This window comes from Triticum aestivum, chromosome 3A, assembly GCF_018294505.1.
Source record: "Triticum aestivum cultivar Chinese Spring chromosome 3A, IWGSC CS RefSeq v2.1, whole genome shotgun sequence".
Lineage (NCBI taxonomy): Eukaryota > Viridiplantae > Streptophyta > Magnoliopsida > Poales > Poaceae > Triticum > Triticum aestivum.
Genome location: NC_057800.1, coordinates 366,140,094 through 366,212,182, shown reverse-complemented (window position 1 = coordinate 366,212,182; position 72,089 = coordinate 366,140,094). Strand labels below are relative to the sequence as shown.

Sequence of the window (72,089 nt, the reverse complement as noted above, 5' to 3'; positions counted from 1 at the left end):
CGTGGTTGTACTACACTCGAGTACCTTCGTCTTCAGGCGATCAATGGGTTGAGTAGCTTCCACATCACCTCCATGACTCTCCGGACTATTTATGTCTGTTGTTGGTGTGGCAGGAAGACATCAAAAGATGTGTATCATGATATTGTCATTGAGGACACACCTGCACTTGAGAGATTACTTGTAGTTGATCAAGAAGGTCCAACAAGAATCAATGTCATTTCTACACCAAAATTGACAGTGGTGGGCTACTCATCTGACAAATACTCCGAACTTGTTATTGGATCCACACCCGTTTAGGTACAACAGCCGCCTTCTACCTCTCCTTTTACAAATTAACATTATTTATAATTTTGAAGATGTTTGTTCATATGTCATCCAGAAAATGATTCCGACAAGCTTGACCCCAAAACTGCGCACAGTGAAGGTCTTGGCACTAGAATCTATCGGCCCCAACCTGGAGCAAGTTGTCAGTTTCTGAGATGCTTTCCGTGCTTGGAGAAGCTATATATCGAGGTGATGTTCCTTTCCTGTTAAATGTTAACAATAAGGGAGTTCAATTTGTGACAGCTTTTTCCAAGTTTACAATGACAATGTATTACTATTTCTAAAGGATTCTTTTGGAGGATTTTAGTACATACATGCCCCCCATATTGGTTTCTTGATCCATATGGTTACAATCCATAAGCATTTCTCCTTTGGATTCATTTGTTACTAGTTTTATTAGGGAACTTTTCATCCACTCCAACCTCTTGTGAAGAAGGCTACATTTTTCTAGAATGTAATCAGATGCCCATGTTAATCATGTCAGATTGAAGATGGCATGTTAGTGCATTTTACAAATCCTGCAAACCAAATGGACCTGTAATAGTGTTCAAAACTACATGTAGTTACTAACACGTTTTCTTCATTCGCAGATAAGATTAGCCCCAGTGGTGGATAATGTGGTACAATATAGCAATCACGTCGAATGCCTAGATCTGCATCTCTCAGAAATTACTTTGAACTCCTACCGTGGGACCATACCGGAGATTATATTCGCCATGTTCTTTGTTTTGAGAGCAAAGGTGCTGAAGGCAATGAGGTTTGCCCTACATTTATTTCGCAAAAATGAATGGTTTGTTGATCAGTGCCGGCACCTGCGGCAGAATGGAATAGGCTCCAAAAATGCTGAATTTCAATTTGGAACTTCAGATGAGAGAGTAATCGGAAGTCATCGTGTCACCCCCATACATGACTTCTCAGTGGCTAAGCCCTTTGCAAAAATAATGAGGTTTTCAAACCAGACTTAGAAGCGGTCATATTAGTTTGAACCTCTCTAATATCCATGTTTAGTGGATCAGCGCGAGTGTTTGCAGCTGATGAGTTGAATTTCATTTCTAATATCAGTTTGAACCTTGTAATCTTCGAATTTGAGCCATATAACTCTGGAATTTGAACCTTGTAATATTTTGAGCTTTTGTGGTACAATCTTTGAAATGGCATCGTATGAGACTTGTATATTGGTAGCACTATTTTGACCTTAATATGCAATGGTCTTAGATTTTATTAACCATTCTCGAATCTGTTTACCTTGTCGGTCTCACAGCACACGATCTGTATAGCTAACTTAACTGCGATCTTCGACATTATTGCACACAATTGGCTTCTTCAACTGTGTGCCCTATAGAGCGCAGAATTAATTATCGCATTCGAGTGTCCATCATCACTCTTTTGTGTAACTTTGACCTCATCACCCATGGGTAAAATTATGACCGAAGTCATGCCACACACTTCGTTTTTACAATGCTTTTTGCCAATAAACGCCCACGATTTGTCCCTCTCTAGCCGAGGCGTGGCCAAACTAGTCGGGCGGGAAGCTAGCATGGTAAACTACGCGGTAGCGCGGGAACAGGATCATCGACGATACATTTAGCGCCTCTTCGAGCCCACGCGTGGTCAAATGAAACGCATGCAGTGCGGTGTTGTCAAGCATGCACTGGAATCCTCTGCTATGAATGTCGTGACAAGACGTGACGATTATAGGCCGGATGGCCCCCATTTATTACAGCGGCCATTTAACCCTTGTGTCTCTTCAACCTTTCGATTGCGCCCCACCATTGCAAGAAGCACACCCACCATGATAAATTCTTAGAGGGTATCCCGCATGGCTCAAATGGCGCTCCGAGCGGCTGCTAATGACGAGCAGCAGTTCACCATGCATGCCGTGGTGGACACGCACAGAAGTTCACGGAGCTCTCCGTGGAGTACACCAATGACCCGGTCTGGGTGGAGCACTCCATCCACATCATGGAGCTCTTGCTTGCCGAGGAGAAGTACAAGGTGGTCGGGTTTGACCTCGAGTACACCCACGCTCGTGTCGGGTCTCGTCCCAAGGTCGTTGCCACCCAGATGTGTGTGCACCACCATGTCCTCGTCTACCACTGCTGTGTCGGTGCAATGAACCCTGGGTCCATTGCTCGGACTATGCACATGCACAAGAACAAGATTGAAGCACTAGCTTAAGTCAGAGATTGAGGGACCAAGAGATTTGAAGAGCCAACATACAGCTCAGAGGGACCAAGATCAAGCAAGAGGAGCAACATATCGGCAAGAGAAGGGCCTCCCTTACCGGGTAGGCGAGCTCGGCAAGGGGCGAGGTGTAACACCCCGGATGTAACTTTCCCAATTTGTACTCCAACTCTTGTCGTTGCGGTGTTAAGTTATTTTATTTTCTTGGGTTCGGGTCTTTGTCTCTGTGTGTTGTGATCGTTGTCATGCATCTCATATCATGTCATCATGTGCATTGCATTTGCATACGTGTTCATCTCATGCATTCGAGCATTTTCCCCGTTGTCTGTTTTGCATTCCGGCGCTTCGTTCTCCTCCGGTGGTCATTTCTAGCTTTCTTTCATGTGTGGGGATTAAACATTTCCGGATTGGACCGAGACTTGCCAAGTGGCCTTGGTTTACTACCGGTAGACCGCCTGTCAAGTTTCGTACCATTTGGACTTCGTTTGATACTCCAAAGGTTAACCGAGGAACCAAAAAGGCCTCGTGTGTGTTGCAGCCCAACACCCCTCCAATTTGGCCCAAAACCCACCTAAGCCTTCTCCATCATCTAGATCGTTCAATCACGATCGCGTGGCCGAAAACCGCACCTCATTTGGACTCTCCTAGCTCTCTCTATGCCTATAAATAGACCCCCCCCCCCAAATTCGGATCTCCTTCTCCCCCCGAAACCCTAAATATCGCCTCCGCGCTGGCCAGACACGTCCGTCCGGGCCGGACAAAAATCGCCGCAGCCAGCCACCGACCGCCACGTGGCCCGGGCGAGCCCCACTTCGCCGACGCCGCCCGAGGCCCGCCCGAGCCCGCGGGAGGCCCTCCCGGGCCCATCGACCGCGCCGCCCCGCGCCTCCTTCTTCTCCGACGCCGTCCGCCGCAACCGTGCCCCGCGCCGGCCGGATCTCGCCCCGGCCGCCGCGCAGCTCGCCGGCGCCAGCGCCGCCGCGCGCCCCTCGTCGCCATAGCCGGCCGGAGCCGCCGCCCTCGCCGGATCGGGACGAGAGGGGGCCGGCCTCGCCTCTCCCTCACCTCCCCCTCGACTCCCCTCACCGGAGCAGCCGCCACCTCGCCGGATTCCGCCTCGGTTCGCGTGCTGTGAACAGTAAACCCTAGATCCGCGATGTGTTTTTTTCTTCTAAGTCCCGAAATCTCAGATCCAAGTGCTCCTGTTCATGCCCTCGTAACTTTGCATCCGTAGCTCCGATTCATGCATATAGCATATCAAAATGTTCATCTCAGAGAGTACATCATTTCATTCCATTGCATCATTTTCATTTAAGTTCATCTTGATGCCCGAAATGCTGTTAGAAGAGGGCTACTTGAGATAATTGTCAGATCTGCTGCTCCATTTAGCTTTTTGTCATTTTTGCCATGATTAATGTGTGCATGATATGCCCCTGAGTTATACATATGTTTTGTTAAGGGTTTTGTCATCTTTCCAGAGGTGCAACCCATGTATTTTTGTGATGTGTGTGGTGACTAGCACGAGCTTGCAAAGTGGTGCACTTAGTAATTCTGTTTTCAGGGACTTAGCATTTCCACTAAGTCCTTGAGCTGTTTATCTCATGATGCCATATGTTCATGTTGTTTCCTAGTGATCCGTGCCTCTTTTGAGGATGGTCACTAAGGATTTTTTGTTAATCTTGTAGTGCTCTATCCATCCATTTCTTTGTTTGCATTTATGGAGCACCCTATCTTGAGTCAATCGAGCTCTATTTTTGCTACTTTGTGAATCTGGGCAGATTGTCAACTTGTTTGCAATTTTGCCGATGATGTTGTAGTTGATCCGTGCATGCTATGCTATTGTTCTTGCCATGTCTAGCTTTCATTTTGTGCCTTCTTGACGGATGTATGCTTATATTTTCATGACTTGCTCCGTAGTGAGTGCATCGAGCTCGTAAACATGCCTACTTGAGTTATGTTTTAGCATGTTCCAGTTTTCACTAAGTCTGAAAACTGATTATGCATTTGTTATGTTCACATGCTTGCAGTTGTATTTTCTGATCCCTTTTGGCTCAAGGTCACTAAGGGACTTTTGTTAAGCTCTTTGAGTAGCTCCATGCCATGCTTTACTTTGCCATGTTCAGGTCTTGTAGCATGTAGTTTTGTTGCTCCGAAGAGTGCTACCTGATCTGAAATTCCAGACAAGTGTTAATTTCACTAAGTCTGAGATCTGTTTGCCATATGCATTTTTGCCATGCTTGTTTGAACCTGTTAATGGATGAATTGGCCGTAGCTCAGTGCTAGACTTTTGTTAAGCATCTTGAATGCATCCCTTCCATGTATTTGGTTGTCATGTTTGAGTGCTGTAGCATGTTCATCTCATTGCATTTAGATGGCTACTTGCTGTAAATCGCAGACCGGTGTCATTCTTGAATCGCTTGCCATTTCCAAACCATAACTCGGATTCCGGTGTTATTTATATCGTTTTCAAGCGATTTCATCTCATCTTTCCAGTGGCACACTTGGATTTCCAAGTTGAGGCCAGGTTCATGCATTCCCTGTCACATCTTGCATATGCATCCCGCATCGCATCCCGCATAGCATATCATCTTTGCATCATATTGTTTGAGTCTTGCACGTGGTTGATTGTATCCTTGTTGCTTGTTTGTCTTGTTTGGGTAGAGCCGGGAGACGAGTTCGCTAACGAGGAGCCCGTTGAGTTTGCTTTCGAGGATCCAGTCAACTCTGACAACTGTGCAGGCAAGATGATCATACCCTCGAAATCACTACTATCTTTGCTATGCTAGTTTGCTCGCTCTTTTGCTATGCCAATGCTACGATGCCTACCACTTGCTTTCAAGCCTCCCAAATTGCCATGTCAAACCTCTAACCCACCATGTCCTAGCAAATGATTGATTGGCTATGTTACCGCTTTGCTCAGCCCCTCTTATAGCGTTGCTACTTGCAGGTGAAGTTTGGAGGCCGTTCCTTGTTGGAACATTTATTTACTTGTTGGGATATCATTATATTATCTTGTTATCTTAATGCATCTATATATTTGGTAAAGGGTGGAAGGCTCGGCCTCTCGCCTAGTGTTTTGTTCCACTCTTGCCGCCCTAGTTTCTGTCATATCGGTGTTATGTTCCCGGATTTTGCGTTCCTTACGCGGTTGGGTTATAATGGGAACCCCTTGATAGTTCGCCTTGATTAAAGCTTTTCCAGCAATGCCCAACCTTGATTTTACCATTTTCCACCTAGCCTTTTCTTTCCCTTGGGTTCTGCAGACTCAAGGGTCATCATTATTTAACCCCCCGGGCCAGTGCTCCTCTGAGTGTTGGTCCAAACTGTCAGCCGCCGGTGGCTACCAGGGGCAACTCTGGGCTGGCCTACCGGAAGTTTGGACAATCTGAGTGTGCCCTGAGAAAGTGATATGTGCAGCTCCTATCGGGATTTGTCGGCACATTCGGGCGGTGTTGCTGGTCTTGTTTTAACCTGTCGAACTGTCTTGAGTAACCGAGATACCGAGTCTGATCGGAACGTCTTGGGAGGAGGTCTATTCCTTCGTTGACCGTGAGAGCTTGTCATGGGCTAAGTTGGGACTCCCCTGCAGGGATTTGAACTTTTGAAAGCCGTGCCCGTGGTTATGGGCAGATGGGAATTTGTTAATGTCCAGTTGTAGATAACTTGAACCTTAATTTAATTAAAATGAATCAACTGAGTGTGTTACCGTGATGGCCTCTTCTCGGCGGAGTCCGGGAAGTGGACATGGCGTTGGAGTAATGTTTGCGCGGGTTGTTCTCTAGTTTCTCGCTCGCGCTTTGCCTCCTCTTCTCGCTCTCTTTTGCGAACAGGATAGCCACCATACTTGCTAGTCGCTTGCTGCAGCTCCACATATATTTTACCTTGCCTTACCTATAAGCTTAAATAGTCTTGATCGCGAGGGTGCGAGATTGCTGAGTCCCTGTGGCTCACAGATTACTATTACACCAGATGCAGGGCCTGATGATTCTGCTCCAGGTGACGCGCTTGAGCTCAAGTGGGAGTTCGACGAGGACTCTCAACGTTACTATGTTTCCTTTCCTGATGATCAGCAGTGGTGCCCAGTTGGGGTTGATCGGGACCATGTCGCTTGTTGGGTTCTCTTTTATTTTGGCGCCGTAGTCGGGCCATGAGTGTTTGGATGATGTAATGTTATTTATGTACTTGATTGACGTGGCGAGTGTAAGCCAACTATGTTATCTCCCCTTTTATTATCTATATTACATGGGATGTTGTGAAGATTGCCTAACTTGCGACATATGCCTTCAATGCGATTATGCCTCTAAGTCGTGCCCCGACACGTGGGAGATATAGTCGCATCGAGGGTGTTACATGAGGCCACCACCAGAAGTAGGTAACCCAGGAACCCAGGCAAGGTTTGCAAGGGCTCACGGGGGCAGAACCACCCCACCAACCACTCAAGCATGACCCACATCGTCAATCAGTGCAGTGTCAAGCCACAAGGTGATTAAGTGGCAGCCTTTCGCCACATGGTGGCCGTTTACTACAGAAGGAACCCATAGATGACACCCGTCCTATGACGTGTCAAGAGAACAGGAGCAGAGCTGGCATGATAGCCCGACAAGCCTTGTAGAGCAACCAGTGATGTGACACTAGGCAGTGCATTTCATGCACCCTGTCAGCCCGCAGAGTTAGGTATGATAGCATTGTTTGCTATCATATCAGTGGATAATGACTACTTTGCAATTGTGGTGACCCCTTGATCTATAAAAGGAGGCCCATGGCACCCGTAGGAAGGGTTGGAAAGTGGACGAACCCACACACCCATACGCACGTAGTCGCTACCGCCCCAAGGCAACCCCTGCCGGGCAAGTGTACTATGCTTCACCACCTCCATTCCACCATCAATCCACCAAAGCAGGAGTAGGGTTTTACGCCTCGCGGCGGCGCGAACCTGGGGAAATTGCTTGTGTGCTCTCTACCGTGTTGCCCTGCATTGGTCTGCTCTTTGCGCAATGCGACGTCCCCCTGCCGAACCAGCAAGGGGCCTCCTGGTCCCATAGGTGGCCATGGATATCCCGCGACATCTTTGGCGCGCTAGGTAGGGGGCTCGCTTGCGCGAACCTGAAGGCATGCACAGTGCATCATCTTCATCACCATCTTCGTATTTGACGACACCATCGACCATGGCGCCTTAGAGGAAGAAGTTCGACCCTTCGGCCCATCCGTCCACCTCGAAGGCTCTGTCGCCCACAGCCTCTAGTGCCTCGGGGGATGCGGGGGCGAGCGAGGATATGAATGCTGCTGGGGGCGTGATTGGAGCAGGTGGCACCATCGCCACTCCCCCTGCGACCGACACGGGAGCTGGAGATATCGGAGGAGAACAACATCAGTAACGCCTTGGCGGTCACGCTACACAAGGTGCGGGTGAGGGGGTCACTCCATCTGCACCCTCTCCTCCCACTGACGCGCACAGCTACAGCAATGGTGCTCGGCCTGGGTTGAGACATCGCCCTCCGGCCGCCCCCGCCGCGGGAGCGATCATGGCCCATGTGCCTCCTCCCAGATGAGCCAACTAGACGACTGCGCTCAATGGAGCCACTAACCCTCGAGCACCACCACCGTGCGACCCTGCTACCCAGGTGGTCGTCCCGCAGCTGTGTGGACGCGGAACCACCGCCGTCACCGCCGCTCACATAATCAGGAGCTAGGTGACGGTGCGGTCGACATCATCAACATCTATGCCGAGCACAGCCTCAGAGGCTATGGCGCGAGCTCAGTTGCTACTGAGGTTCCCGCCAGCTACCGAGCAGATGGATGCATGACGTGCCACCATCCAGAGCCTGCTCGGTTTCACCGAAGGTGGGGGCTCAGGACGAGCTGGCCCATGACCTCCCCAAGCCACAGCAACCGCCCGTACTACTGGCCGAACGGAGGGGGTCGTCCCCATAGTGCAGTCCCCACCACGGCAGCCGACGCAGGCGCAGCTGAATCAAGACCCCGACAACGTCTCGATGGCCTCTTCTAACCCTCGAGAACGTCCAGGCCAACATCGAGCCCCGGAGGATTAGCCGCGGGGAGACGCACGCATCGTCATAGATCGACACCATGACGACCTCCGCCAGATCGACGGGTGCGGCGTCCTCAACGTCGACGAGCCTGCGCTTGGTGTTGGCGGGTGCCTACCTTTCGAGGTCGGCTACCCTGCCCTTACACAAGAGCTGCGGCAAGTCCGTTGGCCGTCCATTTGCACGTTCAAGCCAGAGATACCTGAGAAGTATGATGGGAGGCTAAACCCGGCAGAGTTCCTGAGCATCTACACCATTGTTGTTCAGGCTACCGGGGGAAGAGATGAGAAGGTGTTCGCCAACTACTTCCCTTTGGCCCACAAGTCCAACGTGAGGTCTTGGCTGATGCACCTGCTGAAGAACTCCATTTTGTCATGGGCACACTTGTGCCACGAGTTCATCGGTGCCTTCACTGGTGGCCACCAAGAGCCCAGCAGGGCCAACGACCTACAACTTCTCCAGTAAAAGGAAGGAGAAACTCTCTGTAAGTATTTACAGAGATTCTGTAAAGTTCATAGGAATATTCCAAATATCCATCCGTCAGTCGTCATAGCAGCCTTCCAGTCCAATGTGAGCAACCGTCACACTCGTTCTAAGATGGATTGCGGTTGCCGAAGACTGTGAAGGAGCTATACACACCGGTGGATAAGTGTGCTCGGATGGAGGAAGGAAGGAAGTTTCCCAGAGAGGAGGATTGCATCAATGTTGATTCAGAGGATGAAGATGAATCAACTAGTTAGAGAAAGGGCAAGAAGCGCAGTAAGAAGCCAAGAGATAAGGCAGTGATGACTATAGACGGTTCGGGCACACCTAGTACCGGCAAGAAGGCCAAGACCGAGGCCCCCGACAAGGAAGTGGCCGCTTGCACAACCTGCCGGGAAGCCGTTGCCGCCGAGAAAGCTGGGAAAGGCGATGGCCCGTATGGCAAGACCCACCGGACCAAGGGCCATGACCTTCAGGAGTGTTACCAGGTTGAGCGGCTTGTCAAGAAACAAAGAGCGAAATATGATAAGCATGACATGGAAAAAGGTTAGAATGCCACTGGTGAAAAGGGTTGTGGCGGTGAAGAAAATCGCCCCGGCAAACCCTTTCAAAACCTAGGAAAACCCGCCAGGGGTCAAGAGAAGGAAGTTTGTGATGATGTGAGTGACGAAGGGAATGAAGAAGAAACCGGTGAGCAGGAATTTCGGAAGGCCACTGACACCCTATGCATTGATGGGGGTGCATCTTTGCATGCCTCCCACCGCCAGCTCAAGCGATGGGTACGAGAGATCAATGTCGTGGAGCTAGCGGCAGAGGCCCGAAAACCGCTCAAATGGTCCCGCGCGCCAATTGTCTTTGATGAGGAGGATCACCCTGGCCGCACCACCGCGGTAGGATTCTTGTCGTTGTTGGTCTCCTCGACAATTCGCAACCTCAAGGTCACAGAGATGTTAGTGGATGGAGGGGCCGGGTTGAATCTGGTTTCCCCAGCAGTCATCAACAAACTTCAGATAGGAGAAGAAGAGCTAGAGCACTACAAAAAAATACACTTCCGTGATGATACATGTTTGTCACAGTAGGTCGCGTTTTTTGTCATGCATGTACATCCATGACGATTTTATGACAGAATCAAGATAGTCATACCTGTGTTGTCGTAGAAGTGTTCCATGACATTACCAAAATTATCATCACGGAAGTCTCCACTTCCATGACGATAAATCGTGCATCACAAAAGTGCTTTCGTCAAGGGTGACCGACACGTGGCATCCACCGTAACGGAACGCAATTAAGCTATCGGGTCCGGTTTTGGATCCGATAACCCGCTAACAGCCCCGGCCAATGGGGATTTTCCACCTGTAAAATCATCATTGGCTGGAGGAAACACGTGTCGGCTCACCATTGGGACTGATGTCATCCACTCATTGGACTAAAGGTGCCTATGATACGTCGACACGTGGCATGGCCGAACAGAGGCCCATTCCTGTGAAAAGGCCGGCCCATTTGACTTGGTCAAAAGGTGGCGGGCCGGCCCATGAAAAGTCTATTAACGGCCTATTCGCATAGCCCATTTACAGCCCGCTAACTTAGGGCCCGTTACGACCTATCCGAATTAGGCCCAGTAGCGTCATCTGGGCCGTCCAATATGATTCCAGCCCATTTTAAGTTCCGGCCCATGTATGGCCCATGACGTCTTTCGGGCAATATGAGGCCCTTTGTAACTCTTGGCCCATTAACGGCCCGTGGTGAAACTGGCCCGTAATGAATAGTGTATCACTTTATACCCATTAATGGCCCATTAATCCATTGGGACATTTGCAACCCATGTTATCTTTCGGCCTTCTGAGGGCCCATTTATTCTTGGGCTCATTTCCAGCATTCGGTTACTTACGGCCCGTTACTGTCATTTTCTGCTTGTGGGCCAAATTCAGCCAGTGGTTACAGTCGGCCTGTTTGTGGCCCGTTAACATGTTGGGCTGTTTTCATAGCGTCATCAAATACGGCCTATTAACGACGGCCCATTATGGTCGGCCCATGAACGGACGACTCCAACTCTAGCCCGTTTACGGCCATAATGCAGTCTCTTTTTGGCCCATGTTTGGCCAAAATCGATCATACGGCCCGTATAAGGCCCACTGATGATACGGCTCATAGAAGGCCCATTGTTTTTACGGCCCGTAGAAGGCCCATTGTTTCTACGATCCGTAGGACGCCCAATGTCACTACAGTAAATATGTAGACCATGGCATGTTAAAGGCGGGAAACTACTATAGGTTTAGACCTGCTAATGGCCCAAGATGATTATAGGCCCACGTTTTGGCCTATATGAGTAACGGGCTGGCCTGAAGACCGACAACACTGAGATCCACTGAACCTTCCGGCCTCAATTACAGCATACCGACCAAAGAATAAACCTAGACTGTACAATAAAGAAATTACGGCATATTACATCCAGTGGGAATCAAAGTTTGCTACCGGTGATAATAAAGCGCAACATGACCGCGGATTACATACATTGGGCATGAAAGGTCGCCACCAATGCATATAAATGCACCGACAAAAGAATATACAAAACTGAGAGCACTTCAGAAGGCAATAGACCTGGCAAGGCCGGGCCCCGCAAGCAGCCGAACAAGCTGATGAGACCTCAGTTGTGTCAACGATAGATGATTCATCCCTAGCTGTATGGCACCCTAGTGCGCAAGGCAGTCCCCTGACATTTTCATTACATATTTGACTTCAAGTCGGAGCTGAGCTGAAGCAAGCCTTTCCGCTTTAAGTTGATACTGAAGAAGTCGAACTGATTGAGGCAGCGACTGCACAGAGGTTGTCTCACACCTGCTGGTGAGTAGCTTCAACTCACTGTCTTCGTCAAGATAGGACCTTGGGGTCATCTCGTTGTCCTCAAGATGGTTTGGCTCACTATGTTTCCTAAAGTTCTTCCTGGCATAAGAGACACGACTCTGAAAGAGAAAGAAGGAGACACGTAACAGGTTTCACAACTATATAAGCAATTAAATGGATCTGTTCTGCATAAGGAACATGTTTTTACAACTACAATTTAAAACTGGTAGTTGTTGCAAACATCCAATCAGATGTAAACAGGAGTGGAGGAAATGATGCCTATCCAAATCTATACTAGAACAAAGTTTGAAGGCTTGAGAAGGATGAAATTACATTACATGGTAACACGGGCTGGACAAAGCCCTTCTCCATGTTGATGGAAGGATAATTCAATAAATTCCCCAAAGAAAATTCTTTATAAGCGTTGCCATTATTCTACATTTTGCAAAGTGTAAATATAGATCAAATAATATTGGAAGAAACAGAGGATAATGAAGCTCAAGTGCAGACTGATGATACATAATCAAATAGCAATTAATTAAGTACAGTGTTACAAGGCAAAAGGTACTGACAAGAGGAATGCAGACATCAACATGTGCAGTGGCATTGGCTTTATTCAACATTTTGGTAAGAGTAAATGTAGATATGATAATTTGGAGAAAGTGGAGGGCAAGGCAGATAAGATGCAGAGTAATGCTACACAATCAACTATCTCGCGATGCATGTACAGTAATACCACCACCGTCCGTTATTACTTGTCGCTCAAATGGATGTATCTAGCACTATTAAGTTCTAAATACATTCAATTGATCAACAATTAATTCGATATAGAGGGAGTACATGACAACAGGTACTTACATGAGCAATCCAAAACTTCATAACCATTGTGTTAATTCTACATTTATCTAAGAGTAAATATAGATCTTATAATTTCAAGCAAAGGGAGGATAAAGAAGCGAACATTTACAGTGATACTACATAATCAAACAACAATGAGTGTAAGTATGCTCACAAAGGGCAAGAGGTACTGGCAAGAGCAATGCAGAGCCCAGTATTCTCGTGAGATCCTATGATCCTTTGAGCAAGGAGATTCATCTGAAATTAGTTTTCATACAAGAGAGAAGGTAAGGCACATGCAGAAATTTAGGAGTTCAAATATTGAATTGATATCATAGACAGTACTTGACGCTGGGCTCTCAGCAGTTCTAATATGGTTTTGGCCACTGGAGTAGGGGTAAAGTCTGGTATAGTTGGGCCTGTGTTTTCTGTGGCTGCTGATCTAACTGATTTAACAGGTATCACTACCTTTTCCAAATACCTAGTTTGTACTCCTTGAGGATCTGCATTCACCCTCTTCCTTTTGGACATCTATTACGAAAGAACAACATTTGACTCGAAAAACATAGTATGACGACACATGGAATAGGTACAGAAAATGGATAGGTATGGCATATACTCAAATATGATGCTTAAACTAAGCAGATGGTGTAACAAAGTAGAAGTAATGCAAGAGGTCAGATGCAAAATATGTGCGACCAATACAACCTTGTCAAGTTAGAGCATGCACCTTGATGGGTGAATAAGATAGGCCATCCTCCACCATGCCAAGTTTGTTAGCTAGTGGATTGTTCCGCAATATTCCTCTCGTGCGCCCATTATCATATTCATTTTGATAATGTTCAATACCTGACATGCATGAAAACATAAAAACAAGTGACATTATCTTTGTAATGTAGAAGTGATTCTAATCCAATACTTCCTCCCTGTAAACCCCTTTGTGCTATCTCTGCAATTCTTCTAAGAGGTGCCATGCATGCTGTAATTTGGTGTGTGCATTAATATAATGTGGCCTACTACTCAAAATTGGAGAGCTCCAGAAGTGATGATACTTCGTAGATGACAGCTTCAACATACAGTAAAGACGAACAAGTCGACCTGGCCTGACAGGTTCAAAATATACTAAGAGAGAATAACTCGACCTGACCAGTCGACCGCAAGAGAAGAGGATCATCTTAAAGAAGAGCAGAAGAGCAAGCAGATTGAAGATATTACAAGTCTTTCTATACAATGTCGGTTGACCACCCATGATGAACCAGAGCGCACAGAGAAATACTATTCCTTCCGGTCTCTCCATATGTGGCTCACATGCATTTCAAAACGAAAGTATGAACATTTAGCTGACCAATTAAACATCTCTCAGTTTTACTAATATCAACATAATATCATATTTGAATTTGTACAACTAAGCTTGTTTAGCTCGATGGGTGGAGCAGTGCTATTACGACACGAACCACGTAGGCTGATCGTGGTCATCACAAAATGGGGAAACAGTAAGCATAATGAGTATAGTGTTGACCGTTGCAGTGGGATGGCAGATCTGAAGCTGCAAACCGCGCAAAGGGTAGTTAGCAACCGATGTTTGCTTTGAAATAACAACTAAGATTTGGTATGGACAAGAAAGTACAGTCAACAAGTGACAAAGAAATGCAATTCTGTTGTCTCTCTACATGTCGCGACATGCATTTGGAAACTCAAGTGGTACCTCTAGTTAACCAATTAAATGTGTTTGTTAACTAATATCAGTATCATATCACAATCATATTTGAACAACTAAGCTTTGGAATTTTGGGTGTTGTGTTGTTTAACTTGAAGGGTGGAGTAATGCTAGTATGATAGAAAGGACCTATGAAGATCATAGTAGAGTAGATAAAAGGGGAAACCCCTAGGCATCAAGAGTAAAATCAGGAAAGTGGAGCTAGCTGGACCAATGGGTGGCGCACATGCTTTTCGAAACGAATGTAGCAACATTAGGTGACCAATTAAACGTTCTCTATTTTAGTAATATGAGCATCATATCAGATTCGTATTTCAACACGTAAGCTTTGGAATTATGAGTGGCATGTTGTTTTGCTTGATGGGTTAAGGTCTTGAGGAGCAGTGCTAGCACGACACGGAGCAGTGAAGCACCTACGATGATGGTAGTGAATATAAAGGGGGAAACCATAAGCTTTACGAGTATAGTGACCGTGACATGGCGGATCTAAAGGTGCAAACCGGACAAAGCTACTTCGCAACCAATGTTTGCATTCAACTAGCCACTACGATTTGGTACGGGCAAGAAATGTACAGTAAACAATTTAAGATGTATTTTTCGGGTGAGATCAATAACTTAAGCACATATGGAAGAGTACCACCTCTCTTGCGACACCATGTAGGCCCCTGCTAATACATTAAGGGTGTTGCGGGTGCGATGGCTGTCTGTGGCAGGGAAGAAGACTTTAGATGGTAGACGGCCGGGTGGGGGATAAATCATGTTGCCGTGGACTAGGCGGTTGTAGGAGCGGCAATGGCAAGGTGGACGACGGCGCCGATGAAGCGAGACGACGCGATGAAAGGATCATGGTCCGGCACCGTGGATGAGAGACATTCATCTCTTGCAGTGGACGACGGGGTAGGGGTAGCGGCTCCGGCGAGGTGGAGGATGGGGTGGCGGGCGGAGGAGGATGGCCGCAGTGGGGAGGTTGTTGTGGCACCGACGGTGTATGAATGGGGAAATGGAGGGGGAGGGGGTCTCAAACTTTGGGACGCGCTTGTCTGAAATGTGGGAAAGTTACGAACTTATCCCCCGTTTAAAATTTCGGACATCACGTCGGTCGGGGATAGGACGGTAATCTCGCATCTCCCAAATATTTGCCGGTAACGATTTCGGGTGAGCAGAGGGTGTTTTGCCGCCCACGGTTGGCCCCCGTGGTGTATGACGGGGCTGACAGGTAGGGCAGTTGTGTCACGTCCGAGGGAAGTTACACATCTGCCCCTATTTAAAATATTAGCCTACATCGATTTCGGACGAGGAGAGTTTGTTTTGCCGCCCATCATGGATGAATGGGGAAATGGAGGGAGAGACACATGTCTTTCGGACGAGCTTGAATCAAATGTGTTTTGCCGCGCACATTTGGCGCCCACCGTGTCTGAATGGGCTCAGATGCCGTCGTGTCATGCCTGATTAAAGTTACTAGTCTACCCCTATCGACAATGGTGTAAATCCGGTCGATAATGATGTCAAGTGTCAGGGGTAGACAGTAATTTCCATCTCGCAAACACTTGCTTCGGGCAGCCCACAAATGATAGTGGGTGTTTAGCCGCTTCGTTCAAAACTTGGGAGAATTAGCATTCATGTTTGCCCTGGGCCCTGGCAACTAAATCCAAATGGATTACAAATATCCACAGATAAATCTACAGTTTGCTATTTATTTCTTCCAAACCACAACAAAGATTTATTCTACCTTTATATATGATTATGATTTAGAAATACTATGATCTTCGAATTCAGTAGGTTGGATACACTTTGAGTCAAACAGTTATTTCATCCAATACAATATGCTCACACCAAAAACAATTCACCTTACGTCAATCATACAAGTACTGAAGATTACCTCGCCTAAAAAATTCGGATCATTACAACACATGGACAACATAGGCGGTCTTACAACATAATCCATTCAGAGATATGACACAACATGCAAGTACAATAATCTAATGACAATTTCAACTGCTATCTAAAGAACTGGGATTACCCTAGGCTTCAGATAGCAGAAGCAGCAGGACCTCCTCTGTCTTCAAATGCAACATTCTTACTTCCTCCAAATCTTGGGTTGCTTGCATAATGTGTGCAGCTAATTGCATAATTTCCAGCTTCAAGATCGAGATTACCTCATTCATGGAAGCAACGCCATCTCTTTTTGCCTCTAGTAGAGCCTCAAGAACTATAATATCTGTGCTTAGACTGCTCTCCGGCGGTGTTGCCTCTGAACTGCTACCATCTGTTAACATGGATGGCGCACTGCTTCCACAAATAGATTATGGGGTTGTACATTGTGTCCTAGTGTGAACGGCATCTTGAAAGGTTTTTGCTGGACATAAGTAAGAGATAGTTATCGCATTATCCAGTAAGCTTACATGGTAAACAACATACGAATTATTGCCGAGCATGGTAAGCTATATTTAAATGGTTCGAAGCAACATCAGCCGAAAAGAAATTAAAATGGTAAGGTGAAACTAGGGATGTAAATGGTAAATAAACGACATCCGCCAGTCCCATCCAGTTAGTTTTTGCTAGCTCCCTGGTTCATTTTCCTCAAAAAACAAAACTCTTTTGAACTATAATACCACTAGTGGACTTTAATCAGGATTAAACGGGATCCAGTTGCATCCCTAGTTGAAAGGGAGTGTACCACCGCTATATTTAAGTTGCCAAGGCATCTAAGCAATTGAAATAATCTGAGAAAGCACTTAACAGTGTGGCCTCATATAAACTACGAAGACAGTCTTGTGATGAACTTCAGAGGAAAAGTTAAGGACTCAAATGAACTAGGCATGCATTTCTTTGCAATAGTACAACAGGCACTGCTGACATATTGGCCAACTCAGGTATAGCGTAACAAGTAACAAACAAGCATTCAAATTAAGCAATACAGCAAATCGGACAACTGAACTATTTGTTATTCTGTAGGATTACAGGTTGAGGGCACAAGCCAAGAAAGCAGCCCACACGCATTACATTTCACATGTACTAAAACACACTGGCTTACCATATGTTGCTGTGAAGCCTTGCTGCTATTGCAATGTTCTTTGAAGATATCGTCAGCATCCCGTGGTTGCAAATCTACTTGTTGTAGTTTATTCTGCAACCTCTATTTAGGTAAAATTAATTTTAATCACATGCACTGGTTCGAATTGATCATCAATGGTTCATCTAAACTAATGAAATAAGGGTGTCTGCATACACGACAATATATCTGCTTCCCTCTATTTTTATGCTTGTTCGAGGTGCCAACCCCAAAAGAACAAATATTTTGCTTGATGGGGTTGGCAGCTCCATAATTAATAGAAGCATCAAATTAGTCATGTAACTTGGGAAGATCAAGAACACACAAAAAAGTAATGAACAGAGGCTCGGAGCAGTGATGTAATAGCTAGCATCAGAAAATGTAGGGTAAAACGAACAAAAACTAGCGGAACCACATGCTAGTTTGCTGATGTGTAATTAAGCATAGAGAACATGAAGCAGTCTGATGAAACCAACAGGTGGCATCAGAACAACACCATTATCATAAATATAGCATGCAAGCAGTAAAATAGTACGCAGTGATATCTAGGAAGTACGGTAATACTTAGGACAAAACTAAAGCATATTAACTATATGTGCACTGGTATGTAATTTAGCACGTGTAACATGTTCACTGCCAGAAGTATGGCCCTACAGGTGCAAGCAGAATAACGCGTCTCATGAAAAACTGAATGATGCCCTGAAGAAATTCAAAGGTGCGGTGCTTATGCTAAGAAAGTGAACGTAGGCACCGGCCGTTGGATAATAGTACCTGATTCTCGGCGGCGTATGGGTATCGTTAGCATACTTGATAGCTAAGGATTGTCGATGGTGCTCGTGTTGCAGTTGAGTTTGGGTCGGCTATCGCCGTTGCTGAAGCGGCTCCGGTGCTACGGTTGCGGCGCCTGTTGACATACAAGAAAGCTCATTTGTGGTAAGTGAATAGTTACATGATAAAGAGAAAACCGAAGGAGTACAAATCAAAATAACCTGATGAGGCTGCAGCGTCGGTAAAGCAGGGCCGATGGAGTTGAATATGGCGTCCATGGAGCGGGTCCGGTGAAGTGGATGAAGGCTTCGGCGGGCACGTTGTACAGTGCTTTTGGTGAGGCGGATCTATTGTGGCAGACAAGGGCTTGTATGAAGGGCCGGCGAAGGGACGGACGAGGGAGTCAGTGAAGGGCCTACACTGTGGTGGACGAGGGTGCCGGTTATGCAGATCCGGTGCGGTGGACCATGATGGCGGTCAAGGATATCTGGAGCGATGGACAAGCCAGTCGCTGAAGCAGCTCCGGTGAAGTGGTGAGTTGGCAGTTGGGGGTTCCAAGGTGCGGAAGGTAAATCCGTCAGGGTGTGAGGTCCACCGCTGCGACAGAGGACTAGATTCGGCGGTTTGCCGTGGTTGGGGGGGTCGGGGAGTGGAAGGGGAGGGTCTCTGGGGAAGAATGTTGGGGGCAAAGAGGGGAAAACAATGGAGTTACCAAAGCAGCCCTTTTCCGTTCATGTGGCAGGGGTAAAACAGGAATATCGCAGGGCTAAACTTTCGGGCGCAAGATATTTCGATGTGAGCGGGAAGTTTGAAAGCTTTTGGCGCCTGAAATTATATTCTTCTCTTGTATGGCCGACTATGATATCATGGCCGAGAACTTGTTTGTTTTGCACGCAAAAAAAGTGCAAGTTTTGAACTTGTATGGATCACTAGCAAAAGGTCCGTGCGTTGCAACGGGGGAGAAATTGGCGGGTTCATCAAAACAGTCACCGGCGTGGTATGATAGCATCAGATTGTGCCATGACAGGGAGGCTCACGCCGAGGTGTAGACAAAATGTGTATCAACTGCTTCTTAATCACAAAATGATCCTTACTAACTCCGATGGTAAGGAAACTTCTCCAAAATATTGAAACCTGCACTTAATTAGCTTTATATACACATAGCATTTGCAGCAACACTAATTGACCTCACAAGGACATGCGGTCGACTTTGGGTCAATGTCGGTCATCCTTGCAGCATTCATGTGGTAGGCTTTGCAACATCATCCTTCTGACTTGAAATACTACCGACCGTCCTTGTAGCGAATGCATAGTCGGCTTTGCAACACAGCAGTCCGGCTTTTCCAGTAAAAGAAGATAGTGGCAACTGACGTTGGATTGGCATGCTTCCACTAGATGCATAGGACATTCGGTCTTGGAGTGTTGCATCCCGCTTGCAGCAACATTTGCAGGGTCTTGAATTCGGGTTACAACAACGGCGCTTGATCAATCAGGCAGTTTTTTGAAAAAATATGTAATTTGGTCGCACAAAAAACATTCATGTATCTTCGTTCTTGGAGTGTCGTGTATTCCGTTTTGCACCATTGAACGTTCGATCAATCAGGTTATTTAAAAAAAATGTAATTTGTTTGCACATAAACATTCATGTATTTTCAATTTTTTATAATGCGCCAAATGCTATTTTCGTTTTTCTAACACTGCTATACGATTTTCTCCTTATTACCGTCGTCCAGAGCGAGCTTGATGCTTCCGTGTGTGCCTCATCAAATCCTTGTATTTAAATTTCCACTTAATTACCCGGAAAAAGTTTCCACTTAATCACCCAAGGACATGGACCAGGCTTGCCTTCACCCGTCCTTTTGATCCCATGCATCCATGCTCCGCACCACATGTTAAGCATCCAACGGTTTCAATTCGTTGCTCTTTATTTGCAGACAAAAAGAAATTAAAAATCCCACAGCCACGGAAAGTACGAGCCCGCATTCTTCTCTCATCAAATCTCTCTCTCTTTATTTCCCACAATCCGGCTTAATTATGGGTGCATGTTTTCTCCTTCTATCGAGTCGTCATCTTCTTTCCGTCTGTTTATTGATTCTCAACATGGCTTGCTGATATTTTAGACAACTTACAAGCGTATTTAAATTGGTGAAACTTGATATAAAGAACCAAGGTGGGACTATCTATAGCAAAAACAGGCAAGGTAGCTCGTTTGGCTGGGGACACCTCTGTTTCACGGGAGGTTGTGAGTTCGAACCTCACTTGATCGCTTGTTTTTCTAGCTGGTTACTATGTTTTGGTGCCCCCGAAACGGCCCAGTTTGGCCCATGTAGGGGATGCACAGAAAAAGAAGAGCTATAAGGAAGCCTACGAACAGAATTCAGCACATACATATTTTTTAGTACCACCTCGGATATAAAAAGAATTGAATCTCAAAAAATCAAAAAATAATAATATGAATGAACGGATGAAAATTTTGAAGAAACGCACCTTGCTTTATTAATAGGTATAGATTGAGCTACTAAAAGCAAATACCATCATATGGTCCAATTCAAATGAAATTTCAAATGTGTTTATCCTAAATATGATGACAAAAGCAAAAATGTGTATGTGTATGAATAAAGTGGATGATTATAAAGTTTGAACATGCCTGTATGTGTATATCTCTAGGTTTTATATATGAATTTGAAATCACGAAATCCCGGCTTAGAAAATGTACCTCCGTTTAATTGAACTACAAAAGCTAATGATGGAGTCGAATTCCAAAATTCCAATTTTAGCTTTGTAATTCTGATACATCAAGGTATATCACGCATGTTCAAAAGTATCGTTATCTCATAGTTCAAACAGTGAAACAAATTGATCAACCATGAATGCACACACTATTGACCATGTATATCTCAATTACGCTAAAATCCCTCAAATATAGACACCTCACACTTTATCTGAAGCCAACCCCCCCTCTCGTCGCCCCCCACATAGAGATGTCATTCTCTCCCCCAAACACCAACACACTAGCACATTAACACCCCTCTCTCTTAAAAAGTCCGGACCCCAATATAGGTCTCTATCACTTTGTCTCTTGGGTATGCACACATCTCTTCCCCCACTCTCTAGCTAGGTCTCCCGGCATCTCTCTTTTCCAAGCACACGCACTATGTAGAGTGTATCTTTCTCATACACACAAAACGTCACCCCCAAACGTCTATCTCCCTAGTTATGTGGTTCTCGCACACTCACCTCACACACCACCCCCACTGCAAACAAGCACACTTTGTCTTCTTGGGCACCACTCTCCTCTTTCTATCTATCCCACATGCGGACCCGCCCCGGCTCCTCCATGTATACATATATGTCGTGACTCTTTCCATAGCTCCTTAATGTATCATCGTTCCCGATCTCGCACATTGTTCTCTACACCATCTATTTTAGATCTCTCATAAAGTCCCTATCACATATATGATGACTCGCTTCCCTTGTGTCTCCATACATAGGCCAATTTCAAACAACATCAACATTGTCTCCCTATCTATACGTCATTTATGGACACAAACGCCCCCTCTCTAGCCCCTCTCTTCCTCTCTCTCTCTCCCTCCCTCCCTCCCTCTCTCTCTCTTCGTCGCTAGCTCTCTCTTCTCTCTCTCTATCTCTTGCTCGCTCGCTCTCACACCCCTCTCCCACACACACTCGATGTTTCTTCCAAATAGTCTGCTCCCTCCGTCCGCACCCATGCTATCCCACGACTACACATGTCACACCATTCCCCCTTCCCTTATACTAGGTCGACATCATTAGTGGTCTCTGTACTCCACATACACACACTCCCTCTCACACACAAACATGCGCACAAACACACACCGACATGCACAAACACCCATTAATCTGGATCCTCATCTCTCCCCATGTCTGCATGTGTATCTCACACACTCACTCTCTAATTATGTATATGTGTCTCCACGTTACACAACACAAAGCCCCATGTACATGTCTCTCTCTATCCTCCACACACATAGACACGAAGAATCTTTTATCATTGCCTCAGTCTCTAGACATATCACACACGCACTTTCTCTCTCTCTCTCTCGCAAACACGCTCAACAAGGGTTTCCCCGTGAATAACTTACGGTCTATTCATCAACAGTCATGGCAGTACGGCGAACACGAGACCTAAAAAGGGATGAATCTACACGTGCTTAGACCACCTAGTATGACTCTAGGACTAGAGCAAGCCAAAAAGCACGCCACCATCACCCCCTCCTTATCGGCGACGGGAAAACCTTTGTTTTACATAGTCGAGAAGTCATTGTGCTAAGGCCTCACATGATGTGGCGTTGAATAGAATGTAGATGCTAGTTTACGGAAACAAGTATCGATAATACGTTTGTATCTCCATACTTATATTTCTTCTCTTATAAAAAACCGAGTTGGTGATGATGGTACGCGTGCCATCTTGCAATATAGACCGTCCGATCTATATCCGACGGATGGAAATTAAACTAAAAGATACCCGCACCCTTCTCCACATTTGCAGACAAGGCCTTCCCTCGTTCATCCTTATCTCCAACAACCTCATTGTTGAGCAATTAAGAAAGGAAGCCTCTGGAACAAATTGGCCTGGTGGCCGCTGCCGGCGTCGTCAATCCCCATGCCTCCGCTCAGTCCGACCACCAATCACCACCACGCCCCACTCCTCTTCACCTTATCAACTATTTCTCGAGATATCATTAATTTTTACACGTAGGATTACTCCCGCATGGGTCAATCACAACAACTGTTTTATAAAAAAAGCATTTTGATGTTCCGTGCAATGCACGAATCTTGCTAGTACTCTTATAGAAGACTAAGTTGGTGATGATGGTGTGTCTACCATCCGTCGTTTGTGACCATTAGATTTACATCTAACGACTGTGAGGTAAGTTGTTGCCTTTTCTCACCAACATCCCACTTGTCTACCAATTTGCAGAAAAACCCATAATTAGTATCTTAAAACCAACCACATCCCTCCCTGACCTCACCAAAACAGGCCAAGGAATATATTCTAATTGAAACATAATATATCTCTAGTGATATATGTATATCAAAATTAGAATGTTTTGCATCAAGTTTGTCAATAAGTATTATTCTAATTATGATTCGTTGCAACACACATGAACATTGCTAGTATTTCCAACCATACAATTTTTTCCTAGTATTCCATAGTTTCGAGTTTTCCATCAAGATATTAGTCACTCATTGTTGATATTTACTTTCAATCATGTACACATATGCACCATGTAACTAGCCTTGCTTATTGGGTTCCAAAGCTTAACTTTCACTCCTACTTACAATATGTAGAGTATTTAACAAAAAAATACCACTTTCAGCCAGCCCAAGGAAGAATCTATTATACAAAAAATAGCAAAAACGTACCCAAAATTTCTTAATCCACGCCAAAAACTACTACCTAGTACTCCCTCCGTCCCACAATGTAAGACTTTTTGCAAGCTAGTTTAGCTTGCAAACACATCTTATATTATGGGACAAAGGGAGTACCGATTAGGTTAGTTTAAACCTATTTATGACAGGGTTGGCCCACACGTCCGTGTTAACGATGCAGCTTAAACCAACAGATTTTGTTTGACCATTGACACGAGGGACCCACATCTGACCTTCTATCCTTTTATTCCCCCTCAAATCATAATTTTTCCTGAACATTACTTCAAACAGTATTGATGCATGTTCGTCGGTGGCGCCGGTGATGAGCGAGTTGGCCGCTGCTCCGTCGGACAGGCTGGATGCCGCGCTAGCCTCCGCACGGGTTGGCAGGCTGGCCCAAGCGTGACTCACAAGCGATAAAGGCCACCGCGCTGGCCTTCGCTCGAGCCAGATGGCTGGCCTTAGCGTGGCGAGCGCGAGCAAGCTGTCGTGCCATCGTGCCAATCTAGCTAGCAAACCTTGCAGACAAGCAGCTGTACGGAGCTATCTTGGCTAGCTAGCGGCCGCGAGCACCAGACGGAGCTGGCATCCGGGCTGCCGCAAGATGGGCTCCGCCTCGCCGGCGGTTTTGACCTCGCCTTCTGTCGGCGGCAGCAGCTATGTCCCATGGTTGAGGATGACTAGGTGGACGGGCCGGAGGTAGGAGGTCACTCGGGGTTTTTTGTGTAGACTGACATGTAGGTCCCACAAGTCATAACGCCCGGTCGAATAGAAGGCGCTGACTTAATGGGCGACATGGGCCCTGTTTGGATACTCTAAGTCAGAGATTAGAGTTAGATTCTAACCCTGAACTAACTTTAACCAAAGCGGTGTTTGGATGGCAGGGTTAGATTGAAAATAAATGTATCCAAACAGGGCCATGGGTTGAAACGTACCTATAACGACACTTTGTAGAGTAGTCGTTTCTTGATAGGGTTGGTTGGTAAGAGCATGTACAATGATTGATAAGGTAGTTTTATCTTAAGTCTGCCACGTATGCAAGTGGTAGTTGTTTTTTGGCATTATTAGGGGTTTTGTAAAGAACAATGTACTACTAGCGACAAAAGGCGATTCTAAGTTGCATTGTACTACAACGAGTATTATTAGTGGTCGCGGGAATGTATACCTCATTTTGTGGGTTCGATCCCGGCCGAACACTCGGTGGCCATTTCTTTAAAAAGTAACTTCGCTGCGAGCCAATATTTTACACGGATAGTTTGAGTTTTGAAGTCAAACAGACGTGCGGCACCACAATCTGGGTGCACTGGATAGCCTAGCCACGTGAACGGGTGTTCCTTCCCAGCATCTCGTGGCTCACATGTTCGCCCTTGCCGCACCTTACTTGCAGCTTCCTCATCAGCTAGTAGCATATTTAAACCAGCGCCTCCCAATTAAGCCTGAGGAGCCGGAAAAGCCTGGCGGGGCATTGGGAACTGTGCAATATGGCTCTGTACGTAAAGTGCTCTACTACTACTCTATAGCTTGTGGCGTTGCATGCATGGACTTCACTCCATTATTGGCTCTACTATAAAAGAAATTCCTCTTGACGTGTTTTTTTTAAACGAAGGCAAAAGCTTTGCTTCATCTCATTCATAAAGAAGGAACTGCTAACAAAGTTCGACGAGATCCATTACACCTCCACAAATGGAAGCAAAAAGCCTAGTCTCGCTTTATCCAATAACTCAAATGTTCTGCCCCCGCAGTAACCGTCGCTGATAAACAGGCTGCTAGTGTGTGCGTGAGAGGAGGGGCTGAATAGAGTACCGAGAATACCCACTAGGCCACTACATAGGTGTACTTTCCCTGCATTGATAGTACAACGATGGTTATAAAGAACAATAGTACCCTCCACTTCCAACTGTAGCTCCTTGTCCCTGAGATTTAAGAGTTCAAAACTGGTACACTATGCTAGAAATACAGTACATCGCACTACTAGTTGAGAAAGTAGTACTAGTACTGCTACAGTACGAGTACATACTCCTCCGTCACATAATGTAAGACGTTTTTTGACACTAGTTGGCGTGTACAAAAAATAGCAAAAACATGCCCAAAATTTCTTAATCCATGCCAAAAACTGCTAGCTAGTGCCAAAAATTTCTTACTAGTGCTATTATTTACAATACTAGTTGACCCGTTGCGCGAAATGGCGCAGAGACCTGCTGAAGACATGTTCTCGATGAAAATAGTTTCATGTTGTAAGAACCTTCAACTAAAGCCATGCTCGCGACGAAAATAGTTTCCTTTACTAAGGACAGGCCATATATATACAATGTGTTTAGTTGTGGTCTACTAAATCCATATGCGCCTTGAAAAAAAACATGGTTTAATTTGCAGAGCCTCACATGTTTCAAGTATGAATAAGAACTACAAACTTTTTTTGTGCGATTCAAACACATTTCCAGGGTATTTAGGCACTTGCTAACCAAACTGAATCATGAATGTGCCATTTTCTGCCAGATGAGCAAAACTGTTATAACTCAAACAGTAGCAGGAAATCAGTATATACATCACGTAGCCAGTCAAGTAGGTGAGTGGAACTGAAACATTAGAATTGAAAAATACCATGCATATTTTCCTTGTGTCTCATCTCATGGGCTTCTACTCTTGCTTTCAGTTCAAGTTGTCCATATAAGTAAGCAGCTAGTCAGTCACAACAACAGAATAAAGAGATACTATCCAACTAATATATAAACGCTAAACCATGAAGAGATAGTAGAATTGCTCCTTGCATACACAAAAGTAAATAAATAAGTCTAAAAAATATAGCCACAGATTATGCAGCCAGTAGGCCCTTAGATTCACTCAAATTTAACATCATGCCCATGTTAAATGTTGTACTCATTGTTGTATACAGTGGTGGAAGTATATGGCAGCACATCCCAGAAAATTCACATCAAACAGGGCATCAACCTGGTCCCCTCAATCAGAAATTATGTTGTTTAAGGTACGATGTATCAAGAAGCCATCGACCAACCAGTCTATATGAGCAGAAAAACCCTTACTTTGCATGATTTGCTAGTTCCCAATTAGACAAATCCGAATCACTCATTCATAAGCTCATGAGTTCTCCCCACATAAATCTAGAAAGGAAAGGAACTCAGAAATCATACAGTACATAAATCAAGTATTTTCTGCAGTTTGACAGTCATGTGTGTCATCATGAAATAATAATTCTTCATTTCATTCTTTATCTTGAAGCAGGTCTCAAACTAATAAACTATATGGTTCCTAATTTCATAGCTTAGAACCCACCAAAACAGAATAAAAGAAACCCACGAATAGTAGGCTATAAATTCGGTTATAACAAACCAAAAACAATAAACATGAAAGAAAGAAAAAAAAATTGGACCACCTGGGGTTTTTGTCATAGAATTATACCAAGGTTGAACATAGATTTCAGTTCAGGGTGAGTCCCATGAGAACCTTTTCATACTCTGTTGGCTTTCTTGTAAATCCATGATCAAGGACCAACAAAGTTGTCTTTAGTTACCATTCTCTTCCACTGCTTGGCTGTAGAAGGAAAAATTATCAGCTAAATTATCCGGCTGGGTGCAGAAGAAATAGTATATATATTTAGTGCTAAAGTTGACTGAAAGTTAACAATCCTAACCATCATCTCGCTCCTTGCCTGTGTAATGTTGATCTGAATACATAGTGTTTCAGATCCCACAACCAAGACATCAAACAGACAAATGTGCAGCAATAATCTGCAGAAAACAAAGCACTTCGCATTACAAAATGAAAACTTTTTCAATAGCTTGGGACAAAAAAATTGACATATAACTGCTCATACATATCGTTGCAGTTTTTCATGTGCTTCATGCATGCCTAGCTGAACTACTGGTAGGTGGTAAGTAACAAGTTACTTGCATGATGAATGACATGGAGAACTGAATTCACAAATGCAAATCCATACTTACAGGAAAACTAAACTGCCCTCCTACCTGTTACCTATTTTTTCACAAATTAGTTGCATCAAATCAAAGAATGGTAAAAGACAAAGCAGATCATAAAGGAAGCTACCTGGTTAGCACATTGCAATATCATCTCCTTTGTTTATCAGAGAGAAGCCCTGCATGGAAGGCCATAGATAATCAAGAACCTGTGAAAAACTGATAGTAAATTCGTAATATAGTGTTCCCACACAAACTTCAGACAACACAATTTACTTTTGAAATGAATAGATGAGGATTGAGATGGTTAACTTATACATAAAATAAGTCCATCAATAGTACTCCCTCCGTTCCGAATTACCCGTCGCATAAATGGATGTATCTAGATGTATTTTAGTTATAGATACATCCATTTCTGCGACGAGTAAGCACCATTGAGTAAAATCACAGAAAAAAATCAAAAATACATTACAGAACAACAGGACATCATTACAATAATACCTTTAATCTAAGAGAATAAATTAATAATACTGAAGAAATAATGGAAGGAGAACAGAACTATAAAGCTTTTATTAATCGATGAGTAGCCTGGTTCACTTCTCAAATATAAATATGCAGAAATTGAGGGAGATGGACACCGATCAATTTGACATGCTGCGCTTTCTGCCAAACTAAGAGACACAACCAGCCAAATGTATTTTTAGCTCCACTACACCAATCTGATTGTTAGCTAATCAAGCAGAAAGAATAGACAATATAAACCATGCCAACATCAACATGAGCACACAAGCGCACAACCCATGGTATATGCAGACCAGGGCCGTCCAAGGGCCTGTGCGGGCTGGGCGACCGCACAGGGCCCCCAAATTCCAGGGGGCCCCGATTCTAGGCCTATGTCTCCTTAATTTTGGGCCATTCTTACAACTAATACAGGCCCATGGCTCTCCCAAACTGGGCCTTCTCCTCAATTTCCCGTATGACCTTTTCTGAGTCCGGATTGACGCAGCCTGCAGCCGATCGATATCCATCTTCCCGAGACGAACGAAGTGTGGCGCCGCCGCACGGTGGCGGAGGCTAGCGGCGTTGTCTAGTTTGATCGCTTTGTTTCCTCCCCGGAGGTGCAGCCTATATCCCTTCTCACATGAAGAATGTTCATATGGTACAGCAACAGCAAGTCGTCTGTGCCTGCATCGCAGGAAGGTGCCTTCTCTGACGATCTGACTTACTATAGCTTGTGGTTTTTTAGTCTGTTGGCTAGCCATTCCTCATTGAAATTATGCAGCGTTTCAGTTTTGGGAACAATTGGATTCAATGTACGGCTTTGTTCCTCTCTGCTGCTACTACAACGGTCATGATGAATAGACGTTTGGGTGACCCAATCTGACAGGTTTCTTCAAGGGGTTGCTTAATGTCAAGTTTCATCTAGTTTTTCTTCGCTATAACTCTATCCTGTAAATACTCTTTTCTATTCTTAACATAATGTTTTGCGTATTCTAAAATAAAAATGCACTATTAGAAACAGCCGGTGGCCCATACCAAGGCGAGGGCACCACCGATCTGTCCACCAGGTGTGCTCAAACCGAAACACTACTTAATTTAGATTATTTTGTTCCGTTGAATGATTATATTAGTGAGTATATTGTGTGCATATGCACCAGTTCATCAAGATATGTAGTAGGTTAGTTGACCAAGTTGTCATACGCCATGATTTTCAAGATTGTTGCTACTTTAAAATTCAGGCTCAGTGTTTTTTTGTTATAGTATTTTCGTGAAGCAACCTGTATTCCAGAAATTTAGGGCCCCCATTCGCATTTCGCACCGGGCCCCAGAATTTTTGGAGACGGCCCTGATGCAGACACCTAAACCAGAGACAAAAGTAGGCCTAGCGCTAGAAAACACACACACCAAAACTATACCAAGCAAAAGAAAGCACATACCATCACTTGTAGAGGCAGCAGCATACACAAAACTCATAAGAAATGCAAAGAAAGAAGCTAAGGAGCAGTGCATTACCAGAAGAAAGAAGAACAGCCAGGACGCCACTTGTACCGGCGGATGGCCGTGGACGCCAAGCGCGCGCAGGGCAGCTCGTCCCACTTCCGGCGCTCATGTAGACCTCGGGGAGCTCGAGCACCTTGCGGAGCGGCACCTGCACCTCGCGGTGGAGCCGGTTGCGGACGCGGTAGGCGTACTGATTGTCGGGGATAGCGAGGTACTCGGGGCTCGAGTCGCGCGGGAAGACTCAGCGCGCGATGGCCTCGCAGAGCAGCGTCGCGCAGTCGTACGACAGGCGCAGCGACGGGCACCACTTGGCGGTGAACACGATCCGTGTCGCCCGCGTGCAGGTGCTCCTGGTCCGACTTGAGTAGCCCGGCGAAGATGTCGGCGACGCCGTCGTAGAGGTTGCAGAAGGCCTCGTCAGAGTCGTTGTGCGCGAGCACGGCCTGCGCGTGCTCCGCCTCCTTCTCGCGCCGGGCCTTGGCGGCCTCAGCCGCGGCGGCGGCAAGGCCGCCGACGCAGCGTCGCTTGCCTCTCTTGCACCCGGAGCCGCCGCAGCGACGTCGTCCTAGTCCTTGCGCTCATCGCGGGGGCCGTGGAGGAAACGATAGAGGATCTCGGGGAGGTTCTTGAGGCAGCCGAACCTGGCGAAGCCGGCGAGGTTGGCGGCGAGCGTGCGCGGGTGGATGGCGTGCATCCAGAGAGCGGCGACGTAGAAGCCCTCCCTCTCCCCTTTCCTCTCTCTCTCTCTCTCTCTCTCTCTCTCTCTCTCTCTCTCCCTCTCATCTTCTTCCTTATCTCCCCCTCTCATCCTCTCTCTCTCCCGCAGATCTAATCCAGCGCCGCCGCCGCCGTCACCCTTTGCCTGCAGGCCGCCGCCGCCGCCAGGGAAGCTCGCCTCCATGCCCGCACCTCGGTCCCACGGGATACGAGATGAGGAGGTTTGGGCACGATTGACGCGGGAGGATGCACGAGCGTGGAGGCGGCTAGGGCGATAGAGATGCGGGAAGTGGGCTCGCGAGATATTTTGCCAGTCCATCTCCTCTCTCCAACCGCAGACGGAGGTGAGGCACGCAGGACGCGCACACGATGCATCGGTCAGCCAGGGGTCCACGCGAACATGCCCCAGCCAACCCGGCGCAGTCCGCACAACCAACCAACATGACGAAGTCCGTGCAGTTGACGAGCGGGACCAGCAGCAGGACCGGCCCACCTGTCATCGCAATAGAAGAGATGCTGGTGCATAAGCCAGGTACACATGCACCGGCCGAGCCCTGCGTAGAGCTGCTCCCATAACGCACGACGTGGGCACAGCGGACGAGGCAAGCAGCGTGCGTGCGAGCGGCAGCCCCAGGCACGTTTGACCCGAGAGAAACACTGTGGGACGTGCATCCAGTTCAACCGATGAGCGGGGCCAGCAGCAGTACAGGTCCACCCGTCATCAGTCCAGCGCAGGTGCGGGCGCAAAAACCAGGTATATATGTGTCGGCCGAGCAGCGCATAACCCACGCAGCGCCCATGACGCGGCCTTCGCGCACACGCGGCGCGACAGGAGAGGCTGCCCCGCGCACCGAAGAAACCGACATCCAGCCAATCAAACCGAGCGCGAGCCCCAAAGGTCATTCCCCGCCCAGGATCTACCGCGGGTTAAAACGCAGAGGTCAATTCCTAGCTAAGATCAAACGGTCAGGAACGAGAAAATGACTGCGTTGACCAGGATGGAACGGCTATCAAAGGAAGAAATCGGGGGAGCGCCCTAGGAGCGAGTTGCCCAGCCTTATTATTGTTTTAAATAATGTAATCCCATAACATCCCATAATGCTAGTAGTAGTAGTAAATAATAGCCTCACCCCTTCGCTAAGGAACGATCTACAGTTGGAAGGGACGAGGCCCTGCGGTTACTACGCTCTTATCTCCTCCTCGCCAGTTCCCCTCCCTCCGAAGAGAAGGTAGTTCGTCGTTACTCCCATGGATTCGCTAGGCGGTTCTCCTTCTCGTCGGGGCTGGGAGACCTTGGACGACGATCCTCAGAGAGAAATCGCACGCCGCTCCGACATCCTCACCGCCGCAAGACTCGGTGCTTCCTGCACCAACTTTTTCAAGACGGTGCTTAAAAAGGCTTGGGAAAAGGGCATGCTTGTTGGTCTTCCATGCGTCCTCGAGGAGAAGGTTCTTCTATGGGACAATCCTTCAAATAGTCCACCGCTCCTTGGCCATGGTTGCACGTTCACTCCACTAGAGTTGCCGACATTGAGAGGTAGTCGGATTTTGTCCGATGAGCAGGTCAGTAATGGAGTTTGATCATGTAGTACTTAGTTATTCCATTTCCATCCCATAATTTCTCCGCTGCCCACCGTCTTATATATAGGTCTGGGTTGGTGCCAACGAAGATTGGCTTGCATAGCTCTGGCCGGATACCACCATCATTTTGCACAACATCCACAACAGTGCGACCGTTCCGGTAGACCCCTTCTCCACCATTGGGATCGACCTTTCGGACTGGCTGGGCTTGAATACATATGATGATGCCTACATGAGATTAAAGAAGATAGCAATTGCGGACCCGCTGACAAAGCGATGCGGCTACAACGATTACTATCTCATCGTGGTGTTCGACCTAAGGATTGCCATCAATGCAAGAGGCAGTAACGGCAGAGGCTGGCGCATGTTGGCGGCGGCAGATTTGTACCCCTACACGTTCGAAGACGTCGTGCGCCATCTAGGTCGCATCTTCGTGGTGACAAGCCTGGGGACTTGATTCATCTGGTTGCCATCCTATAGTATGGGAGATTACAAACGGAATGCACAAACCATTATTTGCATCCCTAACGGTACTCCATTATTTTGCAGGGACCAATCATCCCGCGATCAAAATAAGATCGCTGATCCTGGATGTGCATTTGCATCCGCGATTCGGTCTAACCTAGAACCTTGTAGCTGACTTTGTCATATTGGGATCAACTATCTTAGCAATCGCTACCCATGGTACCACTCATGTGCAACATGGTCACACAATCTACCATGATCGGACCGTCACCATCTACCCAGATATTCCATTTTTTAACCCTCTCGCCTTGTCTTTCATTGCTGTACTAGTACTCTACTTACGTACTAGTGGGAGTACTTTTTACCTTGGAGGATGTGTATAACTAGCTAGGCCCTTGAAAACTTGAACCCACTAGCTGCCACCATTTTTGTTTTTCCATGTCTTACTATCTCATCCATGTAGCCAAGAGTGGCTATATATAATAAGCCGGTTATTTTACTTCCTCTATACCGGAGTAGTGCTATTTATTGCATAGTATTAATGACCGCCATATTTGAGCACAACATTATTATGCATGGACCTTGACTATGTACGTCACCATGTGTCCAGATCTGAGATGCCGCGTGTACCAGATGAACGGCGCCGAGTTTGACCCCCGTGATGCTACATAGGTGCCGAGGAAAACTCTTGGAGAGTACTCGCTTTTCATTGGGGACAGCTACCCCATTGTGAAGCAGATGCCACCTTCCGTGCACGACACGGAAGGCCTGCCATTCATGAAGCATGGTTGTGTTTTCAGTGCGCACCACTGGATGAACGACATGCTGGGACACGCTATCCCTGATTTATGCCGCTTCAGCTTGGATGAGTCTCCATCATGTGGAACCGGACCAGAAAGTTGTGACAATGATTCCCGTTGCCCACCGCTATGGATCATGCCATCCATGAAGAACACCTGGGATTGGAACCTGGAGGAGGGCATGTAGCCCATCTATAATGTGTAAGTGGAGTACAGTAAATTGTGCACGGTAGCGCTGTGAATATATGTAGACTAGTCATGCACAAATTTATCACATGAATTGGAGATGAACTTGTGTGGCATACTGACATTTTTCCTTTAGAATTTATTACTAGTAAATGTGTTATGTGTACATGTAACTTGTGTGGTTGTTGCACGGGCTCCAACACGCTCTTTGAGAAAAAAGGTGGCACAACTTTGGATATATGTGACGTGGCGGCATCATACAGTAGTATCGTTCGCTATAGTTGTAGTACACTCCTACAAGGACGAAAACTCCTATAAAACCTTGCGCTTGGCTCTTTGCCTCTTCGGAAGGTTCAACAGTTCGTACTCGTGTGAACTTTGCACTTGGCTCTTCGCCTCTTCGAAAGGTCCAACAATGATCATACTAGAGTACAATATGCTTCTGGCAATCTGACACCAATTGAACTGTTGCACGTCCACCACGAGGGCGAGGGTGAAGGAGAGGGAGAGGGAGAGGGCGCTGTAGTCAAAACGCTCTCATCGTCCTGCGAACCACCGCATGCGTGGGCGAGGGAGAGGTGTAGTAAGCAAGCTTCTCCTTGTTCGGCGAGTTGACGGGACACATCAAAGCAGTACTAGTACTAGTCCATATTGCGTCCTTTCCGGTTAATATGGCTTAATTTCAAACAAGAAGAATACACTGGCGGTCAACATATGTAACAATACGCTCTTTACGGTCACTATATATAGTTTTGCAGTGATTATATGATCACTAGCTCATCGTAGAGCACCGTATTGCACCCTACTGACCGGCCACATAGTCGATGTGGCACTTTGTTGACTAGTTAAATTGTCACCTGGTTTCTGGGTCCCACCTTTCAGTTGGCCGAGCAAAGAAATTAGTTAAACAAAACTTTAAGCAGGCGCGACAGGTATCCAACCCTTGCGCGCGAACCACCTTGGTTGTGTATGTGAGCTCATGCACATGTACTCCCTCGGTCTTCCAACAAAGAGTGTACATCGGCTAAAAAACAAAGAGTGTGGTACATCTACACTTCCAATGCATTTAGCCTTTAATCTAAATCCATATTGATTGACTAATGCACCAACTTGTGCTCTAGGTATAGGCTACATGTCTATCCTTAATTACAGCATGCAACGACTTTCATTTAATCTTCTTCTCTCAATGGACGCATGCACACATAAGTTTGCTACTTTTGGTCGTTAATTCTGCTCTGGTCAATGTGTAAATCTCTAAATGTACAGTATTTCACGGACGTAGGGAGTAGGTTGAGAACTTGAGCGTGAGCATGTGTGTTGCGTCGTGTGCTGTGTGCCGCATGGGTGCGTTAGTGTTACGTATGTCCATGTGTACGTGTGAGTGTTGCATGTTGCATGCATGCATGCATGGGGCTCACTCCCTCCCATTGACATGTTCATATTTCAAGCTTCATCTGTTCCCTCCATATGGTGATACTCCCTCTGTTCCCAAATACGGAGTAAAATCCTCCCTCTGTTCCCAAACATGGAGTAAAATCCTCCCACTGTATCCAAATATGGAGTATTTATCTTTCTAGAGATTTCAACAAGTGACTATGTACAGAGCAAAATGAGTGAAGTGAGTGTAGAGGCATAGGGATAATGTAGAAAGGAAGTCTTCGTGATCCATTATTCCCCGTCTCGGTCAGAGAGAACTATTCAACTAGTCTTCGCAGTGAAGTGATAATACACGCTGCAACAGATGGGACACTTAATTAATAAGCTGAACCAGCGTGTTGGTGTTACTAAATCAGCCTTACCCAGTACTTCCATCATGTTTGCCAGTAGAGCACGCTTGTGTCCTCCATTAACTGACATATGGGCCCTCTTGTGGTGGGCCCACATGTCATCGGTGTAACTATTTACACTCCGAAGGACGGTATATCCTCGTAGTAGTAGTAGTAGAATTGAGATTTAATGCACTCTCTTCCCCGTCTTTCACTCTTCTTCCTCCTCTCTTCTTCTTCCTCTTCTCTTCCCCATCGTCGGCCGCACACCATTTCCCCCCGCTCACTGCTCGCCCACCTGCGCTATCTTTCTTGGTAGCTTGCGCGTACCATATCCCCCTGCTCACTGCTCGGCCACACGAGGAGAAGCTTCTTCGCTCGCCCGCCCGAATCCACTTCCCCGCTGGCTCGCAGGCACCGAAAACCCCAATGGCAAAACTGACTGACACACAGAGCCGCGATTGGGATTCCCTCCCCGATGTTCTCTTGGAGCAGATATGTAATCGTATGGACCTACTCAGCACCGTACGTCTGGCCGCATGCTCGGTGTCTTTGTACCGTCTACTCGTCTGCAACCGGCTGGCTCTTTTGAAGACACCCTGCTTGCTAATGCCCGATCCTCGCAGGTGGCCCAGACACCGACTTGACGATCCTACGGAGGTTGCCGTGGTGCCCCTCGACATGCTACCACTACCCGTCCACATGTCCTTCATGTGCGGCCACTACTAGGCGGGCATGAAGGCCAACTGGATCGTCCTCATCCACTAATCCAGTAGTCCGTGGCGTCTCGTGGATATCTACTCCCAGCGGGAGATCACCCTTCCATCATTGGATACCGCTGCCATCGAGCCTCGCGGCCCGCCGGACACTCCTGCCTACTATACACGAGACGCATCAAGCTTTTGGCTCGACCTTTATTTGCTGAAAGTTGTAATCTGCGAAGTTCCCACACCATCAGAAGACTACATGGATTACAAGCTCATTGCCTTGTTCAACATGGGATTAGTCTATCTAGAATCCGGTCGCCATACATGGTTATGGCTCATCGTCAATCCTGTTGAGGCAACATTTTTGTCTGATGCTATAGTGCATGATGGCATCGTTTACGCGGTCGACGCACAGATTGGCTGCCTATACTTGTGGAATGTATCGTCATGTAATTGTTCTATCTCATCTCATCTTTACCTTATGAATACGACTGCCTATTCATTTTTACAAAATTAGAATATATAGTACGTCCATAACCACATCATTACTATATGTTCTTCTCATTTCCTAGATTTTTATGACCACTCATGTTATTGTTAGAGTTGATATGAGAATAATTGGCATTGAATGATTGTTAGAATAGATATTATGAGCATAACATCATGATTGATGTATGTTACTCTCATTTTCAAGATTTTTATAACAACGCATGTTATTGCTTAGAGTTGATATGAGAACAGTAGTAGTAAGTGCTATGGTAGAATATGAGTAGGCTCTGTTATAGCTGTTTTCCTCTCATTGTTACATGATGTTTGAACCATGACATATTGCCAGAATATGAAAGCCATTGGCTTATTTTTTTTAACTTGGGGTATGATTATGAGGCATTGCAATTCTCTGTCTATGATATGTGTCACTGTTATAATAATCTTAATTCCACACATACTCTGAACATGATTGTTTATTTTTGTCCTTTTGGTCTCCAATTTGAATTGTTGCAGCACACACAAATGCGCCAGTCTTCATGATTCCAGGACCTGCAATCATACCAGCCGATGGTTGGTGGTTTATCACTCGTTCAGCTGACGGTGGTCATTTGATGCTCATTCGCACGTACCAAATTGACCAAACCATTACATCAAACCACATGCAGTACAATGCCTGGGGCGTTCGTGACATTGATGGCTATGGCTGCTTCGTGTTCGAGAAAGATCCCAGCTCCGTTGGGCCAGGCATATTCAACTGGAGGCGGGTTTACAACCTCGGCAACCACTCCATGTTCCTCGGGCTCAATTATCCGATCATCCAACCAATCATCGATCATATCACGGTGATGATTACCGTGCTATGCAACTTCCATTCGACAGGGGGGACTGTGTTTACACATCATACCATGGGTTTCATGGATCACCATATCCAGAGATTCGTCGACACAACTTGTTGCCAGATAATCTTCAGTGTGTGAAAAGCATCAAGCTTCCATGCGATGGATGGCTTTTGCAAACCCGACATGCGGCGATGTGGTTCATGCCAACAACAAATATGCACAACTTGATTCGTACTGATATGTAGACTGAGCCGTGTATTCTGCTGTTGTAGCACGACCCTCTTTTGTTGGATATTATGTACTGTTGTTAGTTTGAAGCACTCCTCTGGTTTGAAGGATAGATACCTTTCTAGGATCAAGTGCATCCTAACTCACCTGCGCAGGATGTACTTATAATGATGATGGAGATGGTGTGCAGTATGTATGTATATATATATATATATATATATATATATATATATATATATATATATATATATATATATACATATATATATATATATATCAATTAGGCTTCAAGTGCGTACTTGTTAGTTAAACCTATGGTTAAAATGTGACACTAAATACGACTAGTAAGTTGTACAGTAGCAGTAGTAATATACGTCGGTCAAATTATTCATCATGTCCACACATTGAATTGACGTGACAACACGCTGCGCATGAGGTGACACAAGAATCCCGGCGGCGTGTTCGGGTATTCTGGACTTCAGATTTGGAGTACCACTTATCTGTCGAAAATCTTTCATCATTCACTTAGAACAGTCGATTGATCGGACATTGAGTACCATATAACTGGAATTAACCGATGCAAGTCGAAGAAGGATTGGCCAGTGCTGTCGGCTGGCATCAAGTTCGATTCCAAAGTGAGTGCTGACAGCGCAAGATCTCACCCTCTCATCGATATATTCATACCAACCATCGACAGCGAGCACGACATATGCTAGACCCATCCTGAGAAACATCCAGGTAAGACACCGATTGGCCGTCTACTTGCACAAACATATTCCTTTGTTTATAGCTCTATTTTTATTTTTAGACACAAACCTGGTGAAGCAATTACAATTTGACAGTTAATAAAAAGTGAAACAAGTGACTACAACATGCCAAAGATGTTATGAAAATGCCAACTACGTATACCAAAACCTGTATTCAACAATACTGCAGGTATCACACTGAGTGGCCTAAGCAAGCATTTCTTCCAGCGCAATTCCGGGTTGTTCAAAAGGGCACGTGGACACGTCGCGAGATACAGTCGAAGTGCGGCATGCACGTGATGTGGCACAACACCGGCAATATCTTGCTGGTGATGGTCAACGGGTAGCAAAAAGGTTTTGGTGCTGCACACCAACAAGAACTTCGACCAGCAGGGGACCAACTGGGTGATGCACCAATACCACCTCGGGGACTTGGAGCAAGAGAAGGAGCGGGAGCTGGTCATCTGCAAGATTTTTTACCAGACGAACACTAGGGCCAGGAGTAAAAAGATTATAAGTTAGTTTGGTATTGGTACTTGTACTACCTTGTCGTCCGCAAGTTGGTATGTTGTTAACGATCTTTTGGTATGAACTTGGCATTTTCTTCCAATCATCATGCCGAGGTCGACGTGGATATAAAGCTGGATCATTTGTTTCGAAACGAATTTTCAAGCACCTGATTTTTATTTGATGGGTAGCATAAGCACCCGCCATTCGAATTCCCAGTTCTCCAAATTTTTCGAAACAAGTGCATGCACTTATTATCATGATGAAAAAACAATATCCCTGCTGCATCCCAGTTATCAGTCTGTACTTGCAGAATTCTCTCGTTTATTGAGCACGTATATTGTTTTTTTAGGTCGAGCAAGTTTCAACTAGGCTGTAGACTACCCAGGTTTAGTTTTGTTTTTAACAAGCCCAGCCCACGACGATAACGGGGCACAAAGATCCAGTAGGTATCTACTGGCCTCTGGCCCGCCAGAGTTAGTTATATTTTGTCTTACAACATCCATAGGCAGTTTTTTACTGAATCAAACACACAGCCCAGTTCTATTTTCCTCTTGAAACGCATGTCCTACATCCGTTTTCTAATCTCTACCTATAGTTTTACTAGTTCATATACATGTATAATTATATTGAAAATACATAAAATTCCCTTTTCATATTTACGTCCTTATTTTTGTTGTTGTTTTCCCTCCCAGCGCTGATTTTTTTACCACTGGTTTTCCCTTAAACCAACTCAATTGTCCCACATCTTATTTGCTTACAAAAACAAAATGATTTTTTGGCAAATCAATAAGTTCTTAAAAAATGTTTATCATTTCGGGATTACAAAAGTTCGGACTCCACCGAAATATGCAAAATAAGGTTGAACTTTTTGACTGTGGTCCTGGGCAGAAAATGGGCTGTAATAAATTACTTAAGAAGTAGCAAATGGGCTGCAAATTATTAAAAAAAATAAAAAATGGGCTCTATGTTGTCTGGCACAGATTTGGAGGCTGACTTGTGGGCCTACTAAGTTCACGCATACACAAGGTTTCTCAAAAAAGAAACTTAGTCAACAATCGACTCTACCAGCGTCAGACCGTCAGATGTCAATCTAATAGCAATCGTGCTTCTTCGGTTTCTGATCTTCCTGCCCCATCCGCCCAAACCAGCACCGTCAGAACCGCCTGCTCCTGCCTCCCATGCCCGGATGTGCTGCCGGGAAGGCCTCACGGCCCCATGATATACTTGCATCCCTGGCCTGTCCATCCCTCTAATCACCCACACCTCCTGTTATTTTCCAGCAACGACAGCCGAACCAGTCAACCCTCGTACTCTCCACCGCGTGGGCAGCCACTGTCGTGTCTTCCCCGGCTCCGTGTCGTTCCCTTCGTAGGCCTCGTCGTCGTCCACCACCTTGGTGCTCTCGGCTCGGCGTGGTCAACGAACGACACCCATTGGAAGTCGACTGTACATGGAGAGGCTGACAGCTGGGTCCACAGCCGCACACAGGAAATGCCTCCTTATTACATGCAAAATAATGATTCCTCCACCTGACATCTGGGACCCGCCGGAAGGGCCTCTATATTTCGTGAAAAAAACGTTCCCTTCGCTGAGAGGTCGGACCCACCAACTATATCTTCGCACACAAGGAAGTGCCTCCTTATTGCGCACAAAAAATTGAATACCCCCTGCCAGCTGGGACCCACCATAGTGGGAGGCTGATTTGTGGGCCTACTAAGTTGACGGGGACGGAGGGCTTTGTGAACTTAATCAATATCTGAACTATTCTAGCTCTAGTGACCGTACGATGTCCATCCAACAGCCGTAGTGCTTCTTCAACCTCTGGTCTTCTTGCTCCAGCCGCCCAAACCAGCGTCGGTCGTGCTGCGTGCTCCTGCCTCCCGTGGCCGGCTGTGATGCCACGGAGGCCTCACCGCCCCCTACTACTCCCACCGCTGGCCAGGCCATCCCTCTACTCACCCACACCCCCTGTTATTCTGCGGCGACGACAGCCTCACACCACAGCCGAACCAGTGAACCCTCGTACTCCTCTCCACGTGGGCATCCACTGTTGCGTCTTCCCTGGCTCCGCGTCGTCCCCTTCCTAGGCCTCGCCGTCGTCCACCCCTTGGTGCTCTCGGCGCGGCATGGTCAATGTGGTCAACGACCGACTTCCATCGGAAGAGTACTGTACGTGGAGAGCCTGACAGCTGCGTCCACGGCAGCCGCAAGGAAGTGCCTCCTTATTACACACAAAATAATTATTCCTGCACCTTACATCGGGGACCCACCGGACAGCCCACCGTATTTCATGAAAAAACGTTTCCCCCCTGACTGCTGGGACCCACCAGCTACATCTTCGCATGCAAGGAAGTGTGTCTAGGCAAAAAAACGATTCGCCCCCCGGACTGCTGGGACCCACCAGCTATATCTTCGCATGCAAGGAAGTGCCTGACAGTCGGGACCCACCTGGTCGAAGCGTACATAGCGTTGTCATCCTGGTCACGAACGTGTATGTACATAATGGTCGATGTAGAGCGGGCACGTGTTGTAGTAGAGGCGCGCATGTAGCATGTACACATACGTACAGCGGACAGTGTGCAAGAACGAAAATACGGCCACGTATGTACATACGAGCGGGGTCTCGAACGCCTACTCGCGCATATGCACGGCGAGGGCTCGTGTACATGGCTGGGTCAGAATGGAGAAACGGCGTCGTCATCGTGTTCATGGGGAGCCAACCGGCTGGGTCGGAACAGAATGCGTCGTTGTGTTCATCGGGAGGGCTTAGACAGAATAGCCGATGGAAACGAGGCCTGGCGTACCACAGAACGGAGGAAACGGCCTTGGGTTCGACCGGCCACGGTCGAAGCGGGATCCTGTTCATCGGGAGGGGTCTGGCGTACCTCAAAATGGAGGAAACGGACCTCCTACGGTCGAAACGGGGGTCCTGTTCATCGGGAGGGGTGTGGCGTACCGCAAAACGGAGGAAACAGACTTGTGTTGGTGCGTACGGTCGAAACGGGGGTCCTGTTCATCGGGAGGGGTGTGGCGTACTGCAAAACGGGACTCCACGGGATACTGTTCATCTCCACTGTCCACCCCCTCCAGCCTCCACGGACTACTACTCATCCACCGTCGATCTCCTCCAGCCACCACCCGCGACTGTTCATCCATGGGCTCCTGTTCATCCAGCCTCTACCACGCGCTACTCCATTGGCTACTGTTCAACCAGCCCTCTCCACAGGCTCCTGTTCAACCACCCCTCCACGGGCTACTGTTCATCCAGCCCTCCACCGTCTACTATTCATCCAGCCCTCCATCGGGTGGTCCAGTTCATCTAGCCCTCCACAGGGTCCTGTTCATCTAGGCCCAACCGGCTTGATCGATCGGGGTCCTATTCATCCAGAGGCAACACCACGGGGTCCTGTTCATCCACCCCCATCGAGAATTATTCATTCAAACCCCCCAGCAACGCTCACTATTCATCCAGAGCATCGATCGGCTTCAGTTAGTAGCAGTAGCGAAGGAATCGCTCGATCGGGTTTAGTTAACAGCCATCGATCGATTGCTCGGGTTCAGTAACGCGTAGCCTGCAGTGCAATCGCTCGGGTTCAGTAGGTGAACTCTTCGCTCGGGTTTAGTTAGAGCCCAACGCCTCGCACCCACGCACGTACGTGTATGAGAGAAACGCGCAAACCTCCATGCATCGCTCGGCCCCGACCACCCACCGTAACCGGGGACACCCCGATATTTTCCTCGCCCTCGCTTCTACCACGGTTTTTTCCGTCATATACGGGCCAAAGAATGTCATGCGGCTGCATCTCCGGCCCGCCCAGGAAAAAATGCCCATTTTCTTCCATGATGTTTTGTCATAGAAGTAGGAGCCCACCACATCTATGATGATACCGGGTTTTGTCACAATTATCATCATAGAAGTGTCATAAGTATGACAGGAAAAAAAATCGTTCGGCCCAAAATGTCATGGATGTGTCTTTTTTTTTGTAGTGAAGGTTACCGGCATGTTTCAAGGAGTTAACCTCGGCAGGAGCCATCCTAAAGGGAAGATTACGTTGCCGGTGACATTTGGGGGAGAACTGAACTTCCGAACAAAGAAGGTTGTGTTTGATGTGGTTGATCTCCCCCTACCGTACAATGGGATTCTTGGATGCCCAGCCCTGGCCAAGTTCATGGCAGCATCCGACTATGCTTATAACACTCTGAAGATGCCTGGGCCACTGGGAGTCATCACTATCCCATCGGATGAGAAGGATGCAATTATCTGCGTGGACAAGATGTACCGGGATGCAGTCGCATTAGAGGCTGCGGCAGCAACAACTCCCTCCAAGGAAAGAAAAGGGATTGTTGGACATCCGGCAAGGAGTCTGGGAAGCGTGCCCCCTTTGAGTGCACGGCACCCATTGACAACGTGCCGAAGTGTTCCGACAGCAAGAGATCCAAGGTTGCTACACCCCAAGTGAAGAAGGTCCCGACAGGGCTGGCTGGCGTTGACAGTACTTTCACCATCTGTGCCACCCTTGATGACAAATAGGAAAACGCGCTCGTTGCTTTCCTGTGGGCGAATATCGATGTGTTTGCCTGGCAACCATCTGATATCCCTGGTGTTCCCAAGAAGGTAATCGAGCACCACCTTGTTGTCTGCCCACATGCCCGACCTGTCAAGCAGAAAGTCCGGAAGCAGGCATTGGAAAGGCAGCAGTTCATTGTCGAGGAAATCAAGAAACTGGAGTTAGCTGGTTTGGTCAGAGGAGAACTCCATCCTACATGGTTAGCAAATCCAGTGGTAGTCCAGAAGGAAAATGGGAAATGGAGACTTTGCATTGATTTCACAGATCTCAACAAGGCTTGCCCAAAGGACCATTTCCCTTGCCACGTATCGACTAGATTGTGGATTCCAAATCAGGGTGTGATTTGCTCTCCTTTCTGGACGCATATTCCGGATATCACCAGATCTTCATGTCCAAAGAAGATGAAGAGAAGACATCGTTCATCACTCCATGTGGTATGTACTGCTTTGTCCGCACTCATTCGGACTAAAGAGTGTCGGGTCCACTTTTGCAAGGGCAGTTCAGATTGGTTTTGAGCCACAGTTACACAAAAACATAGAAGCCTATATGGATGATATCGTGGTCAAAACCAGGGATAAGACCACTCTTATCCAGGATTTGGTGGAGACATTTGCTAGTCTGCGCAATATCAATTTGAAGCTTAATCCAGAGAAGTGTGTGTTTGGAGTCCCCTCCAGCAAGATGCTTGGTTTCTTCGTGTCCCATCGGGGGATCGAAGCTAACCCCGACAAGATCAAAGCCATCGAGCAAATCCAAGCACCAAGGACAGTTAAGGATGTGAGGCGCTTGATGGGATGCATTGCTGTGCTAAGTAGATTCATTTCCAAGTCTGCTGAGCGTGCCCTGGCATTCTTAAAATTTTGAAGAATGCAGGGCCTATGAAGTGGACCCCGGAAGCAGATGCAGCTATGCAGGAATTGAAGGCGTACTTATCGTCTGTGCCTACCTTGGTTGCACCCAAACCCCAAGAGCAGTTGTTGCTATACTTGGAGGCAACCAACCAAGTGGTCAGTGCGGCCTTGGTAGCACAGCGAGAAGTGGATGAGGGAGAAAGTGGGCAGATAACAGCAGAGTCAGAAAAGGATCAAAACATCAATGAGCACGACAATGAGAGCAACCCCAAAGACGCGGCAAGGAATAAAGTGGTGCAGCGCCCAGTGTACTTCGTCAACTCCTTTTTACAAGGGGCTAGATCGAGGTACTCTGGCATGCAAAAGTTGATATTTGGTCTCATTATGGCCTCAAGGAAACTGCGCCACTACTTCCAAGCCCATGAGATCACAGTTGTAACTTGTTTTCCGTTGCAAAGGATACTCTGAAACCCTAAGGCTACCGGTAGAATAGTGGAGTGGGCTTTGGAGTTATCCAGCTTTGGTTTGAAGTTTGAGAGCACATCAACTATTCAGAGCAGGGCGCTGGCAGAATTTATTGCAGAATGGACACCAACCCCTGATGAGGAAGTGACAGAGACAGCTATCCCCGGTAAGGAATCGCCCCAAGAATAGATTATGTATTTTGAGGGTGCTTTTTCCCTACAAGGTGCAGGGCTGGCGTGGTTCTTGTCGCTCCCTCCGGGGAGCACTTGAAGTACTTCGTCCAAATGCACTTTGCCCGGGAAGAAGCCACCAACAATACAACTGAGAATGAAGGGTGATGTCTACTATGCAACTTTATTCTTGTAAATACGTGTTGGGCCTCCAAGCGCAGAGTTTTGTAGAACAGTAGCAATTTTCCATCAAGTGGATGACCTAAGGTTTATCAATCCATGGGAGGTCTAGGATGAAGATGGTCTCTCTCAAACGACCCTACAATCAAATACAAGAAATCACTTGTGTCCCCAACACATCCAATACAATGGCAATTTGTATAGGTGTACTAGTTCGGTGAAGAGATTGATACAAGTGTAATGTGGATGGTAGAAATATAATTTTATAATCTGAATAAATAAAAACAGCAAGGTAGCAAATAGTAAACGGGCACAAAAATGGTATTGCAATGCTTAAAAACAAGGCCTAGGGTCCGTACTTTCACTAGTGCAATCTCTCAACAGTGCTAATATAATTGGATCATATAACCGTCCCTCAACGTGCAACGAAGAATCACTCCAAAGTTCCTATCTAGCGGAGAACATAAGACGAAATTGTTTGTAGTGTATGAAACCACCTCAATGCTATTCTTTCCGATCAATCTATCCTAGAGTTCATACTAAAATAACACGAAGCTATTCTTTCTGATCGATCTAACCAAGAGTTTGTACTAAAATAACACCAAAGCAAATTAAAATTTATAATATTCAATCCAACACAAAGAGCTTCAAAGAGTGCCCCAAGATTTCTACTGGAGAAACAAAGACAAGAATGTGCATCAACCCTTATGCATAGATTACCCCAATGTCACCTTGGGAATCCACGAGTTGAGTACCAAAACATATATCAAGTGAATCAATACGATGCCCCATTGTCACCACGAGTATTCAATTGCAAGATATATATATCAAGTGTTCTCAAATCCATAAAAGCATTCAATCCGATAACAATGAAATCTCAAAGGAAAAAACTCAATTCATCACAGCAAGATAGAGAGGGGAAAACACCATATGATCCGACTATATTAACAAAGCCTGCGATACATCATGATCGTGACATCTCAAGAACACGAGAGTGAGAGAGAGATTAAACACATAGCTACTGGTACAAACCCTCAGCCCCGAGGTTGGACTACTCCCTCCTCATCGTGGTGGCTGCCGGGAAGATGAAGATGGCCACCGGTGATGATTTCCCCCTCCGATAGAGTGCCGGAACAGGGTCTAGATTGGTTTTAGGTGGCTACATAGCCTTGCGGCGGCGGAACTTCTGATCTAGGTTAACCTCGAGGGTTTTTGGAATATTTGTGAATTTATAGGGTAAAGAGGGGGCGCGGGAGGCCACCGAGGTGGGCACAAACCACCTGGGCGCGCCTGGGCCCCCAGGTGCTGCTCTGGCCCATCATGGGTGTTCTGGTCCATAAAATTTCTCCAAAAAGTTTCACGATTTTGGACCCCGTTTGATATGCGATGTAAAAAACAAGCAAAAAACAACAACTCGCACTGGGCACTAGGTCAATAGGTTAGTCCCACAAAATGATATAAAGTTGCTATAAAATGTTTGTAAAACATCTAAGAATGATAAAATAACAGCATGAATACTTCATAAATTATTGATACGTTGGAGACGTATCAAAGGGCTCCTTGCCGGGCCCAAAATTGCAGCAGAATTGGGAATCAAGAAGCTGATCATATGAGGAGATTCATAGCTTGTGGTGAGACAAGTCAATAAGGATTATCAAAGCCCATTGATGGAAGCATATGTCGAGGAAGTGAGGAGATTGGAGGAGCACTTTGATGGGTTGCAAACAGAGCACGTACCCCATGCGGAAAACAGCATACCTGATCACCTGTCGAAGTGTGCCGCGCAGAAGCTTCCTGTGGAACCAGGAACTTTTGTCTCCGTCTCTCTCAGCCCTCCGTGTCACCAGCCACAATGCTCGGAAAAGGAGAAAGTTGGACTACGGTAAGCCTCTCCCAGTAGAGTCGTTCACTACCGGCAGAGACCCTGTCGAAAACAACTCCTCACAGCCTGCCGGACACCCCCTCCAGCCAGGCCCATGGACCCTGTGAACGAGGTTGGTGCTCCCGCAGCAGAGGAGCTGTCGCTAGTCCTCGTTACCGAGCCCGAGGCTCCAACTTGGGCAAGGTACGTCGTCCGCTTCCTCCAAACCACAGAACTTCCCGGCGACCAAGATGAAGCTGAGAAAGTATCCTGGAGGGCCAGTATGTATAAGTTTGTCGATGACACTCTATACATAAGGAGGCCCAACAGTGTGAAATTGAAGTGTGTCTGCCGGGAGGATGGAAAGGAACTGTTGGCTGATATACATAGAGGAATGCGTGGCTCACACATTGGATCAAGGGCATTTGTTGGGAAAGCATTCCGACACTGACTATATTGGCCCACAGCCCTCCAAGATGCGGTCGAGGTCGTCACGACATGTAAAGCCTATCAGTTCCATTCCAAGAGAACACACCTGCCTGCCCAAGCCCTTCAGACAATCCCTTTATCATGGCCATTTTCGGTCTGGGGGGTCGATATCCTCGGCCCCTTCCCCCGAGCAATCGGAGACTTTGAATTCTTGTTGGTCGCTATCGACGAGTTTACAAAGTGGTCGGAAGTGACTGTCGTGAGAAAGGTGACTGCTCAGTCAGCTATCAAGTTCTTGAAAGAATTGGTGTGTCGTTTTAGAGTTCCGGCAACGATCATCACCGACAACGACACCCAATTCACGAGCCACAGCTTCATGCAGTATGGTCGTACCCTCGGATGCAAGATCTCATTCGCCTCTGTGGCACACTCCTAGAGCAATGGACAAGCTGAGAGGGTGAACGTTGAAGTGCTATGTGGACTTAAGACAAGAACTTTCAATACGCTTCAGAAGCACGGTAGGCGGTGGATCGAGGAGCTGCTGGTAGTTCTCTGGTCCCTCAGAACGACACCTAACTGAGCTACCGGGAAGACTCCGTTCTCCCTAGTCTACGGGGAAGAAGAAGTTATCCCCACAGAACTCATTACGGGTCCCCTCGAGTGCTTTCCTACGACGAAGTAGCGCAAGATCAGCACCAGTGTGACGACGTTGTGCTACTCGAGGAGAACCGTCTCCGGGCTGCTACGCGTACTGCACGCTACCAGCAAGCCCTGCACCGCTATCAGAGCCGCAAGGTTGATGCCCGGTGTTTTGAGGAAGGTGACCTTGTCCTTAGGCGCATTCAGTCCGCCAAGGGTACAAACAAGTTGTCACCGAAGTGGAAAAGCCCTTACCGAGTGGTACGAGTCACCAGACCCGGCGCTGTCCGTCTGGAGATCGGAGATGGCACTCAATTGCAAAACTCATGGAATATTGAGCATCTCCGTAAGTACTACCCGTAAGGCGCGAGGCTGCCGGGCACTGCCCGGCAGCCGCCCTTTTGTACAGGCCTTGCTTCAGCTGCATGTAACCCCTTGTACAAAGACGAGGCAATGACCCCGTGCACTACAAGAAATATGTCAACTTGCAACCATCACTATTGGTCACTGAAAGGTCATTGTTTTTCATCTGCGATGTTTTTGTGACCAAAAACAGAAGGTCAAAATCTGGCAGTCGTAAACTGAAATTAACGACCTTCTCTGTGGGAAGGTCATGGAATTCCACGACCAAAACAAAAGGTCGTTGATTCTATGACTTTCTATTTTGGTCGCTAATTCTCTGCCTAGGCCATGTTGAATCCGACGTGGCAATCTGACATGGCAAAATTGCGACCAATTGAAAAGGTCATTGATAAGATTCAACCCGGTCCAATTAGGTGTCTATATGGGCCGAGCCCAACAATTCAGCCCATTTAGTATTTTTTTTCCTTGAATGTTTTCAGGCCTTTTCTATCATGGGCCTTTACGTTTTTGCATAGTTCATTTCCTTTTTGTTTCTATTTTCTATTTAAGTCGAGGCCTGCTTATAGTACTTCTGAATAGCTTTTCCGCCCAGGTTATTTTGGGCCATGGCATGTTAATAGTGCAAGTATATTTGGGCCATGGCCACTATCAAGTCCGGTAAGAACATTTTCTGGAGAATTTAATGTTCAAGTAAAATGTACACAACACATTACAGGAAAATAGCACATACAATAGCAGATAAAATTTCATTTCACTCCTACAGCTCACTACATCATAGACAGTACATGACAATCCTTAAATTTTTTACTAGGCCGTAGACGAGTACATCTCATTTCAAATAGACAGTACTGCTCTTGGAAGCAAAATAGGCCGCCACACGCCATGGTGTGTCATCTAATTCGATCTGGCCCCAAGTAACCAGCAGCGCTGCTTGCTCCCTTGGCCCAGCTCCTTGCTGCCGAGGATGGACGAGACTCGGATGCGGAGCTCCCTGCACATGACATATTGTGTCAATGCTTGCAGCAATAGAAGAAACTCACATACCATAGAACTTGCACAGTAGTGTATCAACACCCCAAAGATTGACTGAATTGAACGGTTATATAACCAAGTTAGAGATGGCAAAAGTTGTAGGTAAATAAACATCCATAGAGCTAACATGTTGTATTTCTGTAGAAAGAAGCATCAACTCACTATTCTACACAAAAAGCTAGACCATACATGCAGAGACACCAGAACGGTACATAGAATGAAGCACATGGCTAGTACTTGCTACCCTGACATTTCAGGCATTCTAGTGTTTAGGAGATTTGACTTCCAGTAGAAAACTAAGTCAATCAACAACCCTAGCTAATGATAGCAAATTAAACTATATACTACCAGGCAAGACACAAACTGCTAGTCCTGATATGAAGTGCAAGGATCTTCAGTAGTTGAATCTAACACATAGTCATATATCAACTAGTAGTAAGGGGAAAAAAGAACCAGGAACAGCGAGGTTATACGTGATCTTCTTGAGCCTCTCAAGATCATCCTTGAGCTTCATGTCGATGGCGTTGGAGACGACCTGGGCGAACCTCCCGTCCTTGTAGTCCTTCCTGTTCAGGAACCAGTCCAGCACCTTGAACTGGCGCGGGATGTGCACCACCGCCATCAGAAATCCCTGTCATTTTAACATCCAGTTTGTACATACACTTATTACATATTAATACAAAGGGCCAACAGCAGCCATGCTAAAATCCCTATGAATGTTCATAGGAAAGCTTTATAAGCATATGAAAGTTCCAATTTGATCAAAATTTCTACTAGATTACCAGTGTTACAATTTATTTAACACAATGACCACCACTATCACAACATGATGTTTATTAATATCTTAAGTGATCTTAAATAGCTAGCAACAAAGTCTACTGCAACATCTTAGTCAATTAAATCACATACGGTGGTGGGACTATGATTAACCAAAACAGTGCAAATCAATCTATTATAAGACAACATAATGCTCATTTAACAAAATATCAACACCAAGCACTCATTCAACTGCACCAAATTAACAGTACCATAATCTGTATGGTTAATTTTCAAACACACATGTGAAATCATATTGTCAAATGCATGCACATATACCACTAATATCTTTGCAGCAGCATTTGCCTGCCATTTTACACATTAAATTAGATTAAGAATGTGAAGCAGTGCATCTCCATTTTCACGACACTGAGAATGGTAGAAGAAAACAAAATCGACCAGGTTACAAAGAGGTAGCAAAGTAAGCAAGCGAGCAAGCAAAACCCTGCAGCTCGAACAATTTCTAGCGGATCCAGTGGCCTTCTTTGCACTCATCTGTTAAATGAAAGACACTTGAACACAAGTCTAGGAGCTAGAATCAGAATCTACATTGAACTAGATAGGAAACTAATTCAACATACAGAAGGCATGTGGGGTATAAAGATTAGAGACTAGAACTAGATTAATATGTAGCTGCCACAACAAGAATGATTAATTCCAACAGGATAATCAGGTCCATATATTTAAGTCAAGCCGGGAGCATGGAGCAGCAATAGCCTTCCCACTTCTGTCTTGTCCATGCCAGGAGCTTTCTAGCGTTCAAAACCAGCAGTTTCTGTAACAAGTAACTGAAACTATGTAAATGTAAAGAAACAGAAATCTAAAGGTGTATGAGAGCACATCAATCAGATTCAGGATTCGGCTATACCTCCTCGGACAACCTTTTAGATGGTGACTTGTCAACATTGATGGGTGGCAGCGTGGACCAGTGAGCACCCGCGAAGAGAGGAGAAGAAGACATCGCTGCAGCATGCTGTGTGCAACAACCCGATTCTCCTCATGCATCGCATAAATCACCAGAAGTTGAGAAGAGCCCCTGGCTTGTCATAACCTGTATGGTTATATGTAATTTTTAATTCCAACAACTATATGTTTTGAGTTGTAATAAACAAGTAGATGTTTACTCCTTATTCTCCTTTTTTTCTCAATTGCTTGGTGTAACGAACTTTGTTGGATAAAAAATATTTTGAAGTGGCAGGTCATGTTATAAATAAGAATAGTTGAATACAAATAATCAAGCTACACAATATTACTATGTTATAAATCAGACATGGGTTAGACAGAGTAATGTCTTGTGTCAGGATCAGATTGCATGGCAGGACTACAGTATATAGGAGATCCAGGCTTGGATAAAGCAGTACTACTTCAGAAGTAGAACAAGACAACATCACTAAGAAGTAAGAAGATAATCAGAACCAAGTTGCTGTTGGACGGTTGACAAACAACATCTTATAGAGGCAATTCTGATTACTGGTTGAGCATGCACATTAACTATTAGCATGTGCTGATATGCAGCATCGTTTGAACAGGGTACAACCTGGGAATTTTTAGCTGTTTCGTAAATACCTAAGAGCAGCAGTCTCCTCTAACCTTGGACAAACAACATCTTACAGAAGCTGACACAGAGACACAGCGAGACAAACGTGCAAGGGTTGGCATCTTCTTTGTAGCAGGAAGAACAACAGCTTAGGACTTGGTCTTGAATGGGATCGCTCTGATGACCACCTGCTGGTAGACGGCGGCCAGCGTGGTGCCGATGAAGGGGCCGACCCATAAGATCCACTGCAAAGTCGAAATATTTGAGGAAAACAGTTAGCACTTATAAGCAGAACAATGCTAAATTATTTCCTAGATAGCATTTTTTTGAAAATCATTTCCTAGATAATATTAATCTATAATGGACACTCAAGTCACTATCCTGCTACCAGAAGGCAACAGTGGTTGGGTGCCACGCTAAGGCAAGTCTCGGCATTTCCCTTGAGATCAGGGTAGACTTTCCATATCTGAATAACCAGCAGATGATACACTACCATCATCAGCTATAACTGCTCGATTATTGCAGCTACTGTCACATTGGTTCACCAGATTGATAAACTTCCCAATCTCACATCGGGTAATTAGGTGTGCAATAGAGAGTACCTAAGCATCTGCATCAACTTTAAGTTACTTCTGAATGCTACCACATCCCTGCAGTTATTACCACTACTGCAGAAAACAAGCAAGGGCCATGCTTTCAAGTTCAGAGAAAGGAAAGGAGGGGTGTTTGGTTTCAGTTTCGGTTTTAGTTCACTCACGTGGTCTGACCAGGCGTGCTCCCTGTTGTAGATGATAGCCGCGCCGAGGCTCCTCGCCGGGTTGATGTCGGTGCCGGTGATGGGGATGGTGGCCAGGTGGACCAGGAACACCGCGAACCCGATTGGCGACGGGGCAAGGATCTGTCGACGTTCCACGCACCATAAGTGACCATTAACCAAGCACGGTAAGGAAATTTATTAGGGGGAAGAACAGAGCGGCAGTGATGGTACTCACGGGAACGTGGGAGTCCCTGGCGTTCCTCTTGGCGTCGGTGGCGGAGAAGACAGTGTAGACGAGGAGGTGCCGATGATCACAGCGCCGAGGCCGGAGCCCTTGGTGTAGCTGGGCGCCACCACGTTGGCGCCGCCGCCGTTGCCCATGTTCAGGCCCTGCTGGAACCCCTTCACCACGCCGGCGCCGCAGATGGCGCCCAGGCACTACATGATGATGTAGAACACCGCCCGAGTCAGCGACAGCTTCCTCGCCAGGAACAGCCCGAAGGTCACTGCCGGGTTGATGTGCCTGCCGGCACCCATCCATCCCTTACTAGTTAGAAGCTAGCACCAGCGCCACAAAGAAGAAAAACATATTGTAGGAAGCAAGCAGAGAGGAAGGAAGAAGCGGTACCGGAGATGCCGGCGGTGTAGTAGACGAGGGCGAAGGGAGAGGTGTGGCAGACCGGCGGCGAGGGGAGAGGTGGTGGCGAAGAGGGAGGCGGCGACGAGGGGAGAGGTATGGCAGAGAGGGGGGATCTGAATCGGGGGAGTGGGAGTTAGGGTTTGGGAGGGAGGAGCGGAGGGAGTTACAGTGGTGTGGGATGGATGGATGGATGGATGCCATGTCGTCGATTCATGGCACACACCTTTCCACCAAGGAGAATTTAAATTTATTTTCTGAGTATACAAATGGTTTTTTTAAGAACATATGAAATCTTTGGTGGAAAATTGGATCATATTATGTGAAAATGTTCAAATATTGTGCACATGTGTGTATATTGGGATGGGTTTTTCTTTCTTTGCACAAAAAACATTTTTCAATTTTTGGAGTGGCAATAATCGGGTTTTTTGTGAAGGACCTAGAAAATAGTTGTTGCAAAATTGGATCAAATAAATTTTTAAAAATACTAGGACATATCTAATGCACAATTGACCAAATAGTTGGGTGTCAAAAGTTTCGACCCACCTCTGGTAAAAAAGAAAAATTTACGCCTATTTAGTTGAAAGCGGGTCAAATTTGAACTGCAGCTACCTCGTAGTTTGCTTTTTATTTTTTTCAAAAATCATTTCTAGGTACGTAACTATCTATTTAATCACAAAAACATCAAAAGTTTTCAATATTCAACCACTAGCTAGGAACGATCATACTCGCTGTTTTGACCGCATTTTAAAACGGGCATAAAAAATTCAAAACAAATCAACAAATTGGAAAACCTTCGCATTGTGTCATTACATGTGCCCAAGTTACCAGGAAAAATAATAAACTTGTAATACGACAATTATTTTAAAAAAAGTGTTCTCAAAAAAGAGCTATCGTGCGTGAAGATTCATCGCTTTCAAGCTAAAATGATCAATCTTGTGGCCACATTCATGGCATATTTGTTCAAATGCTCTAATATTATGCACAATGGTGCATCTTCGAATTCCAAACAATGTTTCCTAAGGAAGTTTTTAGTTTCTTTGCACGGTAAATTCATTTTCCATTTTCCGAGTGCCTGAAATGAGTTTTTTTTTGTGAAAGACCAACCATATACTTGTTGCAAAATTGGACCAAATCAATTTTATGAAATACTAGGCCATATTTAATTCGCAATTGACTAAATGGTTGGGTATCAAAAGTTTTGATCCACCTCTGGCGAAAAAGACAAATTTCGCCGATTCAGTACGAAGCGGGTCAAATTTGAACTGCAACTGCATCATAGTTTGCTCTTTATTTTTTCCAAAAGTCATTTCTAGGTACATAAGTATCTATTTAATCAGAGAAATATCAAAAGTTTTCCAAGATTCAACCACTAGCTAGGAACGGTCAAGCCGCCGTTTTGATCGCATTTTGAAACAAGCATAAAAAAATCAAAAAAAATTGAAAAATTGAAAAACCTTCGCATTGTGTCATTACATGTGACCAAGTTATTAGGAAAAATAATAAACTTGTAATACAACAATTTTTAAAAAAGTGTTATCAGAAATAAGCTATCATGTTTGAAGATTCATGGCTTTCAAGCCAAATGATCAATCTTATGCCCACATTCATGACATAGTTTGTTAAAATGATCTCATATCGTGCACAAGTGTGAATCTTGGAATGCAAACAATGTTGCCAAAGGAAGTTTTCATTTTCTTTGGACAAAAAATTCATTTCCCATTTTTTTGAGTGCCCAGAATGAGTTTTTTTTGTGAAGGACCAACCATATATTTGTTGCAAAATTGTACCAAATCAATTTTCTAAAATACTAGGCCATATTTAATTCACAATTGACAAAATGGTTGGGTGTCAAAAGATTTGATCCACCTCTCGTGAAAAAGACAAATTACCGTTGTTTTAGGAGGAAGCGGGACAAATTTGAACTACAACTGCCTCATAGTTGCTATTTATTTTTTCCAAAAAATCATTTCTTGGTACATAAGTATCTATTTAATAAGAGAAACAACAAAAAAATTTCAAGATTCAACTACTACCTAGGAACAGTCATTCTCGCCGTTTTGACCGCATTTTTAAACGGCCATAAAAAATTAAATAAAATCTAAAAATTGGAAAACCTTCGCATTGTGTCACTATATGTGACCAAGTTACCACGAAGAATAATAAACTTGTAATATGGTAATTATTTTTAAAAAGTGTTCTCATAAATGAGTTATCATGTGTGAAGATTAATGGATTTCAAGCCAAATGATCAACCTTATGGCCACATTCATGACATAGTTTGTTCAAATGATCTCATATCGTACACAAGTGTGAATCTTGGAATGGAAAACAATGTTGCCTAAGGAAGTTTTCATTTTCTTTAGACAAAAAATTCATTTTCCATTTTTCGAGTGCCCAAAATGAGTTTTTTTTGTGAAGGACCTACCATATATTTGTTACAAAATTGTACCAAATCAATTTTCTAAAATACTAGGCCATATTTAATGAACAATTGACCAAATGGTTGGGTGTCGAAAGATTTGATCCCCCTCTTGTGAAAAAAGATAATTTTCCATTTACTCAGGAGGAAGCGGGTCAAATTTGAACTACAGCTGCCTCATAGTTTGCTATTTATTTTTTCCAAAAATCATTTCTAGATACATAAGTATATATTTAATAAGATAAACGGCAAAAAATCCAAGATTCAACTACTAGCTAGGAACGGTCATTCTCACCGTTTTAACCGCATTTTGAAACGGACATAAAAATAAGAATAAATAAAAATTGGAAAACCTTCGCATTGTGTCATTATATGTGACCAAGTTGCCAGGAAAAATAATAAACATATAATATGGTAATTATTTTTAAAAAGTGTTCTCATAAATGAGCTATCATATGTGAAAATTCATGGCTTTCAAACCAAATGATCAACCTTATGGCTACATTTATGGCATAGTTTCTTCAAATGATCTCATATTGTGCACAAGGGTGCATATTGGAATGGCAAACAATGTTTCCTAAGGGAGTTTTCATTTTCTTTGGACAAGAAAATCATTTTCCCATTTTTCAAGTGTCCAAAATGAGTTTTTTTGTGAAGGACCTATCATATATTTGTTGCAAAATTGGACCAAATCGAAAATAAATCTAGATGAAGTGAAAGGGAAACAAGCTAGGCACAAATGCAAGAACACAAAACAAAGGAACTTCATCTAGAATTGGTGGGCGACAAAGTCGTCTATGTTAGAGTATATTGACTGAGGAGCCAAGTGCGAACACTTGATCGTAGGTCATACTCAGCGTTTAAGCTCAAAATGGGGTTGCCATTTTTCGTTTAAGCATTTTGATGTATTCTCATCTTGTTGAGCTACTCTGCCCCATGTGTTGGGGTAAAGCTTCTCTAAGATGGAATAACATACCTTGGGTGGTGGTGTTCATGTTGATCATGTGGTTGAACTTGTGTAGGTTGCTCAAGGTTGTTGTAGCTCATCAAGAGTTGGGAGCACTTCTTGTAGTTTTGAGTTCATCTACCTACATGGGTTAGTCTTGCAAGGAAGAGCACTTGTGTATCCAAAATGACAATCATGAAATATGATACGAAATGAAATTTGACATAAAGTAATTGTCAAAGGATATTGAAAGGATCCATGCACTACAAAAAATATGTTAACTTGCAACATTGTTTTTCATTTTCGATCTTGTGATAAAAAACAGATGGTCAAAAGCCAAAAGCTTACCATCTTTAATGGAAATTAACGACCTTCTTTCTGATAAGGTTGTTGAAGGCAACGATCAAAACAAAAGATCATTGATCCTACGACCTTCTGTTTTGATCGCTAGCTCTCTGCCCAGGCCACGTCGGATCCAACGTGGCAAGCTGACATGGAAAAATTGCGACCAAATAAAATGATCATTGATAAGAATCAGCCCGGTCCAGTTCAATGTCTATATGGGACAAACCCATTAATTCAGTCCATTTAATATATTTTTTTCTTGTGCTTTGATTACCTACATGGGTTTATCCCAAAAATTCGGCCTTTTAATTTCTTTGCCTGGGCCTTTTGATGGCAAATTTTCTTTTTGGTAATGTATTCTCTGGGCCGTTTCTTTGCTGGGACTCTCACGTTTTTCCTCAAAAATAGTTGTCCAATATATCTTGGGACTGTCCCAGTTCTGAACAAATTGATCCAATCCAAAAAAATTATTATACCATTGACATTACAACACATCACACCGCAAGCTATCTTGGGCCTAGCCCAGTTCTGATGCATTTTCAAAGCAACGTGCAATGTTATAGGAGCCCAAAATATGATATTGCTAATATTACAAGCATTCATTCTAGCAATACATACTTTACATCCCAGGAACAGTAAGTGCCAAACAAAACTATTCTAAGAAAAAGACAATTAGAACAGAAATTTAGACGATAAGACATAATAGAAGTTCCTATTGTCCTCCTCCTTCAACATTTGAAAGCCTCATTCACCTGGCAGTACAACAATCATGAGTGATAAACTATATAGCAGCAAAAAAATGTTGAGACGATGCAAAAAATAATACATAATAGTAACTACACATGGTATTCGGGTACAGATTCATTAGTCATTCCGCATGTTTTAGCAGTACCGGTTGGTTAAATAGCAGCACATAAATAGGTGGACAACCAAGCACCCCGCTAGTAATTACAAAGCAGCCACCACAGTAGCATATAGGAGTATCATGCAAGCAGAGTTCAATGAATTGCAGATATAATAATACGAATGTGCACCTACATTTTCTTTCTTTTCCTGATCCAACACCAAATCACATGATTGATGGTGAATAGTATACTGACATGTGCAACTCTTAACTTACTATACTATTAGAAGACGATTAGAAGACGTGAAAATTCATTCAAAATGTTTACAATAGACTTGAGAAACTAAATTGACCTACAAGAACGAGTTCAATCAAAATCCAGGCATGTGAAATTTTAAGCACCAGTAGAACAGATATACAAAACCAGACCATGATCACCATGCATCAGGATTTATGGTTCTAGCAAAACATCAAATAGATGGGGATACACGCAGCAGGCATACCAGCTACAAAAGTAAGAGGTTCATATGCTCCATGAACTGGAGGGAATATACAGGATGGCAGTTGTGTAGTAGCTAGGGACGAGGAGGATGAGCTTGGCCCCATTTTACCTGAATGGTAAACAAGAAAACAAGTTATGGCAGCAGAAGCATCATGATTTATTATTTATTAAAGGGATGGTGGAAGAAGGTCCAGCTACTAAAATAAGAGGTTGCCAATTGACAACAAGCATGACATTTATACAGTTCATAAGGTCAGCTGACTATTAAGGGCTTTCCCTTAGATTACAAACAATGATGTGTACAAGGCAATTCAGCATTTAAGTTGAAGTTGTTCATTAGCAAAACAGAACATGATATATACTAAACAACTTGGATTGGTAATACACAACTCAATTAGCTATTAATACAGCAAGCATGACATGACAACGACTGCTTGATAGATTTGATTAAACATGTGTAAAGTAGCAACATGTATTGACAATGTCACGAGGCATGTGAAATTTTAAGCACCAGTAGAACAGATATACAAAACCAGACCATGATCACCATGCATCAGGATTTATGGTTCTAGCAAAACATCAAATAGATGGGGATACACGCAGCAGGCATAACCAGCTACTAAAGTAAGAGGTCCATATGCTCCATGAACTGGAGGGAATATACAGGATGGCAGTTGTGTAGTAGCTAGGGACGAGGAGGATGAGCTTGGTCCCATTGTACCTGAATGGTAAACAAGAAAACAAGTTATGGCAGCAGAAGCATCATGATTTATTATTTATTAAAGGGATGGTGGAAGAAGGTCCAGCTACTACAATAAGAGGTTGCCAATTGACAACAAGCATGACATTTATACAGTTCATAAGGTCAGCTGACTATTAAGGGCTTTCCCTTAGATTACAAACAATGATGTGTACAAGGCAATTCAGCATTTAAGTTGAAGTTGTTCATTAGCAAAACAGAACATGATATATACTAAACAACTTGGATTGGTAATACACAACTCAATTAGCTATTAATACAGCAAGCATGACAAGACAACGACTGCTTGATCGATTTGATTAAACATGTGTAAAGTAGCAACATGTATTGACAATGTCACGAGGACCTAATCAAGGTACAAGACCGCAAGAATGCGTCCCAGACCTAATGCTCTCAGCATCCTGACAAGGGAAGCATGCATCTCATGGACCGGGGAATCAAACCCCCCCCCCCCCCCGCAGCGAACATAGCAGATCTGGAGAGGGGAGGGGGAGGGGAATGGCTCAACTTGAGAACATAGCAGATCTGGAGAGGGGAGGGGGAGGGCCTCACCTTGTTGCAGACGTTGTTACAGATGCCGTCGTCCTTCTTGTGGGTGTAGCGGCCGGTCTCAGGCATCATCACGGCCAGGAGGAACCCATCGTCAGAGCAGACAAGGGGCGTGGGGTAGGAAGCCCTCCAACTCCAAGTCGGCCACACGCGGGGTGGGGCCTCCTCCAATGGAGTCCGCGGGGTGACGGAACCGCGCCCGCCTGGACTCCATGTCTGAAGGAGCATGGAACACGGTGTCACAATTCCTCTTCTGCCTCTCACTGCCAATTGGTGCCTGCCAAATAAATTCAAATCATTGAGTTGACAGTTACGTGTGTTGCTCAAACTCTTGGTTCAAACAAGGCAAGGTAAAATCATCTGAACAAAATCTACAGGGCACAGATGCTAAAGATGGAAAATTTACAGCTAACCCAATTGAACCTACATTAATAGAATATCGTAATTAAAAGTGAACACCCATTTCAGTTAAAATAATATTCATGATATACTCCTACAGTCCTACTACTTACGTAAATTTGCTAGAACTACATTTAACCTACAACAATGATATATACAAAATATATAAGAGAGCACTCGATTCAGCAAGAAGATACAGTCGATATATCAAGATTTGGTATATGCTCCAATCTCTGAAGATTTCTATGTGCAAATCTGCAGATTCAGGTGTAGTAATTCAAACCCTACGTAACTAAAGATTTTTTATAGCAAAAAAATTCTGTGCAAATCTGAATATAACAAACACAAAGTGCATTCAGGATCCACTTCCCAACATCCAAATTCACCTAAGAGGTCCTAAAATTAGCACAACTAGAAAGTACAGAGATAAGAACAGCAATGCACACCCAAGACTAATCAAATTTGCATTCCTGCAATACTGAAGAAAAATATAGATAACAATGATGTATTGAGTCAAATTTGCATTCCTGAAACCAAACTAATCTAAACATCCATGAAGGGTACCAATTTCACAAAAGCCAAGACGAATTCAGGGGACACCAACCGCTTCCAATTGGCCTGCTTCAAAATTTGACTGACAGATGCTTCAAACCTCCATGAAGAGGTCCAGATGCTCCATGAACAGGAGGGAGTATGCAGGACGGCAGTCGTGTAGTAGCTAGGGACGAGGAGGATGAGCTTGGTCCCATTGTACCTGGATGGTAAACAAGAAAACAAGTTATGGCAGCAGAAACATCATGATTTATTCTTTATTAGAGGGATGGTGCAAGATGGTCTAGCTACTACAATACGAGGTTGCCAATTGACAATAAGCTCAATTTAACAACACATGATTTTGATATATTTATACGGTTCATAAGGTCAGCTGACTATTAAGGGCTTCCCCTTAGATTAAAAACAATTATGTGTACCAAGGCAATTCAACATTTAAGTTGAAGGTGTTCGGTAGCAAAACAGAACATGATAGATACTAAACAACTTGAACTGGTAATACACAACTAAATTGGCTTTTAAGCAAGTTCAGGTTTCTTATGCAAACAAGGATGAGAGATCTGCTCCTAAAATAACAATGATATGTGCAGACTTGGAGAATGACATGAAAGGCTATTTACTACTCCATAAGTACACAAGCAGTATTTGCATCGGTACAGCTACACTAGCACATAGTACAAACATGGTATCACAGACATTCTCTAGTTGACTAGCACCCAAATATATACATGCACCAGTTCAAGAAATTCATGACTTGGACAGTGTATTAACAAAAAATCAGTGTCACATGGTAAGTGATTGAATTTAAGTGAGAACAACTTGATTCTACTAGATATGTGATCCTTGGCATTCAAGAGAGAAACTAGACATCACAGAGACAAGAGTAAAGAGAGGGGAGTTCCCTGGATCTTGATTGTTCTTCTCTCTGGTCCCAGTTCCGGGCTTGAGAGAATCAGCAGCAGCCCCGTTGTTGGAGAAGAGCAGCGGCTGATCCTCGGAGATCAGCGGCAAGTCGTCAAGGAGGCGTCATGGTCAGAATAGCGGTGGTTGTTGGAGAAGATCTACGGCGGACATCAGAGAGCCGCGGCGAACGGCGTCGTTGTTGGAGCAGAAGGAAGGCATCACGCAAGGAATCAGACAATCATCCTATGGCAACTGGTTGGCTGCGGGAGTCCTCGCTCCCCACAGGTGAGATCTGCTTTGCTCTTTTCACCCTAGCTTCTTCTACCACTTCGACAAGTTGATCCTTTCATACTTTTGTGGATTTGCAGATGAAGCCCTAGAAGGAAATTGTGCCTTTGCACACCAAATCTGCATGAAAAAGAGATATTATTTATAATGGTTGTTGAGCAATAATAATTATGAAAATATATTGCTTAAGTGCATCAAGGACCGGTAATCAATATCATAACTGCGATGAAACTACATAAAATGTCCTTTGAAATACTATGCAAATGATACTGATCACATGCACACCAAATCATTCAAAAAACTAACTACAATTCTCATCAGCTGATCAGCGATCAGTGGATCAACAGAATATGGAACAGCGAGCACAACATGACAACTAGTATATGTATTGCGGGCTCTTATTAGTCCACAACCGAGTGGATTTTCAACCATATTGTAATTATCAGTGTCAGCAAAAAAAAGACATAATGTGAATGTCTTACAGCTAAGAGGTAGCGGCAGAGTCAGACGCATCAGCCGCATTCCAACCGAGACAAAAGATATACTAGGACCAGTGGCGAATCTACCCAACAGGCTTCAAAGGGCTCGAGCCTACCCTCCAAAACTGGGTAAATCCTTTTTACTACTAGTGTTTCTTGTGGACCCCCAACCCAACTCATTCTTTAGCCAACAAGCAGAACCTGCGTAGTACTCGCATCGCATTGAACACATGTTATACAACTTATGCTAGCAGGAAGGTGCGCCCAGCCAAAGACCAAGGAGGCCGAGAGCTGCCCAGGAGCACACCGGCTGCTGTTCGGTCTAGGCCAGACTACCTGAGGAAGGATGCCACCGTCCATGCCATCATGCCATTGATATCCATCCACTGCAGCCAACATCAAAGCTTTTCTTTTTGTGACAGATTTGAACTGTTGATTGCAACAAGGACAAAAACTCATGTTGATTTTCAAAAGAAGAGAAAACGTGTAATCCATGAACCAATACCTACTTCTAGTTATAAACTTGTAATCCATGAACATTTTCTTCATGTGGTTGAGATGCCCGGGCATGCCCAAGTCGTCCTTCTCACGGAGGGAGGAGGGGACGAGCAGCCATTTGCTGTAGCTCGCTCATCATTTAATGAGACTCTAACTGAGATTCTAGAGGCGTTTATTTAAAAATGGCAAGGCTTATTTGTGTTCAGTTAACTGCATGAGATAGTGTAATTTTTTTGGATAGACTGTCAACGAGAACTTGAAGATAACACCGCAGAGTTAAAAAAAACTAGTCTCAATCTAACCTCGCTGGTGACAGCGAGGCGGGGTACCTTGATTGGCGACGGTGGGAGAAGGCTGAAGGAAGGTGATGGGGACAGGAAGAAGCGGTTGATGGTGGCCGCCGTCTTGCTGGCCCTGCTGCCGCTGGTGGTCTTTACCATCATGGATGGCCGGCAAGCAACCTCCATGCCAGTACAAATGGCCTTGGAGTGGAGACGAGGTCTCTTGTGCACCTGTGTATAGAGAACCGGCCGCATCATGGCAGGGGAGGGAGCAAACCAAATCGGGACTGAGGCGCAGAGAGCAGACCTTTAGGACACGACGCCGAGGACGGCCAGGACCCACAACCGGGGCACGCATGAATCCAAGCCTCCCGGCACCAGCCACGGGCCAACGCCATGGATCTCAGCGACGGGCGTGACGGTGGCGGTACCGGGTCATGCATGCCTGATCCGAGGCCAGTGAGGCGCCTATCGGATCTGGTCGGAGCGATGCGAGCCCCTTGCTGCGTGGTGCCGTGTGTCACCGATGAATGCTAGAATTGGGTGGCACATGTGGCAGCGGCGTGCAGTACGGGAGAGAGAGATGGGTCATGAGAGAGAGGCAGGGGTGGGGGCTCCAGTGGATCTGGCCGGCGATAGTGTTCGGAGGGCAGGGAGGGAGGGGGTCAAGGCCGGCGGCGAGCGGCGTGGATGGCGGTTAGGGGAGGGGAGGGATCTGGATCGGGGAGCGCTAGGGTTCGCTGCGCGGGGGAGAGAGAGGAGTGGTGTGCGGTGGAGCGAGGAGCTCGCGGTGGATCCGTGAGGTCCGCTGCGGGCCTCTCGGATTGGATCGGATGTGGCAGCACCGCCGCCATGGCTGGCCAATCTGTCGCCAGCGCACCCGCACGACCGTCGCCATCGGCATCGGGGGGGGGGCTTGAGAGAGAAGGTGAGGTGAGGGAAGGGGAGAGGATGGCGGCGGCGGCATATGGATCTGGGAGAGAGAGGAGGAGACGACGAGTGGTGTGCGAGGGAGAGAGAGGAGGGCACGTCGTGCGGGGGAAAGGGGTAGGTGTGGGTGGGTGAGAGGGTGAGGGGTGGACGTTGGATCCATACACTGTGGACGGCTCAGATTGCAGAGTGAGGCGTTCCGGGGGAAAGATCCTGATTGGTTTGATACTTTTGTCATTAATAAAAAAAGGTTCTATGTGATAAAAACATAGTAAACTGTGAAGCAACTGCCAATATTATTTTGTAAAATGGCACCATTAAAATTTTCACTCAAATTATACCATGTTTTATGAATAATCACCAACTTTAATGCATTTCCAATCTTTCTGTCTATTTTTGGCTATTTAAACGGGTTCCTTCCGAATCAGCTGGAACTGGGTCAAATTTGAACTACACCTACTTCATATCTTGCTCGTTATTTTTTACAAAAAACATTTTAAGATACACAAGTATATATTTCATTAGAGACGCGCCAAAAGTTTTGCAAGATTCCATAGATAGATACAAACGGTCATGCCCGCCGTTTTGACCGCATTTTGAAACGGGCATAAAAAATTCAAAAAAAAATCACAAAATTGGAAAACCTTCGCATTGTGTCATTATATGTGACCAAGTTACCAGAAAAAATAATACGGTGATTATTTCAAAAAAATTGTTCTCGGAAATGAGCTATCATGTGTGAAGATTCATGGCTTTCAAGCAAATTGATCAATCTTATGGCCACATTCATGACATACTTTGTTCGAACTATATCATATCATGCACAAGGGTGCATCTTGGAATGGCAAACAATGTTGCCTGAGGAAGTTTTCATTTTCTTTGGACGAAAAATTAATTTTCCAATTTTTCGAGTGGCCAAAATGAGTTTTTTTTGTGAAGGACCTACCATATATTTGTTGTAAAATTATAGCAAATCATTTTTATAAAATACTAGGCCATGTTTAATGCACAGTTAACCAAATGGTTGGGTGTCAAAAGTTTTGATCCACCTCTAGTGAAAAAGACAAATTTCCACCGATCTAGTTGGAAGCGGGTCAAGTTTGAACAGTAGCTGCCATATAGTTTGCTCTTTATTTTTTCCAAAAATATTTTTTAGGTACATAAGTATCTATTTAACTAGAGAAAGACCAAAAAATTTCCAAGGTTGAACCACTAGCTAGGAACGGTCATGCCGTCATTTTGATCGCATTTTGAAACGGGCATAAAAATTAAAAAAACAAAAATTGGAAAACCTTCGCATTGTGTCATTATATGATACCAAGTTACTAGAAAAAATAATAAACTTGTAATACAGTAATTATTTTCAAAAGGGGTTCTAAAAATGAGCTATCATGTGTGAAGATTCATGACTTTCAAGCCAAATGATCAATCTTATACCAACATTCATGACATAATTTGTTCAAATGATCTCATATCGTGCACAAGGATGCATCGTTGAATGGAAAACAATGTTGCCTAAGGAAGGTTTCATTTTCTTTAAACGAAAAATTCATTTCCATTTCTCTGAGTGCCCAAAATGAGTTTTTTGTGAACACTACAAAAAAAGACATATCTGTGACATTTTGGGTCGAACGGATTTTTTCCTGTCATGCTTATGACACTTCTATGACGATAATTGTGACAAAACCCGGTATCATCATAGATGTGGTAGGCTACTATAGAAAATGGGTTTTTTGTCCTGGGTGGGCCGAAGACGCAGCTGCATGATATTCTTTAGGTCGTCCATGACGGAAAAAACCATGGTAGAAGCGAGAGCGAGGAAAATATCGGGGAGTTCCCGGTTACGGTGGGTTGTGGGGGGCCGAGTGATGTGTGTTTCTCTCGTACACGTACGCACGTGGGTGTGAGGCGTTGGGCTCTAACTGAACCTGAGCGATTGCACTGCAGGCTACGCATTACTGAACCCGAGCGATCGATCGATCTGGCTGTTAACTGAACCCAATCGAGCGATTTCTTCACTACTGCTGCTAACTGAAGCCAGTCAATGCTGCCTCTGGATGAACAGTGAGTGTTGTTGGGGAGGTTTGGATGAACAGTTCCCGGTGGGGGTTGGATGAACAGGACCCGTGGTAGTAGAGGTTGTTGCCACTGGATGAATAGGACCCCGATCAAGCCGGTTCGGGTGGACGAACAAGACCCTGTGGAGGGGTGGATGAACAGGACCCCATGGAGGGCTGGTTGAACAGTAGTCGGTGGAGGGTTGGATGAACAGTAGGCCGTGGAGGGTGGTTGATCAGGACCCCCTGGAGAGGGCTGGTTGAACAGTAGCCGGTGGAGGAGCGGTCAAGGCTGGATGAATAGGAGCCCGTGGATGAACAGTCGCGGGTGGAGGCTGGAGGAGGTCGACGGTGGATGAACAGTAGCCCGGGAGGCAGTCAACGGTGGAGATGAATAGTATACCATGGAGCCATGTTCTGTGGTACGCCACACCCGTCCCGATGAACATGACCCCCATTTCGACCGTACCGCTCCAACACAAGTTCGTTTCCTCTGTTTTGTGGTACGCTACACCCGTCCCGATCAACAGGACCCCGTTTCAACCATAGGAGGTCCAAGAGAAGTCCATTTCCTCCATTTTGTGGTACGCCAGACCCCTCCCGATGAACAGGATCCCGTTTCGCCCATGCCCGGTCAAACACAAGGCCGTTTCCTTCATTCTGCGGTACGCCAGGCCTCGTTTCAATCGGTTGTTCCGTCCAAACCGGTTGGCTCCCGATAAACACAACGACGCAGTTTCTCCGTTCCGACCCAGCCATGTACACGAGCCCTGGCCGTACTTATGCGCGAGTAGGCATTTGAGACCCTGCCCGTATGTACGTACGTGGCCGTATTTACTTGCTTGCACCCTGGTTGTACGTACGTGTACACAAAATTAACAGGACTGCATGACATTCTACGTGCACGCCTCTACTACGACACGTGCGCGCCTCTACTACGACACGTGCCCTTCCTTACACGGCCATGGTTCATCGTTGCAGCCTGCAGACAGACCGATCGACCAGTATGTACATACACGTTCCCGACCAGAATGACAACGCTACGTACGCTTTGACCAAGTGGGTCCCGACTGTCAGGCACTTCCTTGCATGCGAAGATGTAGCTAGTGGGTCCCAGTAGTCAGGGGGGAAACGTTTTTTCGCGAAATATCGTGGCCCGTTCGGTGGGTCCATGCTGTTAGGTGGAGGAATCATTATTTTCCGCGTAATAAGGAGGCACTTCCTTGCTGCGGCCGTGGACCCAGCTGTTAGCCTCTACATGTACAGTACTCTTCCGATGGAAGTCGTTCCTTGACCACGTTGACCACGCCGCGCCGAGAGCACCCAGGCGGTGGACGACGACGAGGCCTAGGAAGGGGACGACGCGGAGCCGAGGAAGACGTGGTAGTGGATGCCCACGCAGAGAGGATTATGAGGGTTCACTTGTTCGGCTGCGGTGTGAGGCTGCCATCACCGTAGGGCCTGCCAGCGGTGGGAGTGGTAGGGGCGGTTGATGTAGGGTGGAACCCTAGATGGTCGATCTTTCACGAAAGGAGCGGATCCCTGCGAGGAACACGAAGAACACGAGGGGGAAAACGAGGGGAAACACAAGAGAAACACTCAACCAATAAGAAATAGATCACACATGTGCTAGATCCCCGAAACACAAACAGATACACGATGATCCAAGGTCAACAAAGGACGATACAAGTAATCGGTTCTTCTCCTAGAAGGAGGTCTTGATGGGGCCACCAAAGAGGAGGGTCTTGAATCCAAGTTGATCTTCTCCGAAGAGGGGCCGCAGTCTCTCTCGAGGAGGAGATCGGTATGGATGAGCGAAGCTCTATCTCGAAGTATGAGCTAAACCAACGCTAACCCTAGCTAGGATGAATGGGGGGTCTATTTATAGTCTAAGTGCAAAAAGGGGCGAAGTGAAGGGGTACATGGGCCTCGGGCCCGAATCTGGACGCAGCCAGGTACCGGACGTCCGCTGGGGACCGGTCGTCCGGTGTCTCAGGAGCTGCCGGACGTCCGGTGTCCTCCGGTCGTCCGCTGGTTCTGCTCTGTGATGGGGGTGCCGGACGTCCGGAGGCTCCGGACTTCCGCTGATGTTGGCTCGGGTGCTGGTGCGCCGGTCGTCCGGTCCGGACCGGACGTCCGCTCGTTCGCTTCGGGTGCAGGGGCACCGGTCGTCCGGTCTGGGCCGGACGTCCGCTGGCTGGAGCTCGGCTGACGCTTCAGGCGCCGGACGTCCGGTCCCGGCCGGTCGTCGGTGGCTGGGAAATTTCCTGCAGCTCTTCTTCTTCTCCGTCTTCTCGTCCATCTTCCTCTTCTTCTTGTCCTTGCTCCTTAGATTCTCCATTGTACCTGAGTATGCATAATGTATCCATATGAGGTAGTAGCCATGCTTCATGTGCATCGGAGTGGAATTGTGAGAGGAGAGATGTCACCTCGGTTTCAAGGGCTCTTGCACGTGATCGAGTCATGGGCCTGGTAGGCACTTGGTGAGACGATGGTAGGTCCATGGGGATGACCTTGGGATGCTCCGCATCATCTCCCCTCCCTTGGGGAAGATCCGTCCTCGGATCAAAATCTTCATCACCATGGAAAGGAGAGAGATCTTTGACGTTGAAGATGTCTCTCACGTTGTACTTGTCGCGTGGAAGGTCGATCTTGTAAGCGTTGTCGTTGTAGCGTGCAAGCACCTTGAAGGGTCCATCCGCTCGTGGACGAAGCTTGGATTTGTGTTCTTGTGGGAAGCGGTCCTTGCGAAGGTGTAGCCACACTTGATCACCAATGTTGAAGACCATAGGTTGCTTGTTCAAGTTGAGCTTGGTCGCAAGGCGTTGAACTTGGCGCTCGATGGTGTTTCTTGTATCTTCATGCATCTTCTTGAGATGCGTCACACGCGCACTTGCGTCCAAATTGATGCGCTCTTGGAGTGGTAGAGGAAGAATATCCAATGGTGACAAAGGGTTGAATCCGTAGACGACCTCGAAAGGGGACTTGCCGGTTGTTGAATGTCTTGCTCAGTTGTATGCGAACTCAGCGATGGGTAGACACTCTTCCCACTCCTTGATGTTCTTCTTGATGAGTACTTGAAGTAGAGCGGAGAGTGTGCGGTTTGTCACCTCCGTTTGGCCGTCAGTTTGAGGATGGTAAGCCGTGGAGAAGAGTAGCTTGACTCCCAGCTTGGCGCAAAGAGTCTTCCAAAAGTAGCTAAGGAACTTGACGTCGCGGTCCGAGACGATAGTCTTTGGTACTCCATGAAGGCACAAGATTTCCCTACAAAACAAATTTGCAATATGTGAAGCATCGTCTATCTTGTTACAAGGAATGAAATGAGCCATTTTGGAGAAACGGTCCACGACAACAAAAACGGAATCCTTTCCATTTCGAGTTCTAGGCAAACCAAGCACAAAGTCCATGCTAATATCTTCCCATGGTTGATATGGAATTGGAAGTGGCATATAGAGGCCATGAGATTGGGCTTTAGACTTAGCTTTGTGACATGTAGAACAACGGTTGGTGAAGCGATTGACGTCGCGATGCATCTTGGGCCAAAAGTAGTTCTTGGAGAGCGTAGCAAATGTTTTGTCGGGTCCAAAGTGTCCCATGAGTCCGCCTCCATGAGATTCCTGCAAAAGCAACAAACAAAGAGAGGACTCGAGGATGCAAAGTTTGTTAGCTCTCATAAGATATCCATCTTTGATGTAGTATCGATCCCAAGAAGTATGCATCAAACACTTGGCATAAGGTATGGTGAATGTAGGATCATGTTCATACAAGTCTTTGATATGCTCAAAACCAATGACATTCAACTCAAGGTTAGTGACAAGCATGCATGTACGGGAAAGCGCATCGCCACAACATTTTCTTTACCCTTAATGTACTTGATGACATAGGGAAAAGACTCAATGAATTCACTCCATTTAGCATGATGCTTGTTCAACTTAGTTTGACCCTTGAGATACTTGAGGGTCTCATGATCGGTATGAATGATAAACTCGTGGGGACGAAGGTAATGTTCCCATTCATGTAAAACGCGGACTAAAGCATATAGCTCTTTGTCATAGATGGGATAGTTGAGTTGCGCTCCGAAAAGTTTCTCACTAAAGTAAGCTATGGGGCGCTTCTCTTGCGTTAACACGCCTCCTATGCCATTACCGCTAGCATCGCAATGAATCTCAAAAGGCTTGTCGAAGTTGGGTAAAGCAAGCACGGGAGCATGAGTAAGCAAATTCTTAAGCTCATTGAAAGCAATATCTTGAGATGGTCCCCAAACAAAAGGCGCGTTCTTCTTGCTCAAAGCATGCAAAGGTGAAGCAATGGTGCTAAAATCCTTCACAAATCGACGGTAGAAACCGGCTAAACCAAGAAAACTACGCACTTGTTGCAAATTGGTTGGTTGGGGCCAAGTTTTAATAGCATTGATCTTAGATTCATCAACATGAACACCCTTAGAAGAGACCACAAAACCCAAGAAAACGAGCTTATCAACACCAAATAGGCATTTCTCCATATTAGCATAGAGACGCTCTTTTCTAAGAGTTTGCAAAACGGTGCGGACATGGGTGACATGTTCTTGGATAGATTTGCTAAACACAAGAATGTCATCGAAGTAAACCACAACAAATATACCAATGTAAGGGCGAAAGACATGATTCATAAGGCGCATAAAAGTGCCCGGTGCTTCCGAGAGACCCATAGGCATGACTAACCACTCATACAAACCAAACTTGGTTTTGAAGGCGGTTTTCCATTCATCACCCTCTTGTATGCGGATTTGATAGTAACCACTCTTAAGATCAATTTTGGAAAATATAGTGGCACCGCTAAGTTCATCAAGCATATCATCAAGGCGTGGAATGGGGTACCTATATCTAACGGTGATAGCATTGATAGGTCTACAATCGGAGCACATGCGAAAGCTACTATCACGTTTTGGCACAAGAATGACCGGTACGGCACAAGGACTCAAACTTTCACGCACATGACCATGGTCTATGAGATGCTTTACTTGCCTTTGTATTTCTTTGGTTTCTTCGGGGTTGACGCGGTATGGAGCTTTGTTGGGAAGCGGCGCTCCGGGGATGAGATCAATTCGGTGCTCAATGCCTCATAGTGGAGGTAGACCCGGAGGTAGCTCATCGGGGAAAACATCTTGGAATTCCTGCAAGAGAGAAGATACCACCAAAGGTAGATCGTGAGAGTTGTTAGTTGTTGTGGCCTCGTCCTTGCACAATAGGACATAGTGTAGGACACTTGATGGGTTCTCACACACTTCTCTCATCTCACGTTTGGTGGCAAAGAGAACTAGGTTTTTCTTGTCGCTCATCGTGGAGTCACTCAATTTGGGCTTGTGGCGCTCACTCTCTTTTTGGTGGATCGCTCTCTCACTATTTTCTCCACGATGGGTGGCTTGCTTGTCGGCTATAACTTGGCTTGGAGACATGGGAAGTAGCACGAACTCTTTCCCTTTCATCTTGAAGCTATAGTGATTTGTACGCCCATTGTGAATGACACCTCGGTCAAATTGCCATGGCCGTCCAAGGAGGAGGTGGCAAACGGTCATCGGAAGGACATCACATTCCAATGTGTCTTCATAGGCGCCGATCTTGAAAGAGACTTGTATTCTATGCTCGACTTGTATGGTGCCGGTGTCGCTTAGCCATTGAACCTTGTAGGGGTGAGGGTGCTTCATCTTGACCAATTGGAGCTTGGAGCATAGTTCTTCACTTGCTAAGTTGTGGCAACTCCCTCCATCGATGATGACCTTGACGGATCGTCCATTGATTCCGGCCTTGGTGTGAAAGATATGGCATCTTTGATCTTCGTCTTGTTGATGTTGAAGAGTCAAGACCTTGGAGACAACAAGAGCGGGGCTTGAATCTTCATCACAAAAGACTTGTTCTTCTTCATTGTTCACTTGGCGGTGCATGGCCACTTGCTCAAGGGCTTCCATTTCTCCTTCTCTCATGGAATCATAAGTGCCATCGTCGTTGAAGATCATTGTGCGCTTGTTGGTGCACTCATAGGACTTGTGGCCTCGACCTCCGCAAGTGAAACACTTGAGGGAACTCGTCTTGACGGTCTCATCGGTTGGGGTAGATGATGATGAAGCTCTCGGCTTGAAGTTGTTCGTAGGAGGATGACTTGTAGGTGACGAAGCTTTCTTGGAAGTCGGCTTGTCGATGTTGGAAGTAGACGTTCTTGTAGTCGGCGTTGGAGTCGTTGAAGCTTGGTTATTGGAGAAGCCGTAGGACTTGGATGAGAACTTGGCGTACTTGAAGTCATCTTGCACTTGGCGTTCCGCTTTGGTAGCTTGGTGCACGAGCTCGATGAGATTTGAGTATGGTTGGAAGTCGGCGATCTTCTTGATGGGATGATTGAGTCCATTCAAGAAACGTGCCATAGT

The 72,089-nt window shown here is 45.7% G+C and overlaps 3 long non-coding RNA genes across 9 annotated transcripts; all 3 read right to left on the bottom strand.

Annotated features, from left to right (window-relative positions):
* Positions 1-25,874: 25,874 nt before the first annotated feature.
* LOC123061304 (uncharacterized) lies at positions 25,875-30,651 on the bottom strand. 2 transcript variants are annotated; one of them, XR_006428886.1, is made up of 5 exons: positions 29,611-30,651; positions 27,728-27,776; positions 27,315-27,411; positions 26,267-27,214; positions 25,875-26,154 (listed from the first exon to the last, which is right to left on the bottom strand). It is a non-coding gene; the product is annotated as an uncharacterized lncRNA (long non-coding RNA). The 2 variants fall into 2 exon arrangements; XR_006428885.1 differs by having other exon boundaries at positions 26,124-27,214; positions 29,611-30,649.
* Positions 30,652-48,804: 18,153 nt separating this feature from the next.
* LOC123061303 (uncharacterized) lies at positions 48,805-53,130 on the bottom strand. 5 transcript variants are annotated; one of them, XR_006428883.1, is made up of 7 exons: positions 52,929-53,130; positions 52,536-52,823; positions 52,301-52,441; positions 51,573-51,788; positions 50,875-51,057; positions 49,664-50,794; positions 48,805-49,149 (listed from the first exon to the last, which is right to left on the bottom strand). It is a non-coding gene; the product is annotated as an uncharacterized lncRNA (long non-coding RNA). The 5 variants fall into 5 exon arrangements; XR_006428881.1 differs by having other exon boundaries at positions 49,664-50,781; XR_006428880.1 differs by having other exon boundaries at positions 51,597-51,788.
* Positions 53,131-57,098: 3,968 nt separating this feature from the next.
* LOC123061302 (uncharacterized) lies at positions 57,099-63,733 on the bottom strand. Of its 2 annotated transcripts, XR_006428878.1 has the most exons (6): positions 63,013-63,720; positions 62,754-62,936; positions 60,309-61,567; positions 59,309-59,582; positions 57,998-58,105; positions 57,099-57,402 (listed from the first exon to the last, which is right to left on the bottom strand). It is a non-coding gene; the product is annotated as an uncharacterized lncRNA (long non-coding RNA). The 2 variants fall into 2 exon arrangements; XR_006428877.1 differs by having other exon boundaries at positions 62,754-63,733.
* Positions 63,734-72,089: the final 8,356 nt, after the last annotated feature.